Source organism: Tachyglossus aculeatus, unplaced genomic scaffold, assembly GCF_015852505.1.
Source record: "Tachyglossus aculeatus isolate mTacAcu1 unplaced genomic scaffold, mTacAcu1.pri scaffold_129_arrow_ctg1, whole genome shotgun sequence".
Classification (NCBI taxonomy): Eukaryota; Metazoa; Chordata; class Mammalia; order Monotremata; family Tachyglossidae; genus Tachyglossus; species Tachyglossus aculeatus.
Genome location: NW_024044857.1, coordinates 859761 through 931849, shown reverse-complemented (window position 1 = coordinate 931849; position 72089 = coordinate 859761). Strand labels below are relative to the sequence as shown.

At 49.6% G+C, this 72089-nt stretch overlaps 1 pseudogene; it reads left to right on the top strand.

Moving 5' to 3' along the window:
• Positions 1–30065: 30065 nt before the first annotated feature.
• On the top strand, positions 30066–69532 carry LOC119922867 (annotated as a pseudogene).
• Positions 69533–72089: the final 2557 nt, after the last annotated feature.

Genomic DNA, 72089 nt, shown 5'->3' with positions numbered 1-72089 from the left:
AGCCATTGGATTTGGCAGGCAGGAGGTAATTGGTAACCTTTGAGAAGACGTTTTCAGTGCAGTGGAGGGGACAGAAGCCAGATTTGGTGAGGTTCCAGGAGAGAGTTGGAGGAGAGTAATTCGAGGTAGCGAGAGTTAGACGACTCGCTCCAGGAGTTTGGAAAGCTAGGGTAGGAAGGCGATGGGGCGATAACTGGAGAGGCTGTGGGGTACGTAGGTGGGGTTAGGATGGGGGAGACGTGAATATGTTTGAAGGCAGAGGGAAAGAAGCCATTGGAGAATGAAAGGTTCAAGATGGCAGTGAAGGAGAGAGGAGAGCGGGGGTGATAGTTTTTATAAGAAGGGAAGGAATGGGGTTTAAAAGAGTACGTGAAGGGGAAACAGGAGAACTCCTCTGAAGATAACTGCTGGGAAGGAGGGGAAGGTAGAAGAGGAGCTCGATCGGAGGGGAGATGGAGAAGGAGGAGTGATGATTGGGGGAGCTCAGACTTGATGTTTTTGATACTCTTAATGAAGTAGGTTGCCACATCGTCGGGGATGAGGGATGAGTGATGGGGGAGGGGGAGAAACAGGGGCCCGAAGGAAGAAGGTGAATGTCTGGAACAGCTGACGAAGGTGATGAGCATGGGTGTCAGTAAGAGAAGAGTAGAGAAATAGTTTTGCCGGGCAGAGGCGACGAGACTGCAGGGTTGAGGCAAGAAAGGACAAACTAAATTGGCCAAGGTTGACCTGGTCTTTAGATTTCCAACAGCAGCAGAACAATGGAGGCGGATAGTGGAGGTAATCCAGGGCTGTGGGTTAGTGGTGCTAGAGCGAAGAAGGGATAGGGGAGCGAGTGAGTTGAGTAGAGAGGGTCGAGTTGAGAACATCTATTTGGTCATAAAGAATGGGTAGAGTGGGTAGGTAGGCTACGGCATCAGCCTCCTCTCTGACCTCTATCTATCCTCCTGCCTCTCCAGTCTCCAAATCTTAATTGGCCTATCCACCACCATATCTTAAAAAGAAGCAAAAGTTTCGCACAATTGTCTTTAAAGATCCCCATCATCATCATCATCATCATCATCATCATCATCATCATCATCATCATCATCATCAAAGATCCCCTTACTCACCTCCGGTCTCTTCTTGTATAGTAAACAGAGGCTATCTACCCTGATCCTTGCCCTGCCCACTGGTTCCCCGCCCCCACGACCTCCCCTGCATCAGGAGTCTAGTCCTCTCTTCAAGGCTGTTAAATAAGAGTGCGTGTGTTGAGTAAATGTGTGTTTTCTCCGTTCGGTAAAAGTTATTCATGTTGAAACCCTCCTGTTACAAAATGCTAAATGGGCGCGCCATGAAATTACAAATGTTCAGGTTTATATCATTCAGTAATGCCGAAACAGAAAATATCTGCACTGAATCTTGCACTGCCATAAACAGCCCTTTAGGTATCTAGTTCTCTGCAATGTACCATTTTCCTCTATCCTGCTAAGTAAACAAGTCGAATATGAAAGCTGACTGAATATGGTTTTTTTTCAATCGTAACTTTTCAAAGAATTTAAGGCCGTGTTTTTCAAAATGACAAAAGACCACTTCTTGAAATTTTACATACTCAGTTTCATGCACAACAAATGTACAGTCACAGAAGTTACCTGTACTGATCCTTGCCCTGCTGTGTAAGACACAGTGTAGGACTACATCAGGAGCAGTCTTCTGCATGAGTCACTTTTCTTCTCACCTGACTGTGACGATAATTAGTGAGTGTGCACTTTTTCTAGGCTGTGAACGTCACCTGCCTTGAAATCCATCTGGCACAAAATAATGCATGAGAACTGTAAGAAATTTTAAATGTTCAGTTCTATGTACACTAGTTGTACAGAATCAGAAGATTCCTCCACCGATCGTTGCCCTTGTGGTATGCAGCCCATCAGGAGTCTAGTTTTCTGCAGGTATCATTTTTCTTGTAATAAATAATTTAAGTGAAAAACCTTCATGGAATGGAATGGAATCTCAAACTCATCAAAGGCTACTTGGGTTGAAACCTTCATGACACCTAATTCTGCTAATTTAAAGTGTACAACAAGGTGACAGAAGATCTCTATCCTGATTGCTGTCCTGCATAACACAAACATCGAAATGTCCAATCCTCAAATTAGTCATTTTTCTTCTAGCCTGCAATGGAAGAGTGAATGCCTTAAGCTAATGTTTTCTGTAAAAATCATTTGCAATGAAATCCCGTTAAGACACAAAATGCTAGATGGGCTAGCTATGAAATTTCAAAGGTTCAGTCAGAAGAAGTCTACACTGATTCATGCCATGCAGAATGCAGCCCGTTAGAAATCCAGTTTTCTGCATGTACCATTTTTCCTCTCTCCCCCTATGTAGCCAAGTTAAATAAGAAAATTCATGAATGTGTTTCTCTTTCAAACCTATCAAAGCCATTTGCTTTGAATCTTGCATGGCACGGAATGCCACGTGATGAACGTCCCTTCAAATTTGAAGTGTTCTGTTCCACGTACCAGAAAAATGGAGTAACAGAAGATAGCTACACTGATCCTTGCCCTGCACTGTACAGCCTATACGGAGTCTAGTGCCTTGCAGTAGTTATTTTTCTTCTAGTCTGCTAAGTAAGTTTGAGTGCGTTGAGAGAATGTGCTGAGGGAAGTTATGAGGTGGCATAACCAGAACTTTTCTATGGAAAGGTAACAGGGCAGCAGAGTGAAGTCTAAACTGAAGTGGGGAGAGACAGGAGATTAAGATATCAGAAAGAATGCTAATACAGTATCCAGGTAGGGATAGTATGAGTGATTGTAGTAACGTGAATAACATTTGCATTGAAACCCCTCTGGTACGAAATACTGTGAAGGAGCGTGTCAAAATTTCAACTATGCAGTTTCATGTAAAATAGTAATACCTAAACAGAAGATGTCTACACCTGTCATCATGCCGCAGTACGCAGCCCATCATCATCATCAGTCGTATTTATTAAGCGCTTACTATGTGCAGAGCACTGTACTAAGCGCTGTATTAGCGCCCATCAGGAACTACATCTCATTCTTATTCTAGCCTGCTAAATAAAGTAAGTTCAGTAGCAAACCCGAATGAAAGGGTGATTTTCTGAAGCCCGGTGTGGAATGAAATGTCATGGAAACCCATCTTGAAATTTTCAAAAGTTCTGTTCCATGTACAACAGCAACGTAGAAGATAGATAGCATATGGAGTCTAATGTTCTTGCAGGAGTCATTTTTCTTCTAGCCTGCTAAGCAAGCCTGAAGATGATGGAGGGAACTTGCGTATTCATCATTCTGTAAAAGTCACTTGAGTTGACACTTGTCTGGCATGAAATGCTAAATGGAGAGTTTATTAAATTTCAAGTGCTTTGTTCCATGTAAGATAGAAATACAGAAATAGAAGCTGTCCACATCGATTTTTGCAGTACAGTGCGCAGTCCCTCAGGAGTCTAATTTTCTGTATATACCGTTTCCCTTCCAGCCCGTAATAAGAGATTTTGAATGAAGGCTTCCTTTTCTGCAGCCTAGAAAAAGTCAAGAGCTTTGAAACGCGAGTGGCATCAAATGCTTAATGACCTGGGTCATGTCCAAGGAAAGGAAACCAAAGATAATTGCAATAATCCTTGACTTGCAGCGTAAGTCAGGATCTATTCCTCTGCATGAGTCATTTTCCTTCTATGCCGGTGAGAAAGTACGTTTTCTTCATTCTGTGAAAGTTTCTTGCACTGAAACCCATCTGGCTTGAAGTGTTAAATGACTTCAATTTCATGGAATTTCAAATATTCTGGTTCATGCAAACTAGGAATAAGGTAACAGAAGATGACTTCACCTTTCACTGCATTATACAACGCATCTGAAGTCCACAGCTTTAACTCTACTATTTTTCTTCTGTCAGAGAAGTTAAGTTGGAAAGAGGAAATAATGTGTTGTTTGTCTCAAGCCCATAAGAACTACTTGGGTCATACCCTTTCATAGCACGAAATGCCATATGATATCCGCTTGAAATTTCAAATCTTTGGTTCCAGGTCAACAGGAACAAAGTAATGGAAGACAGCTGCACTGAGCTTTGCCCAGCAATGTACAGTGCTTCAGGAGTCTAGTATCCTGCAGTGGGTCATTTTACCAATATGAAAGACTGAAAGCGATGTGCGTTTTCTCCTTTCCGTGAAAGACGTTGACGTTAAACCCCTCTAGCACGAAATACTGAATGAGAGCGTCTGACAATTTCAAATACCCAGTTCCTTGTAAAAGACTGATACAGGAACAAAAGATGCTTACCTCTACCCTCGGAAGGTACAATGCAACCAACCCATCAGGAGCTAGAGTATTTTTATTCAGTCCTGCTAATTAAGATAAGTTCAATAAGAGTTTTGAAAGAAAGCATAGTTTTCCAAGCCTCACAGCGAGCTTGCTATGCCTATAGTACGAAGTGCAATGTAAATCTTTCTTGAAATTTCAAATGTTGATTGTCCTGTCTAAGGAGAAAGAAGGTGGCTCCACTGATCCTTGACTTGCAGCCCACAGTTCACCAGTTTCTAGTCCATTGCATGAGTCAGAGTCATTCCAGCTAGCTGAGGGTGACTGTGAGCCCACTGTTGGGTAGGGACTGTCTCTATGTGTTGCCAATTTGTACTTCCCAAGCGCTTAGTACAGTGCTCTGCACATAGTAAGAGCTCAATAAATGCGATTGATGATGATGATGATGAATGTGATGATGAGTGAATGTGCATTTTCTTCATTCGGTGACAGTCACTGGCATGGACACCCTTCTGAGACGAAATGCCTGATGTTCAGTTTCATGTAATGCAGTACTGAAACAGAAGATACTTGCACTGATTCTTGTACTGCAGTATGCAGCGTGTCAGGAGTCCAGTGTTCTAGAGTCCAGTGTCCTCCTATCCTGCTTGGTAGGCATGTTAACTAAGAAAGACGATCAAGTATGTATTTCTCTCAAATCTAACAAAGCTATTTGCGTTGAAACGCGTACAGCACGAAATGCCACATAAACGCAGCTGGAAATGTCAGCTCTTTGGTGCCGGGTTCAACAATGAGAAAATAACAGAGACAGAGTAACAGATTTTCAGTTCCACGCCCTTGTAACAGTACAAAGCCAGAAGATAGCTACACTGTTCCTTGCATGAGACAGCCCTTCAGGATCCAGTCTTCCGCATGAGTCATTTAACTTCCAGCGTGCTGAGAGGGAAAGTGAGAATTATGAGTGAATGTTTATTTACTTCATTCTGTGACACTCACTTGGCCTGCAAAACCTTTTGGCAAGAAATGTAAAATGTTCCGTTTAATGTTCAACATAACAATGAAACCGAAGATGACTTCACCAATTCCTGCATGGCCGTACACAGCACATCAGGAGTCTAAAGTTCTGCATTTATCAGTTTCATTCCATCCTACCAAGCAGACAGGGTAAAAACGGAAACACGATTAAACATATAGTTTAATTCTAACAAAGCTACATGTAAAGAAACCCGCATGGCACGAAATGCCATAGAAAAGCAGCTTAAACCTTAAAATCTTTAGTTTCTAGTAGAAGAGCAAGAAAGTAACCGAGGATACGAACACTGATCGCTTTCCTTCAGGGATCGAGTCTACTGCAATGGGACACTTTTCTTTTCACATGTTGGGAGTGAAGGAGCTGTGTGAAAGTGTGTTTTCTCCATGCCATGAGAGACATTTGCACTGAAACTCATCTGGCTCGAAATACTACACGGACGCTTCTTGCAATTTCAACTATTTATAAGTAAAATAGTTATAAAGAAGCAGAGGATGCCTAAACCTATCCTCGTACTGAAGTAAGCAGCCCAACAGGAGCTAGTGTTCTGTAAGTACCAGTTTAAGACAGTTGACTGAGAGCGTGTTTTTCCTCAAGCCTACCACTCAATAAGGTTGAAATCTGTGTGGCACGGTACGCCATGTAAACCAATCTTGAAATTTCAAATATCCCCTTTCATGTACAACAAGCAGTACAGTTAACAGAAGATACCTACACTGATCCTTGACTTGCATTAAACAGCCTGTATAGAGTCTAGTGCTCTGCACGAGTTATATGTCTTCTAGTGTGCTGTGTGAAGGTGTTGAAGGGATGTGCGTGTTCTCCATTCTTTTAGAAGTCACTACCGATGAAACATTTCTGGCATGAAATGCTAAACGGGAGCCGTCTTAGATTTCAACTGCTCCGTTCCATGTAAAAATAGAACCACAGCAATCCTTGCAGTTAGTTGAGCACGCAGTCCATCAGGAGTCTGGTTTAATGTATGTACCGCTTTCCTTCTACTTTGTTAAATATGGCAAGTTAATGAGCGACTTGCTTCAAGCTGCGTTTGTCTCAGTCCTGGCAAAGTCACGTGTGGTGAAACCCGCGTAACACGAAATGCTGTATGCTCTCGTCTTGAAATTTCAAATGTTCATTTCTATTTCCAGTAGCAAAAAGAAGACAGAATAGGATGCTTGACTTCGAGCGTACAGCTCACCCGGATCCAGTCACTTGTGTGCGTCATTTACTTTTTAGCCCGCTGAGAGCAAATATGATGATGGGTCAATGAGCGTTTTCTTCATTCGGCGAAATTCACCTGCTTTGAAAGCTTTCTGGGAAGAAATACTCTGTGGGCGCTTCATGTTCGTGGTATCAGAAGATGTCTTCCCCGATCCTTCCGCAGTAGTAGGCAGCACAAGGGGCGTATAGGGTTCTGCATGTATCATTCCATTTCTCTCCTGCTAAGGAGGCAAGTATAAGTGAGAAAGAAGATTCAATGCGTCGTTTGTCCCAAAGTTGTCCAAGCTATGGGTGTTGAAAGCCGCATTGCACGAAATGCTATAGGAACTCAGTTTGAAATTTCAAATCTTGAGTTCTAGGTACAACAAGAAGAAAGTAACCGAGGACAGCAGCTACACTGATCGTTGCCCAGAATTGTACAGCCCCCTCAGGAGTGTAGTCTTCTGCAGGGGGGCATTTTCTTCTAACCTGCTAAGGAGGGGGTAAAGGTGATGCCCATTCCGTGAAACAAACTTGCACTGACACCCCTCTGGAAAGAAATACTAAATGGGAGCGCCTTGCAATTGCAGCTACCCAGTTCCACGTAAAACAGTAGTAATACCACAATCGAAGATGCCAACTCCTATCCGCATACTGTAGTATGCTTCCCAGTAGGAGCTAGTGCTCTATTGGTACTATTTTCATTCCATCCTGCCATCAAAGGCATTTACAATAAGAAAGTCCGTATCAGTAAGGAGACAGGAGATAGCTACACTGATTCTAAAACTTGTACGGTGCAGCTCATCAAGACCTAGTCCCCTACATGAGGCACTTTCCTTCTAGGCCGCTGAGAGTGAATGTGATGAGGATGAGTAAATGTGCGTTTCCTTCACGCTGTAAAGGTCACTTGGGTTGAAGAAACCCTTCTGGCATGAAATGTTAGACATACAGTTTCCCGTAATGTAGTTGGTATTGAAACACAAGATAACTTCAGAGATCCTTGAACTGCAGTACTCAACGCATCACGAGTCTAGTACTCTGAATGGATCATTTCCCATCTATCCTGCCAAGTAGGCAAGTAAAAAAAGATGACGAATCGTAGGTTTCTCGCAATCCTAACAAAGCTACTTGTGTTGAAACCCGCATAACAAAAAATGCTATGGGAAATCAGCTTGAAAATTCAAATCTTCAGTTCCAGGTTTAACTACTTAGAAAGTAACAGGGTACAGCTACACTGATTGTGGCTCAGCAATGTAAAGCACATCAGTGGTCTGGTCCTCCACATAAGGTCAGCTTTCTTCTAACCTGGTAAGAAAAAGTGAACGAGTGGGGTGAATATGCGTTTCCCTTTATCTGCTGAAAGATATTCACATTGAAACACCTCTGGTGTGAAATAATAAGTGGGAATTTCTTGCCATTTCAACTCTCCAGTTCCATGTGGATAAAGTTATACCGAAACAGAAAATACCTACACCTCTCTTCATACTGTAGTATGCAACCCCATTAGGAGTTAGTTTCCTCTAGGAACCATTCTGATTCGAGCTCCCGGATAAAGAAAAGGTCCAGTGGAAAGTGTGTTTTTCTCAAAGCCTATCAGTTAATAATGGTGAAATCCCTAATGCACGAATTACTCAGTGAACACTTCTTGAAATTTCAGATATTCAGTTCCACGTGCAACAGCAGTACAAGTACAGAAGATATCTACACTGTCCCTTGACTTGCAGTGGACAACCCTTTAGGATATAGTCTTTCGCATGAGTCATTTTATTTCTACCATGCTGAGCGGGAAAGTGAAACTGTTGAGTAAATGTTCATTTCCTACACTCTGCGACAGTCACTCGCAATCAAACCCTTTGGGCATGAAATGCTAAATGTTCAGTTTTGTGTAGCACAGCTCAGGAACAGAAGATACCTTCGCCGATTCCTGCACTGCAGTACGCAGCGCCTCAGGAGTCTGGTGTTCTGCATGTATTCTTTGCCTTCTGTCCTGCTAAGTAGGCAAGCTAAACGAGAAAGATGACCAAAGGTGTGTTTCTCTCAATCCTAACCAACTTACTTGCGTTGAAACCCGCATGGCAAGACATAACTTCAGAAACTCAGCTTCAAGTGTCAAATCTTTAGTTTCTGGACAAAAAAGGAACAAAGCAAAGTAGAGCAACAAAGGAACCGAGGACAGAGTCATTGTACAGCACGTCAAGAGCGTAGTCCATGGCAATGGGTCAGTTTTCTTCTGACGTGCTAAGAAAGAGTGAAGGCGATGTGGGAATGTGTCTTTTTCTACTCCGTGAAGGACATTCCTCTGGCTCGAAATACTACATAGGAAATTCTTACAATTTCAACTATCCATTTCCATGTAAAACAGAAGGATGGCCAGGTAAACCCATCTTGAAATTTCAAATATTCCATTCCATGTACAACAACAATACAGTTACAGAATACATCTGCACCGATCCTTGACGTGCATTAAGCAGCTCCTATATAGTCTAGTGTTCTGCAAGAGCCATTTTTCGACTAGCTGGTTAAGTGTCACAGGAATGTGTGCATTCCCCATTCTGTAAGAAGGCACTAGCGTTGAAACTTTTCTGGCATGAAATGCTCAATGGGAACCATCAGCTGTCCTCTGTTATTTTCTTTCGGCCTGTACCTTAAACTATAGATTTGAAATTTCAATCTGGGTTTCTGTGACATTTCGTGCCATGCGGGTTTTAGCACAAGTAGATTGGTTAGAAATGAGAGAAACATACAACTAATCATCTTTCTTTTACATTCTGCCTACTTAGCCGGAAAGAATACAGGCAGAACACTAGAGTCCTGATGTTCTGCGTAATACAGGGCAGGGATCGGTGGAGAAATTTTCTGTTTCAGTACTAGGCTACATGAAGGTGAACAGAATGGAGACTGCGCACATTCCCTCAACACACTCACACTTACTTAGCAGACTAGAAGAAAAACGACTCCTGCAAGGCCCTAGACTCCGTATAGGCTGCACAGTGCAGAGCAAGGATCAGTGTAGCTATCTTCTGTTACTTCATTTTTCTGGTACCTGGAACAGAACATTTGAAATTTGAAGGGACGTTCACGGGGCCTTCCGTGCCATGCGAGATTCAAAGCAAATGGCTCTGATAGGTTGGAAAGAAATACACAGTCATGAACTTTCTTATTTAACTTGGCTACATAGAAGGAGAGAGGAAAAATGGTACATGCAGAAAACTGGATTTCTAACGGGCTGCATTCTTCATGGCACGAATCGGTGTAGACTTCTTCTGACTGAACCTTTGAAATTTCATAGCGCTTTCATCTAGCATTTTGTGCCTTGACGGGGTTTCACTGCAAATGATTTTTACAGAAAGCATTCGCTTAAGGCATTCACTTTTCCATTGCAGGCTAGAAGCAAAATGACTAATTTGAGGATTGGACATTTCGAGGTTTCTGCTACGCAGGACAGCAATCAGGATAGAGATCTTCTGTCTCCTTGTTGTATATTTAAAATTAGCAGAATTTGGTGTCATAAAGGTTTCAAGCCAAGTAGCCTTTGATGAGATTGAGAAAAACAACATTCCTTCATGGTTTTTATTATTTAACGCATTCATTACAAGAAAAATGATACCTGCAGAAAACCAGACTCCCGATGAGCTGCATAATACAAGGGCAGGGATCGGTGGAGGAATCTTCTGATTCTCTATAACTAGCGTAGATGGAACTGAACATTTAAAATTTCTTACAGTTCTCCTACATTATTTCGGGCCAGATGGGTTTCAACGGAGGTGACGTGCAGAGGTTAGAAAAAGTGCACATTAACTAATCATCGTCACAGTCAGGTTAGAAGAAAAGTGACTCATGCAGAAGACTGCTCCTGATGTAGTCCTTCAGTGTCCTACACTGCGGGGCAAGGATCAGTACAGGTAACTTCTGTGACTCTACTGTTGTTGTGCATGAAATTGAGTATGTGGAATTTCAAGAAGAGTTCTTTTGCCATTTTGAGAAATATGGCCTTCAATTTATTGAAAAATTACGTTTGAAAAAAACCCCACATTCAATCAGCTTTCATATTCGACTTGCTTATGTAGCAGGATAGAGAAAAATGGTACATGCAGAGAACTAGGTATCTAAAGGGCTGTTTACGGCAATGCAAGGGGCAGTGTAGATAGCTTCTGTTTCTGCATTACTAAATGATATAGACCTGAACATTTGTAATTCCATGACGCGCCCTTTAAGCATTTTGTAACAGGAGGGCTTCAACATGAATGACTTTTACCGAACGGAGAAAACACACATTCTCTCAACACACGCACTCTTATTTTGCAGCCTTGAAGAGATGACTAGACTCCTGATGCGGAGGAGGGCGTGGGGGGGTGGGGGGAACCAGTGGGCCGGGAAAGGATCAGGGTAGAAGGAGAGACCAGAGCTGACGTAGGAGGGGACATTTGCTGGGGTCGGAGAGTTTCCTGCAGCTCGGGAGCTCGGCCAGTAGAGGACGCCCTCGCAGCTCTTCCCGCTTCTCCCCCTCTTCTTAAATGAGTTGAGCGTAGGGACTGTCTGGAGCCAGGGACCGTCGTGCAGCTCCTGGGCTCGGCCAACAGAGGGAGCACTCGAAGCTACTCCCAGCTCGCCCCCCATTCAATGGAGCGCGGGGATTGGCTGGGGCCGGGCCCTGTCCTGCAGGGCTCCGGTTGGGCCAGCAGAGGGCGCCCTCGCAGCTCCTCCCGTTCCCCTCAATCAACTGGTGCTTTTGGATTGGCTTGGGTCGGGAATTCTCCTGCATCTCGCGAGCTCAGCAGACAGAAGACTCCCTCGCAGCTCTTCCCGTCCCCCCCCACTCCTTAACTGAGTGGAGTATTGGGATCGTCGGCAGCCGCGGACCCTCCTGCAGCTCCTGGGCTCGGCCAACAGAGGGCTCCCTCGCAGCTCCTCACGGCCCACCCCCAAATCAGTGAAGAGCGGGGATTGGCCAAGGCCGGGGCCTGTCCCGCAGGGCTCTGAGTGGGCCAGCATAGGGCGCCCTCGAAGCTCCTCCCGTTGCCCACAAGCACCTGGTGCTTGGGGATTGGCGGGGATCGGGGATACTCCTGCAGCTCGCGAGATCGGCCAGCAGAGAACGCCCTAGCAGCTCTTTCCGTTTCCCCCCGTCTCCATAAATGAGTGTAGGGTGGGGATCGGCTGGAGCCGGGGAACGTCCTGCAGCTCCTGGGCAGCCCTCGCAGCTCCTCACGGCCCACATGCCATTCAGTGGAGGGCGGGGATTGACTGGGGCCCGAGCACGTCCTGCAGTACCCTGGATGTTTCAGCAGCGGGTGCCATCCCAACTCCTCCCGTTCCTCCTAATCAAGTTTGCTTGGGGATTGGCTGGGGTCTTGTATTCTCCTGCAGCTCGCGAGCTCGGCTAGCAGAGGATGCCCTCGCAGCTCCTCACGGCCCACCCCCAATTCAGTAAAGCGCGGGGATTGGCCAAGGCCAGGGCCTGTCCCGCAGGGCCCTGAGTGTGCCAGCATAGGGCGCCCTCACAGCTCCTTCCGTTGTCCCCAAGCACCAGGTGCTTGGGGATTGGCGGGGATCGGGGATACTCCTGCAGCTCGCGAGATAGGCCAGCAGAGGACGCCCTAGCAGCTCTTTCCGTTTCCCCCCCTCTCCATAAATGAGTGGAGGGTGGGGATCGGCTGAAGCCGGGGAACGTCCTGCAGCTCCTCGGCAGCCCTTGCAGCTCCTCGGCAGCCCTCACAGCTCCTCATGGCCCACACGCCATTCAGTGGAGGGAGGGGATTGTATGGGGCCTTTTAGACTGTGAGCCCACTGTTGGGTAGGGACTGTCTCTATACGTTGCCAACTTGTACTTCCCAAGCGCTTAGTACAGTGCTCTTCACACAGTAAGCGCTCAACAAATACGATTGATTGATTGGGCCGGGTCCCGTCCTGCAGTGTTCTGCTATCTCTGGATTGGCCTCCCCCACCCCGCCCTCTCTGGACCTGCCCTCCCCGCTCTGTCTGCTCCCCCTCAACCCACTCTGGACCTGCCCCCCTTCTCTCTCTGGACCTGCCCCCCCGCTCTCCCTGGACCTTCCCCCCCCCCGGACCTGCCCCCCTGCCCTCTTTGGACCCGTCCCCCTGCTCTCTCTGGACCTGCCCTCCTGTTCCCTGGCTCTATCGAGTGGTGCTCCCCCTGCTGTATCTGGACCTGCCTGCCCCCGCCCCCTCTGGACCGACGCCCCTGCCCTCTCTGGACCTGACCCCCTGACCTTCTCTAGAATTGACCCCCCTGCTCTCCCTGGACTGGCCTCCCCTGCTGTCTCTAGACACCCCCCCTCCAGCTCTCTCTGGACTGCCCCCACCAGCTTTCTCTGGACCCCCCCGCCCTCTCTGGACCTATATGCCCTGCTCTCTCTGGACTGCCCTGCCATCTCTGGCCTTGCCCACCCCCTGCCCTCTCTGGACCGGCTCCCCCGCCCTTTCTGGAAATGCCCCCCCCCCGCCCTTTCTGAACATCCCCCCCGCCCTCTCTAGACATGCCCCTCCTGCTCACCCTGGACCTCCTCCCCTGCTCTCTCTGGACCCCCCCGCTTGGGCTCTCTCTGGACCGGCCACCCCCCCAGCTCTCTATGGACCGCCCCCGCCCCCCCCCCCCGGCTCACTCTGGACCTGCCTGCCAGAGAGGGCAGGGGAGGCAGGGCCAGAGAGGGCAGGGGGGCAGGACCACATCGAGCGGGGGGGGCCCAACTCTCCCTGGACCTGCTTCCCCCCCCGCCGTCTCTGGACCGGCCCCCCTCTGCTGTCTCTGGATCGGCACCCCCACTCTCTCTCTGGATCTGCCCCCCCCTCTCTGGACCTGCGCCTCCACTCTCTCTCTGGATCTGCCACCTCCCCACAGCTCTCTTTGGTCCGCCCCCACCCCGCTCTATCTGGACCTGGACCTGCCTCCCTGCTCTCTCCGGACTGGCCCCACCTGCTCTCTCCGCAGAGGCCCACCCCTCTCTTTCTGGCCCTGCCCCGCAACATTCTCTGAACCTATATGCCCTGTCTTCTCTGGACCAGCCCCCCCTGCCATCGCTGGACCGCCCTCCTCACCCCCCGCCGTCTCTGGACCAGCCCCACTGAGGTCTCTGGACATGCCCCTCCTGCCTTCCTCCCCTGCTCTCTCTGGACCGGCACACCCCAGCTATCTCTGGAATGGCCTCCCCCACCCCGCCCTCTCTGGACCTGCCCTCCCCGCTGTGTCTGCTCCCCCCCAACCCTCTTTGGACCTGCCTCCCTTCTCTCTCTGGACATACCCCCTTCTCTCTCTGGACCTGCCCCCCTTCTCTCTCTGGACCTACCCTCCCACTCTCCCTGGACCTGCCCCCCCTCTCTCTCTGGACCTGCCCCCCCGGCTCTCTCTGGACCTGCCCCCCCCCCCCGGCTCTCTCTGGACCTGCCCCCCTGCTCACTCTGGACCTGCCTCCCCCGACCTTCTCTGTAATTGCCCCCCCCGCCCGTTCTCCCTGGACCAGCTTCCCCTGCTTTCTCTGAACTGGCCTCCCCTGCTGTCTCTAGACCACCCTCCCCCCAGCTCTCTCTGGACCGCCCCCCCCAGCTCTCTCCAGACCGCCCCTCCCCAGCTTTCTCTGGACCCCCCCGCAGCTTTCTCTGGACCCCCCAACCCACTCTGGACCTGCCCCCCACTGCCCTCTCTGGACCTCCCCCCCGCCCTCTCTGGACCTATATGCCCTGCTCTCTCTCTGGACTGCCCCACCATCTCTGGCCCTGCCTGCCCCCCACCCTCTCTGGAAATGTCCATCCCGCCCTTTCTGGACATCCCCCCCCGGCCCGTCTGGACATGCCCCTCCTTCTCTCCCTGGACCTCCTCCCCTGCTCTCTCTGGACCTGCTCCCCTGCTGTTTCTGGACTGCCCCCCCCCCACGGGTCTCTCTCGACCAGCCCCCCCACACCCCGGGTCACCCTGGACCTGCCTCCCTGCTCTCTCCTGACCGGCCCCCGTGGCTTTCTCCGGCCCTGCCGCCCCCGGCCCTGCTCCCCCGCTCTCTCTAGGCTGAACCCCCCACCCCACTCTCTTTGGACCGCCCCCCCCCCACTCTCTCTAGACAGGCCCCCCCTTAACTCTCACTGGATCGCCCCCACCCCGCTCTTTCTGTATTTCCACGCCCCCTCCCCATTCTGTCTGGAATTATTCCCGCCTTGCTCTGCCTGGAATCAATCAATCAATCAATCGTATTTATTGAGCACTTACTGTGTGCAGAGCACTGTACTAAGCGCTTGGGAAGTACAAGTTGGCAACATATAGAGACAGTCCCTACCAAACAGTGGGCTCACAGTCAAAAAGGGGTAGATAGAGAACAAAACCAAACATAATAACAAAATAAAATAAATAGAATAGATATGTACAAGTAAAATAAATAAATAAATAAATAGAGTAATAAATATGTACAAACATATATACATATATATAGGTGCTGTGGGGAAAGGGAAGGAGGTAAGATGGGGGGGTGAAGAGGGGGACGAGGGGGAAAGGATGGAAGGGGCTCAGTTTGGGAAGGCCTCCTGGAGGAGGTGAGCTCTCAGTAGGGCCTTGAAGGGAGGAAGAGAGCTAGCTTGGCAGATGGGCAGAGGGAGGGCATTCCAGGCCCGGGGGATGACGTGGGCCGGGGGTCGATGGCGGGACAGGCGAGAACGAGGTACGGTGAGGAGATTAGCGGCAGAGGAGCGGAGGGTGCAGGGTGGGCTGTAGAAAGAGAGAAGAGAGGTGAGATAGGAGGGGGCGAGGTGATGGAGAGCCTTGAAGCCCAGGGTGAGGAGTTTCTGCCTGATGCGCAGATTGATTGGTAGCCACTGGAGACTTTTGAGGAGGGGAGTAACATGCCCAGAGCGTTTCTGGACAAAGACAATCCGGGCAGCAGCATGAAGTATGGATTGAAGTGGGGAGAGACACGAGGATGGGAGATCAAAGAGAAGGCTGATATAGTAGTCCAGACGGGATAGGATGAGAGCTTGAACGAGCAGGGTAGCAGTATGGATGGAGAGGAAAGGGCGGATCTTGGCAATGTTGTGGAGCGGAGACTGGAAGGTTTTAGTGACGGCTTGGATGTGAGGGGTGAATGAGAGAGCGGAGTCGAGGATGACACCAAGGTTGCGGGCTTGTGAGACGGGAAGGATGGTAGTGCCGTCAACAGAGATGGGAAAGTCAGGGAGAGGGCATGGTTTGGGAGGGAAGGCAAGGAGTTCAGTCTTGGACATGTTGAGTTTTAGGTGGCGGGCAGACATCCAGATGGAGATGTCCTGAAGGCAGGAGGAGATGCGAGACTGGAGAGAGGGGGAGAGAGCAGGGGAAGAGATGTAGATCTGAGTGTCACCAGGGTAGAGATGATAGTTGAAGCCGTGGGAGCGAAGGAGGTCACCAAGGGAGTGCGTGCAGATCGAGAACAGAAGGGGACCAAGCACTGAACCTTGGGGAACCCCCACAGTAAGGGGATGGGAGGGGGAGGAGGATCCTGCTAAAGAGACTGGAAGGATTACCCCCCTCCTCATTTTGTCTGGAATTATTCCCGCCATGCTCCCTCTGGAAGTATTCCCCGCCTTTGCTTTGTCTGGACCTATCCCCCCTGCTCCCTCTAGTCGTACTGTCCTTCTCTGTGAGGTTCCATCTCTCCTTCTCTAACTGGTCCTATCACCCCTTCTCTGTTTGGTTCTGCCCCCTTTCTCTGGCTCTGCTGCCAGGCTCTCTTCGGACCCCTCCGCCTCCGGACCCTCCCCCCACCTCGGGACTGCCACCCTGCTGTCTCTGGTCCGCCCCCCGCTCTTTCTGGAAGTATCCCGCCCCCCTTGCTCCTTCTGGACCTATCCCCACTGTTCTGTATGGACCTATGCTCCCTGCTCCCTTTAGTTCTGTTGTCCTTCTCTGTAAGGTCCTATCTCTCCTTCTCTACCTGGTCCTATCATCCCTTCTACGTCTGGTTCTGCCCCCCTTCTCTGTCTGGCTCTGCTGCCCGGCTCTCTCCGGCCCCGGCCCCCCCACCTCCCTCTGGACCTCCCACCCCGCCGCTCTCTCTGGACAGCCCCCCGCAACTCTCACTGGACCGCCCTCCCCCGCTCTTTCTGGAAGTATTTTCACGTCCCCCCCCACCATTCTGTCTGGAAGTATTCTTGCCTTGCACCGTCTGGAAGTATTCCCCGGCTTTGCTTTGTCTGGACCTATCCCCACTCTTCTGTATGGACCTATTGCCCCTGCTCCCTCTAATCCAATTGTCCTTCTCTGTAAGGTCCTATCACCCCTTCTCTGTCTTGTGCCACCCTTCTCTGTCTGGCTCGGCAGCCCGGCTCCCTCCGGACACGCCCCTGCCTGCTCTGTCCGGACATGCCCCGCCTGCTCTCTCCAGACCAGCCCCCACCCCCCGCTCCCTCTGGATCGCCCCCCCGCTCTTTCTGGAAGCACTCCCCCCCCCGTTCTGTCTGGAACTATTCCCCCCCTTGCTCCGTCTGGACCTATCCCCACCGTTCTGTATGGACCTATGCTCCCTGCTCCCATTAGTCCTATTGTCCTTCTCTGTAAGGTCCTATCTCTCCTTCTCTATCTGGTCCTATCACCCCTTCTCTGTCTGGTTCTGCCCCCTTCTCTCTCTGGCTCTGCAGCCCGCTCTCTCCGGACTTGACCCCGCTGCTCTCTCCAGACCGCCCCCTCCGGCTCCCTCAGGACAGCCCCCTCCCCCCCCCCCCCCCCCCGGCTGTCTCTAGACCGGCCCCAGCCCTCTGCTCTTTGGGAAGTTTTTCCCCCACCCCGTTCTGTCTGGAACTATTCCCGCCTTGCTCTATCTGGTACTATTCCCCCCCCCCCCCCCCACCCGCTCCCTCTAGTCCTATTGTGCTTCTCTGTAAGGTCCTATCTCTCCTTCTCTATCTGGTCCTATCACCCCTTCTCTGTCTGGTTCTGCCACCCTTCTCTATCTGGCTCTGTAGCCCGGCTCTGTCGGGTCCCGCCCCCCCACCCCGCGCTCTCTCCAGACCTGCCCCCACCCCTGCTCTCACGGGACCGGGCCCCCCCGCTCTCTCCGGACCACACCACACCCACTCTCACTGGACCACCCCCCTCTGCTTTCTTTGAACCGGCATCCCCCCCCCCTGCTGTTTCTAGAAGTACCTCCCCCCATTCTGTCTGGAACTATTCCTGCCTTGCTCCATCTGGAAGTATTCCTGCTGTTGTGCCGAGAATCAGCGAGTGAGACCCAGGTAGTAATTTAGAAGTGGATTTTATTAGCGCGGGGCTGCAAGGGGCCAGGAACCCAGATCAAGCAGCCCCGATCAGGGGTAGGGCCGGAGTTTATAAAGGCACAAAACGCAAGGCTAACGGTCAGGAGTTGCGAATCAGTGGAAAGTTTACAGAAACAGAGGCTTGCAATTGGTTAATTTTCGCTTGGGGTCATAAACGGCCCTGAACAGGGTGGGGGATGGCTTTTGTCAGGCAGGTCAGGGTGGGGGAGGCCTTTTGTTAGGCAGGTTTTGTGGCGGGAAGTTTTGGCTGGCATTCTTCTTCCGTGAAGAAGGGTGTACAAAGAGATGGGAGGAAGAGATGGGAGGAAGAGATGGGAGGAAGGGATGGGAAAACAAAATGGAGATCAGACAAACCGGATCACAACACTGCCTTGCTCTGTCTGGAACTATTCCACCCCCCTTCCTCTGTCTGGGCCTATCCCCACTGTTCCGTGTGGACCTATCCCCCCTGTTCCCTCCAGTCCTATTGTCCTTCTTTGTACAGTCCTACCTCTCCTTCTCTATCTGGTCCTGTCACCCCTCCTCTGTCTGGTTCTGTCCCCCTTCGCTCTCTGGCTCTGCAGCCTGGCTCTCTCCGGACCCGCCCCTGCCTGCTCTCTGTGGATTCGCCGCTGCCCGCTCTCTCCGGACCACCCCTCACCCGCTGTCACTGGACCACCCCCGTCCACTCTCTCAGGACCGGCACCCCCCCTGCTCTTTCTGGAAGTATCTCCCCCCCCCCCGCCATTCTGTCTGGAACTATTCCCCCCCACCCCCTTTGCTCTGTCTGGACCTATCCCCACTGTTCTGTATGGACCTATCCCCCCTGCTCCTATCTCTCCTTCTGTATCTGGTCCTATCACCCCTTCTCTGTCTGGTTCTGCCCCCCTTCTCTCTCTGGCTCTGCAGCCCGGATCTCTCGGACTTGACCCCGCTTGCTGTCTCCAGACCGGCCCCCTGCCCCGGCTCTCTCAGGACCGCGCCCCCGCTGTCTCTGGACCGTCCCCAGCCCGTGCTCTTGTGGGAAGTTTCCCCCCACCCCGTTCTGTTTGGAACTATTCCCGCCTTGCTCCATCTGGAACTATTTCCCCCCTCTTTGCTCTGTCTGGACCTATCCCCACTGTTCTGTATGGACCCATTCCCCCTCCACACCCACTCCCTCTAGTCCTATTGTGCTTCTCTGCAAGGTCCTATCTCTCCTTCTCTATCTGCTCCTATCACCCCTTCTCTGTCTGGCTCTGTAGCCCGGCTCTCTCGGGACCGGGCCTCCCCGCTCTCTCCGGACCACACCTCACCCACTCTCACTGGACTGCCCCCCTCTGCTTTCTCTGAACCTGCACCCCCCCGGTCTTTCTGGAAGTACCCCCCCCCCCCCATTCCGTCTGGAACTATTCCCGCCTTGCTCCATCCGGAAGTATTCCTGCCTTGCTCTGTCTGGAACTATTCCCCCCCCCAACCCCTTTGCTCTGTCTGGGCCTATCCCCACTGTTCTGTATGGACCTATCGCCCCTGTTCCCTCCAGTCCTATTGTCCTTCTCTGTAAGGTCCTATCTCTCCTTCTCTACCTGGTCCTGTCACCCCTCCTCTGTCTGGTTCTGCCTCTCTTCGCTCTCTGGCTCTGCAGACTGGCTCTCTCCGAACCCGCCCCCGCCCGCTCCCTCTGGTCCCGCCGCAGCCTGCTCCCTCCGGACCTGCCCCTGCCTGCTCCCTCTGTACTTATCCGCCCACCCTGCTGGACCTATCCCCACTGTTATGTATGGACGTATCCCCCCTGTTCCCTCTAGTTCTATTGGCCTTCTCTGTAATGTCCTATCTCTCCCTCTCTATCTGGTCCTATCAGCCCTTCTCTGTCTGGTTCTGTCCCCCTTCTCTGTCTGGGTCTGCTGCCCGGCTCTCTCCGGACCACCCTCTGCCCGCTCTCTCCAGACCCGTCCCCACCCGCTCTCTCCGGACCCGCCCCAGCCCGCACTCTCCGGACCCGCTCCCACCCTCTCCCTCCTGACTTGCCCGACTACCCTGCTCTCTCAGGACAGCCCCCCGCCCTACTATTTCTGGAAGTATTCCCCCCACCCCCGTTCGGTCTGGAACTATTCCCCCCTTGCTCGGTCTGGAACTATTCCCCCACTTTGCTCTGTCTGGACCTATCCCCTCTGCTCCCTCTAGTCCTATTGGCCTTCTCTGTAAGGTCCTATATCTCCTTCTGTATCTGGTCCTATCACCACTTCTCTGTCTGGCTCTGCAGCCCGGATCTCTCAGACTTGACCCAGCCTGCTCTCTCCAGACTGCCACCCCTGGCTCTCTCAGGACCACACCCCCCGCTGTCAATGGACCGGCCCCAGCCCCCAGCTCTTGTGGGAAGTTTCCCCCCACCCTGTTCTGTCTGGAACTATTCCCGCCTTGCTCCATCTGGAAGTATTCCCCCCTCTTTGCTCTGTCTGGGCCTATCCCCCCTCCACACCCGCTCCCTCTAGTCCTATTGTGCTTCTCTGTAAGGTCCTATCTCTCTTCTCTATCTGGTCCTATCACCCCTTCTCTGTCTGGTTCTGCCACCCTTCTCTGTCTGGCTCTGTAGCCCGGCTCTCTCGGGACCCGCCCCCCCCCCCACCTTGGTGTCTCCAGACCTGCCCCCACCCCTGCTCTTACGGGACCGGGCCCCCCCCGCTCTCTCCGGACCACACCACACCCACTCTCACTGGACCGCCCCCCTCTGCTTTCTCTGAACCGGTACCCCCCCCCCCGCTCTTTCTGGAAGTAACCCCCCTCATTCTGTCTGGAACTATTCCCGCCTTGCTCCATCTGGAAGTATTCCCCCCCACCCCCTTTACTCTGTCTGGACCTATCCCCCCTGCTCCCTCTAGTCCTATTTTCCTTCTCTTTAAGGTCCTATCTCTCCTTCTCTATCTGGTCCTATCACCCCTTCTCTGTCTGGCTCTGCAGCCCGCTCTCTCCGGACTTGACCCCGCCTGCTCTCTCCAGACCGGCTCCCCCTCCGGCTCTCTCAGGACCGCCCCCCCCCCCGCTGTCTCTGGACCAGCCCCAGCCCTTTGGGAAGTTTCCCCCACCCCGTTCTGTCTGGAACTATTCCCGCCTTGCTCCATCTGAAACTATTCCCCCCCTTTGTTCTGTCTGGACCTATCGCCCCCCACACCCGCTCGCTCTAGTCCAATTGTGCTTCTCTATAAGGTCCTATTTCTCCTTCTCTATCTGGTCCTATCACCCCTTCTCTGTCTGGCTCTGCAGCCCGGCTCTCTCGGGAACCGCCCCCCCCCCCCGCGCTCTCTCCAGACCTGTCCCCACCCCTGCTCTCACGTGACTGGGCCCCGCCGCTCTCTCTGGACCACACCTCACCCACTCTCACTGGACCGCCCCCCTCTGCTTTCTCTGAACCGGCACCCCCCCCCCCCGCCCTTTTTGGAAGTACCCCCCCCACACACACAAATTCTGTCTGGCCCACCTTACTCCATCTGGAATTATTCCTGCCTTGCTCTGTCTGGAACTATTCCCCCCCAGCCTTTGCTCTGTCTGGGCCTATCCCCACTGTTCTGTCTGGACCTATACCCCATGTTCCCTCCAGTCCTATTGTCCTTCTCTGTAAGGTCCTATCTCTCCTTCTCTATCTGGTCCTGTCACCCCACCTCTGTCTGGTTCTGCTCCCCTTCGCTTTCTGGCTCTGCAGCCTGGCTCTCTCCAGACCCGCCCCCGCCCGCTCTTTCCCGACGGGGCCCACCGGCTCTCTCCGGACCACCCCTCACCCACTCTCACTGGACCGCCCCCCTCCACTCTCTCAGGACCAGCACACCCCCCCCCCCGGTCTTTCTGGAAGTATCTCCCCCCCCCCGCCATTCTGTCTGGAAATATTCCCCCCCACCCCCTTTGCTCTGTCTGGACCTATCCCCACTGTTCTGTATGGACCTATCCCCCCTGCCCCCTCTAGTCCTACTTCGACGGTGGCTCGGGCTGCAGGAGGTCAGCGGGCGACCCCCGTATCGCAACGGGCTCCGGTGGCTCGGTCTAGGGTATGGCAGGGGGTTAGCAAAGGAAACCCCAGGCTTATGGCCTAGACCCAGCCTTCCTGCTCCTGCCTGCCTCCCCTCCTTTCTGGCCTCGAATCGGGGGAGTGTCATCATCACACTCCCGTGACAATGAAATGCTTTTCCATGAAAAATACAGACCCGGGTCTGGGAGTCAGAAGGTCATGGGTTCTTATCCCAGCTCTACCACTTGTCTTCTGTGTGACCTTGGGTAAGTCACTTCACTTCTCCGGGCCTCAGTTCCCTCATCCGCAAAATGGGGATGAAGACTGTGGGCCCCAAGTGGGACAGGGACTGTGTCCAATATGATCAGCTAGTTTCCGCCAGAGCAATTAGTACAGGGCCTGGCACATAATAAGGACAAAAAATTCCTATGAGTCACAGTGTCTGACCAGGTGCGCCAGAATCCCGGATAGGTGGGCCGAACACAGTTTGACACAGTTCTCATCTGCCCATCGATGGTCTCGGAGACTTTATGTGGCAAGGCCTTGTGGACACAGTCCAGGCCTACGAGGCAGAAGGACCTGTGTTCTAATCCTAGTTCTGCTACTTGTCAGCTATGTGTCTTCGGGCAAGCCACTTCACTTCTCTGGGCCTCGGTGACCTCATTTGTAAAATGGGGATTAAAACTGCGAGCCTCATGGGGGACAGGGACTCTGTCCAACCCGATTTTCTCGTATCAACCCCAGTACTTAGAACAGTGCCTCGCACATAGTAAGTGCTTAACAATTACCATTCAAAAAACAAAGTCAAGAAAAAGTCTTTCACCAGTTCCTCTTCTCCCTCCATCCCTTAACTTGTGTGGATCGCTTGATGTTCTCTTCTGAGACCCTTTCTGTCTGACTTTACACTCACTCCCTCGGGGAGCTCATTCACTTCCATGGTTTAAACTATTGCTGTTCCAGGTGAGATTTTTGGAAAATACCCTGGGCGATAGAGAGACTGGAGGCAGAGGGACCAGCGAGGAGACCGATACAGTAGTCAAGATGGGACGGGACAATATTCACCGGACTCTGTGGGCCGTCAGGAGATGACATTTGCAAAATGTTTTGAGCTTCTCGTCAGAGAGCCACAAAATACAGCCAAAGCTTGAATACCCATATTAATGGTGAGAAGCATAGTAGCAGAGAGGATAGAGCCCGGGCCTGAGAGTCAGAAGGACCTGGGTTCTAATCCCAGCTAGCTCTTTCACCTGTCTGCTGTGGGTCCTTGGGCAAGTCACCCAAGTCACCTAAGCCCACTTCTCTGGGCTTAGGTTCCATCTTCTGGAAAATGGGGATTAAGGCCATTAGCCCCATGTGGGACATGGACTGCATCCAACTGGATTAGCTTCTATCTACCCCAGCACTTAGTACAGTGCCTGGCACATAAGTGCTTAACAAACACCAAAACAAAAAAAAAAAGACAAGGCTATCCAGAATTTTGTAAGCTCGTTGTCGAGAGCAAATGTGTCCATTTGTTGTTGTTTTGTACTGTCCCAAGTGCTTAGTGCAGTGCTCTACACACAGTAAGCACTCAATAGATTCGATTGAATAAATGACTGAATAAATGAACATGAATCAATAATCCCATTAGGTTCCATTCCTTCTCCCTCTGCCTTCTAAAATCTTTCTAACCAATGGAAACATGGACTAATTTGATTTTTCCCACCTCTACCTACCCCAGGGCACTTTATCCTTCTAGAGATTCTGCATCGCTAGGCCATAAGCTCCCAAAAGACCAGGAGGTGTCAGGTCTTATAGGTTTTTTATGCTTCCAGCCATCTAGTAGAGTGCTCTTGCAAAAAGCAGGCATTTAATAAATGCTGCTGAGGATGATGATGGGTAAGCCTCACTTTTCTTCATCTCCCACTCCTTTCTACATCGCCCTAACTTGCTCCCTTTGCTCTTCCCTGCCCGCCCCTCCCCCACAGCAGTTATGTATATATCTGCAATTTTATCTATTTATATTGATGCCCATTTCCCCTCTACCCCACACCAGATTTTGAGCTCATTGTGGGCAGGGACTGTCACTGTTGACCGTTGTATTGTTCCTACCCAAGCACTTAGTACAAGTGTTCTGCACACAGTAAGTGCTTAAGAAATACGATTGAATGAATGAATTGCTCAATCAAAGGCATTTAATAAGTGCTTACTGTGCGTGCAGCGCACTGGACTAAAAACCTGGGAAAGTACAGTAAAGCAGAGTTGGCAGACATGTGCCCTATCCACAAGGAGTGTACAGTCTACAAGTAAAAGAACAACAAACTGCAATGTTTACTATTGAGTACTTGGCACTATTCTCAGTATTTCAAGCAGGAGAAGCAGCATGGCCTAGTGGGTATGGCAGGGGCCTGGGAGGCAGAAGGGCTTGAGTTCTAATCCTGTCTCTACAACTTGTCTGCTGTGTGACCTTGAGCAAGTCACTTCACTTCTCGGGGCTTTAGTGACCTTATCTGTAAAATGGGGATTAAGACTGCGAGCCCCATGTGGGACAGGGACTGTGTCCAATCTGACTTGCATCTACCCCAGTGCTTAGTACAGTGTCTGGCACATAGTAGGTGCTTAACGAATTCCATTTTTAAAAAAAGGAAGAAAATTGTTTAAATGCAGGCAGCCAGGAGGAAACTGATGAGCTCCCAGGTGACAGGGATAAAAATGGAGGTAAAACAATCCTCTTTCCACAGTTCTTATCTTACAGCATAATTACTACAGTATGCCATTCGATTCGCAGTGTCATGAACACCACAAGTATTGAGAACACGTGGGCGCAGATAGGGTCATCAATCTCATATTCTGGCTAAAAGGAAACAAATCAAGTTTTTTGTTATTTTTTTTAATGGGACAGAAACAGAACTTTGGCTCAAGACAAACACTTAAAACACATGAAAAATGAATACAAAATTCCCTCCCTGGTATCTCCAGGGAGCTGTAATTAAGGGAATTTATCTATACTGAGTTGGATATACCCCTACCCAAATTTGCCGTATGGTCCAATCAGAGGCCTGGAGGGAACTTTGAGAGGTTGTTTAGAATATTCCCCTGCCTCCTGGCAAGGTTACTTTTAAACCATCCCAGACAAACAACACTGAACCCTTCTTTAAAAGATCTCCAAAGGCTCCTTCACTGGGTTCTTTTGCTGATGCTTCAATAATTATTGTGGCATTTGTTAAGCCCTTACTATGTGCCAGGTGTACTAAATGCTGGGGTAGATACAAGCTAATCTGGTTGGACAGAGTCCCTGTACCCACATGGGACACACAATCTTAATCCCCATTTTCCAGTTGAGGTCACAGAGGTCCAGGGAAGTGAAGTGACTTGCCAAAGGTCAAGGAAGTAGCGTGGGAATCAGAAATCATGGGTTCTAATCCTGGCTCCAACACTTGTCAGCTATGTGACTTTGGGCAAGTCACTTAACTTATCTGGGCCTCAGTTACCTCATCTGGAAAATGGGGATTAAGACTGTGAGCACCATGTGGGACAACCCGATTACCTTGTATCTACCCCAGTGCTTAGAACAGTGCTTGGCACATAGTAAGCCCTTAACAAAAAACAAAAAAAAAAGGTCACACCGTGGACAAGCAGCCGAGCCAGGATCGGAACCCAGGTACTTTGATTCCTAAACTTTCTGCTAGGTCATGTGCTTCACTGTATCTCTACCCATCTCAGAATCTTCCTAATGGCTTCAATTTTGAACAGTGTTTGACACATAAGAAGTGCTGAACAAATACCACAATTATTAATTTTTTCGCTTTCAATCAAATACTGACTATGAAATGCTCCGGATCATTGTTGCGGTTTTTTGGTTCATTTTTCTTTTTTTTTAATAGTATTTGTTAAGCACTTATTATGTGTTCTAAGCATTGAGAGATATCAGGTTGGACGCAATCCTCGTCCCACGTGGGGCTCAAAGTCCCACTTACTTAGGTAGGAGGGAGTAGGGTTCAATTCCCATTTTACAGCTGAGGAAACTGAGGCCCAAAGAAGTGAAGTGACTTGCACAAGGTCACATAGCAGGCAATGGACAGAGCAACTGACAGACAAAACCGGAGGAGACGGTTATCAATTGTCTAGAACAACGGTTTACCATCACTCATATATCCATTCATTCCATCATATTTACTGAGCGCTTACTGTGTGCAGAGCACTGTACTAAGTGCTTGGGAACTACAATTCAGCAACAGATAGAGACAATCCCTACCCAACAACGGGCTCACAGTCTAGAAGATATCTAGAATATATGCCATTCCTTCACACCCTTGGGTTCCGTGATTAAGGCCTCTCACGTTCTCCAAGCAGGGAAACCCATTTTTAATCTTGCTTCTAATCTTTCTTTCATTTAACCTTACAGTGCTATTTTAAACATTTCTATCATTCTCTTTTGGTTCCTCCAAATAGTCCATATCACACTTCAGCTTTGGGGTTCCTCAGAGAACTACATTCCCAGATAGAGGTATGATCGCTGCCGATTATAAAGGGGGAAGGAAGATTAGCAGGAGAAGCAACGTGGCTAGTCGATAGAGTGTGGGCCTGGGAGTCTGAAGGACCTGGGTTCTAAACCGGACTCTGCTGCTTGTCTGCTGGATGACCTCAGGCAACTCAATTCAAATCTCTGGGTCTCAGTGACCTCATCTGTAAACTGGGGATTAAAACTGTGAGTCGTGGAAGCACAGTGGTCAAGGTCATGCTTTGGTCTACCCTTCTCTCTGACCTTTCCCTCTGCCTAAACTGGCTTCACCACGCCGGGTGTGGCTGATGGGTCGATTGACTCGAGGCTTGGTTAATTGATTCAAGCCAGTCAAGCACAGTAGTTTGATTAAGTCATACTACCTGGTGACTTGATTTACTCAAAGCCAAGCCCAATCATTTGATTGAATCAAATAACTTGGCCATTTGATTGACTCAAGTAACTTGGCTATTTGATTGACTCAAATATCTTAGTTTCATGATTTACTCAAATTGAGGAGCCAAGCTTGATCTGAGTCAAGCACATTACATTACTAGATAAGGGGACTGAGGCAGGTTGGCCTAGTGGATAGACTAGCACGAGCCTGGGCATCAGAAGGGCCTGGGTTCATTCATTCATTCATTCATTCAATCGTATTTATTGAGCGCTTACTGTGTGCAGAGTACTGTACTAAGCGCTTGGGAAGTACATGTTGGCAACATATAGAGACGGTCCCTACCCAACAGTGGGCTCACAGTCTAGAAGGGGGAGACAGAGAACAAAACAAAACATATTAACAAAATAAAATAGGTAGAATAAATATGTACAAGTAAAATAAATAGAGTAATAAATACGTACAAACTTATATACATATATACAGGTGCTGCGGGGAAGGGAAGGAGGTAAGGTGGGGGGATGGAGAGGGGGAGGAGGGGGAGAGGAAGGAGGGGGCTCAGTCTGGGAAGGCCTCCTGGAGGAGGTGAGCTCTCAGTACGGCCTTGAAGGGAGGAAGAGAACTAGCTTGGCGGATGTGCAGAGGGAGGGCATTCCAGGCCAGGGAGATGGCGTGGGCCGGGGGTCGACGGCGGGACAGGTGAGAACGAGGCATGGTGAGGAGATTAGCAGCAGAGGAGCGGAGGGTGTGGGCTGGGCTGTAGAAGGAGAGAAGGGAGGTGAGGTAGGAGGGGGTGAGGTGATGGACAGCCTTGAAGCCGAGGGTGAGGAATTTCTGCCTGATGCGTAGGTTGATTGGTAGCCACTGGAGATTTTTGAAGAGGGGAGTAACATGCCCAGAGCGTTTCTGGACAAAGACAATCTGGGCAGCGGCGTGAAGTATGGATTGAAATGGGGAGAGACAGGAGGATGGGAGATCAGAGAGGAGGCTGATACAGTAATCCAGACGGGATAGGACGAGAGCTTGAACGAGCAGGGTAGCAGTTTGGATGGAGAGGAAAGGGCGGATCTTGGCAACGTTGCAGAGGTGAAACCAGCAGGTTTTGGTGACGGCTTGGATGTGAGAGGTGAACGAGAGAGCAGAGTCGAGGATGACACCAAGGTTGCGGGCTTGTGAGACGCGAAGGATGGTAGTGCCGTCAACAGTGATGGGGGTTCCAATCCCAACTTTGCCACTTGTCTGCTGTGTGCGCTTGGGTGAGTCACTTCACTTCTCTGGGTTTCAGTTCCCTCATCTGGAAAATGGGGGTGAAAACTAAATGCCCCAGGTGGGACAAGGAACTGTGTCCAACCTGACAACAGTGCATCTACCCCAGCACAAGCTCTTAACAAATACTATTATTATTATTATTATTACTACTATTACAGTGTCTGGCACATAAGTGCTTTAACAAATACCATTTAAAAAAGGGAAGTGACTTGCCCAATTTCCCCTAAGAGTTGGTATTAGAATCCAGCTCTTTCCGACTCCCAGGCCCAGGCTCTAACTGCTAGGCCATGCTGACTCCTCCAACTCTCTCCAAGCACTCCTTGAATGGAAGTGAGAGGATCAGCTGTACCCAATTCATTTCCACTGCTCCCCCCGACCTCCTCCACACTCAGGAAAATGCCCTCTCCCCTCACCGCCACCAGGGAGCCAGGGACTGCCAGTGGCTTGAGGGCACGTCCATTACTGCAGGCAGAGGAGGAGAGATACAATTTTGGTCACCCTAAGACTCCATGGGCTTTCGCTCTGGAGCAAGGAGCAAGGGCAGTGGCCACAGTCCTGGAATATTCTTTTTTTATGGTATTTGTTAATCACTTAGTTTGTGTTAAACATTACTCTAAGCACTGGGTTGGCACAGGTCAATTAGGTTGGACACAATCCCTGTCCCTCATGGGTCTCACGGTCTAAGTAAGAGGGAGACCAGTTATCAAATCCCCATTTTGCTATTTAAGAACCTGAGGTCCAGAGAAGTCAAGCCATTACTGATGATGATGATGATTACCCACAATGCTTTCCCACTCTGGTGCCCCCAGTAGCTCTGGGCTTTCAAAACAGGTAGGTTTGAATCCCGGCCCTTCCGGATCCCATGTTTGGTCTTACCCTGTTTGACCAGTCACCCCAGTTACTTCCCCGGGGAGTGGTTTCTGCCGCTTTCACGATACTCCAAAAGCACCTTGCCCCTGCTGCCCACTGTTAAACAATAGGTGAAACAGCAAAATGTAAATGTGGATTCTTTCCTTCCAGAAAGAAGGAATTCCTTCTTCAACTAGTTGCTCCCACATGTGCACAAACATGGAACTCAGTCCTATATACAAGATGATGATTGTGGAATTTTAAGTTCTTACCGTGGGCTAAGCAATGGGAATTAGACCTAGCTGAGCACCCTAACTGAGGCCCAGAGAAGCAAAGTGACTTGCCCAATTCATTTTATTCATGATGAGTATCTATCTATAATTCTACTTATTTATATTGATGCTATTGATGCCTGTCTACTTGTTTTGTTTTGTTGTCTCCACCCTTCTAGACTGTGAACCCGTTGTTGGGTAGGGATTGGGATTGTCTCTGTTGACAAATTGTACTTTCCAAGTGCTTAGTACAGTGCTGTGCACACAGTAAGCCCTCAATAAATACGATTGATTGAATGAATGAATGAATAAATGAACGGTCACAGAACTGACATGCGGTGGAGGTAGGATTAGAACCCAGGTCCTTCTGACTCCCAGGCCCGGGCTCTGTCCACTAGGGCCATGCTGCTTCTACCCCTCCCTCCGCTCCTCAGAATGCCAGGTGCTGCCTACACAGATGGCCACATGCCACCCTATGCGACTTGCCACCCTCTGGTGGCATGGCCACCCCTGTTGGGATCAACCATTAATCGATGGTACTTATTGAGTGCTTACTCTGAGCAGAGCCCTCTAGTAAGTGTTTGGGAGAGGACAATAGAACAATAGAGCACAGCATATGTATGTTTGTACGTATTTATTACTCTATTTATTTATTTTATTTGTACATATTTATTCTATTTATTTTATTTTGTTAATATGTTTTGTTTTGTTCTCTGTCTCCCCCTTCTAGACTGTGAGTCCACTGTTGGGTAGGGACCGTCTCTATATGTTGCCAACTTGTACTTCCCAAGTGCTTAGCACAGTGCTCTGCACACAATAAGCGCTCAATAAATACGATTGAATGAATGAATGAATGAATGAATGAATGAATGAATGGGCTCTAATTCTGGCTCTGGCACTTACCTGCTGTGTGATTTCCCTTCTCTGGGCCTCAGTTCCCTCATCTGTAAAATGGGGATTCAACACATGGACTTGTATCCAACCTGATCTACACTAGCGTGAAGGACAGTGCCTGATACAGTGCTTATAAATACCAGTTAAAAACTCGTATCATCAAAAAAAGAGAAACTGCTGCCACCTCTAGACTTCTTTTCTCCTCAGAGTCTCCCTCACTTTACCCAAATGACAGAAATGGAGGCGGGCAGGGTCTCTGATAACATGACTTCCCTCAGCATGGCATCCAAAAGCCCTCAGGGGCAGGTGGCTGGGATGATCCCCACCGACCCCCAGATCTCACCATCCATGCAGGGGCATTTTGGGCAAGAGGAAGAGGAGAAGAGAGCAGAGACACACCTGAGCGTGGTATGGCACATGGGACACCTGGGCATCGCCTACTACGACACGGGTGACCCCATCATCTACTTTATGCCAGATGCCCCAGACCATGAAAATCTCTGACTCCTCCAGTGAGTCATGGATGAGATCGGGCCTTGGTCCATCGTGACCAGCATGAAGCGGGATGAGAATATGACTCGGTTCCTGGAAGGATTGGCCTCCACAGGTTCTGGCAACAGTGAAGTGATGGGAAGACCTGAAGTAGTCCTTTTTCCAGCATGGATTTCGGCCTGGAGATCAGCAAGCAGCGCCTGCTCTCTGGCTCCTTCTCCTTCATCACAGAGCCCATGAGCCTCACAGAGAAGATTCTCTTCCTTGCATCCTTCATGCCGTTCGACTGTCCCCTGACAGTCCGTGCTCTCGGTGCATTGCTAAAGTTCCTGGACCAGAAGAGAATAGGGGTGGAGCTGGAAGAAAGCAGTGTGATCGTCCCCATCCTCGGCTTCAAGAAGTTTGTCCTGACAAATCTAGTGAGCGTGGATCGGGACACCTACTGTGTGCTGCAGATATTCAAGAGTGAGGCCCATTCATCGGTATACAAGCTGGCCACAGGCCTGAAGGAGGGACTCAGTGTGTTTGGACTCCTGAACAGGTGCCGCTGCAAGTGCGGAGAAAAACAACTCAGGCTGTGGCCGATGCGCCCGACCCGGGACCTGAGTGAGCTGAACGCCCGGCTGGATGGCATCCAGTTCTTTCTGCAGCCCCGGAAACTGGAGATGGCTCAGCGCTCCACGGCCTACTGGGGAACATCAAGAACGTGCCCCTGACCCTCAGATGGATGACACCGTCTCACACCAAGGCCAGTGACTCGCAGGTCCTGTACAAGCCCAGCCCGCACCCTCCGCTCCTCTGCTGCTAATCTCCTCACTGTGCCTCATTCTCGCCCGTCCCGCCGTCGACCCCCGGCCCACGTCCTCCCCCTGGCCTGGAATGCCCTCCCTCCGCACATCCGCCAAGCTAGCTCTCTTCCTCCCTTCAAAGCCCTACTGAGAGCTCACCTCCTCCAGGAGGCCTTCCCAGACTGAACCCCCTCCTTCCTCTTCCCCCTACTCCCCCTCCCCGTCCCCCCGGCCTTACCTCCTTCCCCTCCCCACAGCACCTGTATATGCATATTTGTACATATTTCTCTATTTATTTATTTATTTATTTTACTTGTACATATTTACAAGCCTGCAACCTTGGTGTCATCCTCGACTCCGCTCTCTCATTCACCCCTCACATCCAAGCCGTCACCAAAACCTGCCGGTCTCAGCTCCGCAACATTGCCAAGATCCGCCCTTTCCTCTCCATCCAAACCGCTACCCTACTAATTCAAGCTCTCATCCTATCCCGTCTGGACTACTGCACTTGCCTTCTCTCTGATCTCCCATCCTCATGTCTCTCTCCACTTCAATCCATACTTCATGCTGCTGCCCGGATTATCTTTGTCCAGAAACGCTCTGGACATATTACTCCCCTCCTCAAAAACCTCCAATGGCTACCGATCAATCTGCGCATCAGGCAGAAACTCCTCACCCTGGGCTTCAAGGCTCTCCATCACCTCGCCCCCTCCTACCTCACCTCCCTTCTCTCCTTCTACTGCCCAGCCCACACCCTCCGCTCCTCCACCGCTAATCTCCTCACCGTACCTCGCTCTCGCCTGTCCCGCCATCGACCCCTGGCCCACGTCATCCCCCGGGCCTGGAATGCCCTCCCTCTGCCAATCCGCCAAGCTAGCTCTCTTCCTCCCTTCAAGGCCCTGCTGAGAGCTCACCTCCTCCAGGAGGCCTTCCCAGACTGAGCCCCTTCTTTCCTCTCCCCCTCGTCCCCCTCTCCATCCCCCCGTCTTACCTCCTTCCCTTCCCCACAGCACCTGTATATATGTATATATGGTTGTACATATTTATTACTCTATTTATTTATTTATTTATTTATTTTACTTGTACATTTCTATCCTACTTATTTTATTTTGTTGGTATGTTTGGTTCTGTTCTCTGTCTCCCCCTTTTAGACTGTGAGCCCACTGTTGGGTAGGGACTGTCTCTATGTGATGCCAATTTGTACTTCCCAAGCGCTTAGTACAGTGCTCTGCACATAGTAAGCGCTCAATAAATACGATTGATTGATATTTATTCTATTTATTTTATTTGGTTCATATGTTTTGTTTTGTTGTCTGTCTCCCCCTTCTAGACTGTGAGCCCGCTGTTGGGTAGGGACCGTCTCTATATGTTGCTAACTTGTACTTCCCAAGCGCCTAGTACAGTGCTCTGCACACAGTAAGCGCTCAATAAATACGATTGAATGAATGAATGAATGATGATGGTGGTGATGGAATGTGTTAAGTGCTTACTATGTGCCAGGCACAGAACTAACCTCTGGGGTGGATACAAGCAAACCCAGTTGGACACAGTCACCGTCCCACGTGGGGCTCCCAGTCTCAATCCCCATTTTACAGATGAGGTGAGGCACAGAAATGTAAAGTGACACGCCCAAGGTCACATAGTAGACAAGCGGTAGTGCTGGGATAAAAACCCATGACCTTCCGACTCCTAGGCCTGTTGCTGTATCCACTATGTCATGCTGCTTCCCCAACATGCTGGACCTCTAATCCCAGTCACTGGCCTGCTGTGTGTGACTTTGGACAACTCTTCTCATTGCCTTAGTTTCTTCCTCTGTAAAATGGTGATTAAATACCTTTTCTTCTTCCCTATTAATTAATGAATGTGGCTTTAATTATGGTGCTTGTTAAGCACTTGCTATGTGCCAAGCACTGTTCTAAGCATTGTGGTAGATATGAGGTCATAATAATAAGAAGAAGAATAGTATTTGTTAAGCACGTACCATGTACCAAGCACTGTTCTAAGCACTGGGGGTGGGGGGATACAAGGTAATCAGGTTGTCCCATATGGGGCTCACAGTCTTCATCCCCATTTTACAGATGAGGTAACAGGCCCAGATAAGTTAAGTGACTTGCCCAAAGTCACACAGCTGACAAGTGGTGGAGCCAGGATGAGAACCCATGACCTCTGACTCCCAAGCCCATGCTCTTTCCATTCATTCATTCATTCAACCGTATTTACTGAGTGCTTATTGTGTGCTGAGCACTGCACTAAGTGCTTGGGAAGTACAAGTCGGCAACATATAGAGACGGTCGCAACCCAACAACGGGCTCACAGTTTAGAAGGGGGAAATGTATCAAGCACTGTTCTAAGCCCTGGGGGAGATACAAGTTAATCAGTCCAGCTACAGTCTCAGTCCCATACGGAGCTCACAGTCAAGTAGGAGGGAGAACAAGTCTTGAATCCCCATTTTGCAGCATGGACTAGGGAACACAGCATGGGCCTGGGACTCAGAAGGTCTGGATTCTAATCCTAGCTCCGCCACTTTCATTCATTCATTCAATCATATTTATTCAGTGCTTACTGTGTGCAGAGCACTGTGCTAAGTACTTGGGAAGTACAAGTCGGCAACATATAGAGCCGGTCCCTACCCAACAACGGGCTCACGGTCTAGAAGGGGGAGAAAGGCCACAAAACAAAACATGGAGACAGGTGTCAAAACCGTCAGAATAAATAGAATTACAGCTACATGCACATCATGAATTAGAGTAGCAAATACGTACAAGTAAAATAAATAGAGTAATAAATATGTACAAATATATAGAAATGCTGTGGGGAGGGGAAGGCAGTAGGGCAGAGGGAGGGGAGGAGAAGAGGAAAAAGGGGGCTCAGTCTGGGAAGGCCTCCCGGAAGAGGTGAGCTCTCAGTAGGGCTTTGAAGGGAGGAGGAGAGCTAGTTTGGCCGATGTGTGGAGGGTGGGCATTCCAGGCCAGGGGAAGGACGTGGGCCAAGGGTCCATGGCGGGACAGGCGAGAACGAGTCACAGTGAGGAGGTTAGTGGCAGAAGAGTGGAGGGTGCGGGCTGGGCTGTAGAAGGAGGGTAGGAGGGGGGCGAGGTGATGGAGAGCCTTGAAGCCGAGAATGGGGAGTTTTTGCTTGATGTCACCCAGCCACTTGTCTGCTGGATGACCCCGGGCAAGTCACTTGACTTCTCTTGGCCTCAGTTCCCTCAACTGTAAAACAGGGATTAAGATCGTGAGCCCCACGAGAGGGACACGGACTGTGTCCAACCCTATTTGCCTGAAGCAGATGCAGGGATATCTGCTCCAGCGCTTAGGTACAGGGCCTGGCACATAGTAGGCACTTCACAAATGCCACAATTATTGCGGTTATTATTATTATCGTTATTATTATTATTATTTCGCAGTTGAGGAAACAAGGTCAAACAGCAGGCTAATGGTGAAACTGGGATTAGAACCCAGGCCCGTGCTCTATCCACCGGGTCACACTGGGAAGCAGCATGGCCTAGGGGCTAGAGCCCAGGCCTGGGAATCAGAAGGACCTGGCTTCCACTTGCCTGCTGGGTGACCTTGGGCAAGTCACTTCACTTATCTGGGCCTCAGTGACCTCATCTGTAAAATGGGAATTGGGACTGTGAGTCACATGTAGGACAGGGACTGTGTCCAACACCCAGTTAGCTTGCACCTACCCCAGTGTTTAGTACAGTGCCTGGCACATGGTAAGCACTGAACAAATACCACAGTCATCATTAGTATTATCACCAAGGTTTGGCACCTCCAGACGACGCTGCCTGCCCTGCTGCCCTCCCTCAAGGGGACCTCATCTATTTCCACTGACCCCGTCTCCCAGGAAAATTGAGAGGTCAGAAGTGCTCCGCCCCCGCCCAGTTAGCACATAGTAAGCGCTAAATAAATGCCATCATTACTATTATTATCTCCTTCTCACCTTCGAAGGTTGGACATGGTCTCCATCCCACATGGGGCTCACCATCTTGATCCCCATAACAATAATAATAATAATAATAATAATAATAACAATAATAATAGCATTTATTAAGCACTTACTATGTGCAATGCACTGATCTAAGTGCTGGGGAGGTGACATGGTCATCAGATTGTCCCACGGGGGGCTGACAGTCTTCATCCCCATTGTACAGATGAGGGAACTGAGGCCCAGAGAAGTTAAGTGACTTGCCCAAAGTCACACAGCTGGCAATTGGGGGAGCCAGGATTTGAACCCATGACCTCTGACTCCAAAGCCCGGGTTCTTTCCACTGAGCCACGCTGCTTCTCAATAATAATGATGATGGTGCTATTTGCTAAGGACTTACAATGGGCCAGGCACCACACTGAGCGCTGGGTGGATACAGGCAAATCAGGTTGGACATGGTCCCTGTCCCACTTGGGGCTCCCGATCTTAATCCCCATTTTACAGATGAGAGAGCTGAGGCCCAGAGTAGTGAAGTGACTTGCCCAAGGTAAAACAGTCAACAAGTGGCTGAGCTGGGATTAGAACACAGGTTCTTCTGACTCCCAGGCCTGTGAGCTATCCACTTGCCTGCTGTGTGACCTTGGGCAAGTCACTACATTTCTCGGCCTCGGTTTCCTCACTTATCAAATGGGGATGACATGAGATGAGGAGGAGGCAGGAGAGGGCAGGGGACAGGGTGAGGATGAAGGGCTGCATGGGTCACAGCAACATGGAGGTTTTTGAGAGGAGGGCATCGGACGGCTGGGAGACAGGTCAGCTTGGCAGGCAGCAATCGGAAAGTGGGTAACTGTATTTGGGCAGCGACTTGGGGAAGATCGGTTGGCCAAGAAGGAGGAGAGAGAACAGCCCACCTCTCTATGGGCAAAAGATGCCCCAAGGTCACATGAGATGAGATCTCTGTAGTCCCACTCGTGCGTACTGCTCTTTTTAGCTGGGCTCTTGAGCACCAGTAAAATCTCTCCATCAGTAGCAGCGTGGCCTAGTAGGAAGAGAAGCAGCGTAGTCTAGTGGATAGAGCACAGGCCTGGGAGTCGGAAGGACCTGGCACTGGGGTAGATTCAGACTACCAGGTTGGTCATGGTACATGTCCCACATGGGGTTCACAGTCCCCAAATTACAGATGAGGTAACTGAGGCTCAGAGAAGGTAAGTGAATTCCCCAAGGTCCCGCAGCAGACCAGTGGCAGAGCTGGAACTAGAACCTAGGTCCTTCTGACTCCCAGGCCCGTGTTCCATCCACTAGGCCAGGCAGCTGCTTAGAACAGTGCTTGGCACACAGTAAGAGCTTAACATATACCATCAGTATTATTACTAGCTGAGCAGATAATATTAGTTACTATTAATGCCTCCTCTGATTTTAGATTGTAAGCTCGTACACTAGACTGTGAGCTCATTATGGGCAGAGAATGTGTCTGCTGAGTCTGTTGGATTGTACTTTCCCAAGTGGTTAGTACAGTACTCTGCACATAGAAAGTGCTCAATACATTCCATTGACTGACTGATCGACAGTACGATTTAAACACCCCCCCCCGCGACCTCGGAGAGGAGGATTCTGCACAGAATAACCTTTTGCCAGGCGACTCCTGGCTTGGGTGTTAGGCTTGGGTCGGATCAAGCCACTGGCAACAGTTCTTGTCCTCGGGCGCCGCGTGGAGATTCACGTGGTAGAACCAGGACCTACTGGCAGGTGGCGCCCGAGGCTCGGGAAAGGCCAGCAAGGCTCAATCTCAGTCAGTTCCTCCAGAATCCAACAAGGATCGATCAACCAACCGATCCATGCATCAGTCGCATTCTTTGAACGCTTCCAGTGTGCACAGCACTGTGCTAAGCGCTTGGGAGAGTACACTACAACAGAGTTGGTCAATACGTTCCCTGCCCATAACCACCTTACAGTCAGTCCGTCAGTCAGTGGTATTTATTGAGAACTTACTGAGTGCTGAGCACTGTCCTAAGCGCTTGGGAGAGTACACTATACCAGAATCGGTAGACATGTTCCCTGCCCACAATGAGCTTGCAGTCTAGAGAGGGAGTCAGTCAGTCAACTGTATTTATTGAGCGCTTACTGTGCAGAACATTGTACTAAACTCTAGGGAGAGGACGAGTTAGTAGAAACATTCCCTGCCCACAGGGAGCTTACAGTCTAGAGGGGGAGACAGACATTAAAGTAAATTACAGATATACACATAATCAATCAATCCATCAATGGAATTCATTGAGCACTTACCCTGTGCTGAGCACCACACTAAGCCCTCGGGAGCGGACCATACGACAGAATCAGCGGATACGTTCCCCGCCCAAGGCACCTCCAGTCTAGAGGGGGAGACAGAAATCAATGTAAATAAATAACTACTAATATTCAATTTTTAAAAGTGCAGTGGGGCTGAGGAGGGGGCGGGGGGCGGGGGAGGAGGGGTGCGAATAAAGTCCTCTAGACTGTAAGCTGGATCTTGAATTTCTGAATCGCAGTTCTGCCCGAATTTCAACTTGCTACACCAAATCGATGAGTCAAAGCTCTCCGCGCTCTCCTCACCGTGCCTCCTTCTCGCCTGTCCTGCCATCGACCCCCGGCACACATCATCCCCCGGGCCTGGAATGCCCTCCCTCTGCCCATCCGCCAAGCTAGCTCTCTTCCTCCTTTCAAGGCCCTACTGAGAGCTCACCTCCTCCTCCTGACTGAGCCCCTTCCTTCCTCTCCCCCTCACCTCCCTCTCCATCCCCCCCATCTTACCTCTTTCCCTTCCCCACAGCACCTGTATATATGTTTGTACATATTTATTACTCTATTTATTTTACTTGTACATATCTATTCTATTTATTTTATTTTGTTAGTATGTTTGGTTTTGTTCTCTGCCTCCCCCCTTTTAGACTGTGAACCCACTGTTGGGTAGGGACTGTCTCTATATGTTGTCAACTTGTACTTCCCAAGCGCTTAGTACAGTGCTCTGCACACAGTAAGTGCTCAATAAATACGATTGATTGATTGAGGAGACAGAGACAGGGGGATGGCAAATGAGTCTCTCTCCTCCCTCCTCCCCGCTGGGGTTTTGGGAATCAAAAAGTTCGGCTTGTCAGGACGATGCTGGTTTAGAAATGCCCAGATGCGGAGAGTGTCATTCCAAATGGCGTCACCAAGGGCCTGAGAGTCAAAGGGACCTGGGTTCTAATCCTGGCACTGCCACTTGTCTGCTGCCGTTTGACACTGGGCGAGTCACTTCACTTCTCTGGCCCTCACTTCCCTCATCTAGAAAATGGGGATGAAGACTGTGAGCCCCGTGGGGGACGGGGACTGTGTCCAACCTGATTAGCTTGGATCTACCCCAGAGCATAGTACAGTACCTGGCATAGTAAGCGATCAGCTTTGGATCTACCTCAGTGCCTAGTACAGTGCCTGGGCTCAGAGCAAGTTGGTGTCATCCTCGACTCCGCTCTCTCGTTCACCCCTCACATCCAATCCGTCACCCAAAGCTGCCGGTCTCACCTCCACAACATCGCCAAGATCCGCCCTTCCCTCTCCATCCAAACCGCTACCTTGCCGGTTCAATCTCTCATCTTATCCCAACTGGATTACTGCTTCAGCCTCCTCTCTGATCTCCCATCCTCCTGCCTCTCCCCACTTCAGTCTGTAATTCACGCTGCTGCCTGGATCATCTTTGTAGTAAGCGCTTAACAAGTACCATCATGATGACTGCATGTAGGGCTCTGTACTAAGAACTTGGGAGGGGACAATAGAACAGAATTGGTGGAGATGTTCCCGGGCACCAGATCGTATGGCTCCGGGGGTTCCTGTCCCCCAGGCCATCCAACCATTCCAAGTAACTAGGACTCTGAGCAGCCACTGCTGTGTGGGGAAAAGCTTCTGCCCTTGATGCTCTCTCTTCCCCGCTCCTTGCTCCAGATCAAAAGTTGGTGGGATTCTCAGGGCGAACAGAACTGTGTCATCCCTGCTCTGCCTACAGGAATGGACGCGCCCTCAAGTCACTGGCACTCCCCGGCTCCAGCGTGTCCCCAGCCCCTGCCTCTCCATCCTCCACTGGTAGGGAAGAGGGCATTTTCCTTTGGGGGGTGGGGTTGGGGGGAACAGAGCGGGTGGAGCTGATCCGCTCACTCTTGCTCAAGGAGGGCTTGGAGAGAGTTGGAGGAGGCAGCACAGCCTAGCAGATACAGCGTGGGCCTGGGAGTTGGAAAGAGCTGGATTCTAATGCCAATGTTACCACTTAGGGGACCTTGGGCAAGTCACTTCCTTTTTTTTAATGGTATCTGTTAAAGCACTTATCATGTACCAGGCACTATACTAAGTGATGGGGTAGATGCACCACTGTCAGGTTGGACACATACCACTGTCCCACATGGGGCTCACAATCTTCATCCCCATTTTCCAGATGAGGGAACTAAGGCCCAGAGAAGTAAACTGACCCACCCAAGCTCACGGAGCGGACAAGTGGCAAAGTTTGGATTGGAATCCAGGTCCTTCTGACTCCCAGGCTCATGCTCTATTCACTAAGCCAAACTGCTTCACTTCCTTTGTCTAGAAAATGGAGATTAAGACTGTGAAACCCATGTGGGACAGGGACTGTGTCCAACCCGATTTGCTTGTATCCATCCCAGAGCTTAGTACCCTGCCTGGCACATAGGAAGCACTTAACAAATGCCATTATTATGATTATTATTATTATTATTAATAACAGAGAACCCAAACAGCCCCAGGCAGACGCATCCTCATGAGGTACTGGAGTGTGAGAGCACGAGGGCCTGGAATCCCCTCCCTTTTGATAACTGAAAGACTATTACTCTCCCCACCTTCTCAGCCTTATTGATGGCACATCTCCATATCCAAGAGGCCTTCCCTCACTAAGCCCTCATTTCCTCCTCTCCCACTCCCTTCTGGGGCACTCTGACTTGTTCCCTTTATTCACCACCCCCACCCCCAGTCCCACAGCACTTATGTACATAGCTCTAATTTTATTTATTTCTATGAATGTTCGTCTCCTTCTCCAGACTGTCAGCACACTGTGGGAAGGGAACGTGTCTGTTATATTGTACTCTCCCAAGCACTTAGTACCGTGCCTTGCACATAGTAAGGACTCAATAGATAGGATTGATTGATCGATTATCACAGTGAAGAAATGTGTCCACTAAGGCATCCGAGGCTTAAGCCCAAAGGCCTTTCTATCACAAAATTTTGCTATTTTGCTATTAGTGTTATTTGGCCTTAAGTCCCAAAGCCTTCCTAATGCAAAATCTTGAAATTCCGTTATTAGGGTTAGTTAGTTCTTAGGTCCCAAAGCCTTCTTAACACAAAATCTTGTTATTAGTCAAAAGAGCACGGGCCTGGGAGTCAGAGGACCTGGGTTCTGACCCCAGCTCCTCCACTTGTCTTCTGTGGGACCTTGGGTGAGCCACTTCACTTCTCGGGGCCTCAGTTCCCTCATCACCAAAATGGGGATTCAAAACCCGTTCTCCCTCAATCAATCGATCGGTTATATTTATTGACCGCCGACTGCATGCAGAGCACTGTACTAAGCGCTTGGGAGAGTGCAGTATAACAAACACATTCACCGCCCACAACGCCTACATAGAAGGTGAGCTCCATGTGGATCCTGATGATCTTGGTGCTTCCCCAATGCTTAGTATAGGTAGGCGCTAGGTGACCTTGGGCAAGTCACTTAACTTCTCTGGGCCTCAGTTCCCTCATCCGTGAAATGGCGATGAAGACAGTGGGCCCCAGATGGGACAGGGGCTGAGTCCAATGTGATTAGCTGGTTTCTACCCCAGCGATTAGTACAGTGCCTGGCACAGGGTAAGCACAAAAAATTCCTACAGGTAACAGTGCCTGACCAGGTGTGCTGCAATCCCGGACAGTGGGCCGAACACAGTTCGACACAGTTCTCGGCTGCCCGTCAATGGTCTATACGTGGCGAGGCCTAGTAGATAGAGCCCGGGCTTGGAAGTCAGAAGGAAATTTGTTCGCTTCAGAACCGGCTCGGTTCTGCCACTTGTCAGCTGTGTGTCCTTGGGCAAGTCGCTTCACTTCTCAGAGACCTCATCTGTAAAATGGGGATTAAGATTGTGAGCCCCATGTGGGAAAGGGACTGTGTCAAACCTGATTATCTTGTATCGACCCCAGAGCGCAGAACACTGCCTCGCACAAAGCAAACACTTAACAAATACCATTTTTTTTAAGAAGCCAATGTAAAGATCTCTCAGCAGTTCCTCTTCTCCCTCCATCCCTTAACTTGTGTGGGTCCCTTGAGGTTCTCTTTTGAAACCCTTTCTATCTTACCGTACACTCACTCCCTCGGGGAGCTCATTCAATTCCATGGCTTTAATTATCGCTGTTCCGGGTGAGATTTTTGGAAAATACCCTGGGCAGTAGAGAGACCAGAGGCAGAGAGGCCAGTGAGGAGACAGATAGGGTATTCAAGCCGGGAAGGGACAGTATTCGCAGGACTCGGTGGGCTGTCAGGAGATGGAGTTTGTAAAATGCCTCGGGCTTCTTGGTAGAGAGCCACAGAATGCAGCCAAACGTTGAATGCCCATATTGTTGGCCAGAAGCAGCACGGCTCAGTGGATAGAACCCAGGTCTGAGAGTCAGAAGGACCTGGATTCTAATCCCTGCTCTGCCACTTGCCTGCTGGGGAACTTTGGGCAAATCACTTCACTTCTCTAGGTTTTAATTCCATCTCCTGGAAAATGGGGCTTAAGGCTGTGTGGGACGTGGCCTGTGTCCAACCTGATTAGCTTGTATCTACCCCAGCGCTTAGTACAGTGCCTGGCACATGAGCACTTAACAAATGCCATAAAAAAAGACAAGGGTATCCACAATTTTGTAAGCTCATTGTTGATAGGAAATGTATCCATTTGTTGTTGTTTTGTAGTGTCCCAAGTGCTTAGTGCGGTACTGTGCACCCTGTAAGTGCCCAATAAATACAATTGAATGAATGACTTAATGAACATCAATGGATAAGCCCATTTGGTCCTATTCCTTCTCCTGTGCCTCCTAAAATCTTTCTAGTCAATGGAAACATGGACTAATTTGAATATCCCCACCTCTCCCTGCCTGAGTGCACTTTATCATAATAATAATAATAATAATGGCATTTATTAAGCGCTTACTATGTGCAAAGCACTGTTCTAAGTGCTGGGTGGATACAAGGTGATCAGGTTGCCCCACAGGGGGCTCACAGTCAATCCCCATTTTACAGATGAGGTAACTGAGGCACAGAGAAGTTAAGTGACTTGCCCAAGGTCACACAGCTGGCAATTGGTGGAGCCAGGATTTGAACCCATGACCACTGACTCCAAAGCCCGTGCTCTTTCCACTGAGTCACGCTGCTTCTCTTATCTTTCGAGAGATCCGGCCTCCTTAGTCCAAAAGCTCCTCAAAGACCAAGAGGTGTCTTTTAAAGAAAAGATCAGTTTTTTTCTATGTTCCCAGCCACGTAGTAGAATGCTCTCTCTGCATAAAGCAGGCATTCAATCAATGCTGCTGGGGATGATGATGGGATAAACCCCAATTTTCTTAATCTCTAGCTCCCTTCTGCATGGCTCTAACTTGCTTCCTTTACTCTTCCCTGCCCCCCACCCACTCCTACAGTAGTTATGCAGATATTTGTATTGATGTCTGCCTCCCACCCTCTAGACTTTGTGCTCATTGTGGGCAGGGATTGTCACTGTTTATTGCTGTATTGTTTCTTCCCAAGCACTTAGTACAAGCGCTCCTTACCTTCCCTCCCAATACCTGTCCTCTCCCAGAGTTCCCCATCACTGTAGAGGGCACAACCATCCTTGGGCGTCATCCTTGACTCCGCCCTCTCATTCACCCCACATAGCCAATCTGTCACCAAATCCTATCCGTCTCACCTTCACAACAATGCCAGGATCTGCTCTGTCCATCCAAACCGCTACCACATTAGTACAGTCACTCACTCTATCCCACCAAGATTACTGCATCAGCCTCCTTTCTGACCTCCCAACCTCCTGCCTCTCCCCACTTCAGTCCGTACTTCACTCCACTGCCTGGATTATCTTTCTTACAGAAATGTTCAGGACATGTCACCTACCTCCTCAAAAATCTCCAGTGGTTGCCTATCAACCTCTATATCGAACAAAAACTCCTCACTATTGGCTTCAAAGCTCTATCCCCTTGCCCCTTCTTAACCTCACTTCCCTTCTCTCCTTCTGCAGCCCAGCCTGCACACTCCATTCCTCTGGTGCTAACCTTTTCACTGTGCCTCCATCTCACCTGTTGCACCGCCGACCTCTGGCCCACGTCCTACCTCTGGTCTGGAATGCCCTCCCTCCTCAAATCCGCCAAACAATCACTCTTCCCCCGTTCAAAACCCTGCTGAAGGCTCACCTCCTCCAAGAGGCCTTCCCAAACTAAGCTCCCTTCTCCTCGGCTCCCCCTCCCTTCCACGTCACCGAGTCGCTCCCTTTGCTCTTCCCCCTTGCTCCCCGCCCCACAGCATTTATGCATATATGTATGAGTCTATAATTCTATTTATTTATATGGCTGCCTCTTTACTTGTTTTGATGTCTTGCTTTCCATCTGTTGTTGCAGGGATTGTCTCTATTGCTGTATTGTCATTTCCAAGAGCTTAGTACAGTGCTCTGCACACGTAAGCACTTCATAAATAGGATTGAATCAGTGAATGAATGAATCATTCAATCAAAGGCATTTAATGAGTGATTACTGTGCATGTAGGGCACTGGACTAAGAGCTTGGGAAAGTACAGTACAGCAGAGTTCGTAGACATATTCCCGGCCCACCAGGAGTGTACAGTCTGCAGACAAGAGAATAACAAACACTTTGCGATATTTACTGGTGAGTACATGGCACTATTCTCAATATCTCAAACAGGAGAAGGAGCGTGGCCAAGTGGATTGTAGCACAGGCCTGGGAGTCAGAAGGGCCTGAGTTGTAATCCTGGCTCTACAGCTTGTCTGCTGGGTGACCTTAAGCAAGTCACTTCACTTCTCTGGGCCTCACGGACCTCATCTGTAAAATGGGGATGAAGACTGTGAGCCCCATGTGGGACAGGGACTGTGTCCAATCTGAATGACTTGTATCTACCCCAGTCCTCAGTACAGTGCCTGGCACATAGTAGATACTTACTGAATTCCATTGAAAAAAAAAGTAAGAAAATGGTTTGGATGAAGGCAGCCAGAAGGAGACCGATGAGCTCCCAGGTGACAGAGATAAAAATGGAGGTAAAACAATCCTCTTTCCACAGTTCTTATCTTCCAGTATAATTACTACAGTATCCCATTTGATTGGCAGTGTCGTAAACACCACAAGATTGAGAATACATAGGTGCATGTAGGATCGGCGATCTTGTATTCTGGCTAAAAGGAAACAAAGTTTTTTGATTTTTTAATGGGACAGAAACAGAATTTTGGGTCAAGACAAACACTTAAAAGAAGTGTTAAGAACACTTAAAACACTTTATATTCAATATAAAATTTCCTCCCTGTTATCTCCAGGGAGCTGTAATTAAGGGAATATATCTATACTGAGTTGGATATATCCTTACCCAGAGGTCATCTAGGATACTGCACTGCCTCCAGGCAGGGCTACTTTTAAACCATCCCAGACAAACAACATCAAACCCTTCTTTAAAAGATCTCTAAAGGCTCTTCCATTGATTTCTTTGCTGTAATTATTGTGGCCTTTGTTTAGCCCTTACTATGTGCCAGGCTCTGCACTAAGAGCTGGGGTAGATAAAAGCTAATCCAGTTGGACAGAGTCCCCATCCCATGTGGGACTCCCAATCTTAATCCCCATTTTCCAGATGAGGTCACAGAAGCCCAGAGAGATGAAGTGACGTGCCCAAGGTCACACCGTGGACAGGTGGCGGAGCCGGGATCGGAATCCAGTTCCTTTGAGTCCCAAGCCCGTGTACTTTCCGCTGGGCCATGCATTTCAATGGGTCTCCACCCAGCCAAAAATCTTCTTTATGGCTTCAATTTAGAACAGTGCTTGGCACATAGTAAGTGCTGAACAAATACCACAATTATTAATTTTTATCATTTCCTATCAAATACTATTTTCTATCAAATATCCCTGATAATTGGTGGGGTTTTTTGGTTCTTTTTTGTTTCTAATAATATTTTTTAAGCACTTACTATGTGTCAAGCACTGTTCTAAGCACTGGAGTTATCAAGTTGGATACAATCCTTGTCCCACGTGGGGTTCAAAGTCTAAGTAGGAGGGAATAGGGTTTAATCCCCATTTTATAGCTGAGGAAACTGAGGCCCAGAGAAGTGAAGTGACGTCCAAGGTCACACAGCAGGCGACTGACAGAGCTGGGTTTAGGACACAGTACTCTGAATCCCAGGCCCTTACTCAATCCACTAGGCCACACTGCTCCACAACATTGGATGAGATGATTATCAGATTTCAAGAACAACTGATGACCATCACTCATATAATATTCCTTCACACCCTTGGGTTCCATGATTAAAGCCTCTCACATTCTCCAAGCAACGAAACCCCAGTTTTTAATCTTTTCTCTGAGTTATTTTAAGCAGTTCCATCTTTCTCTTTTGGTTCCTCTAAATTCTGCATACCGCACCTCAGATTGGGGGTTCCTCAGAGAACTATTTTCCCAGAGAAAGGTCTGATCGATGCCGATTATAAAGGGGGAAGGAAGATTGGCAGGAGAAGCGGCATGGCCTAGTCGATAGAGCTTGGGCCTGGGAGCCAGAAGGACCTGGATTCTAAACCTTGCTCCACGGCTTGTCTGCTGGATGACCTTAGGCAAATCACTTCACTTCTCTAGGCCTCAATGTCCTCATCTGTAAAATGGGGATGAAAACTGTGAACTGTGGAAGCCCAATAGTCAAGGTCCTGCTTTGGTCCACCTTTCTCTCTGACCTTTCCCTCTGCCTAGACCTGCTTCACCAAGCTGAATGTGGCTGATATGTTGATTGACTCCAGGCTTGGTGACTTGATTCAATCAAGTCAAGCCCAGTAGTTTGATTAACTCAAACTGCCTGGTTACTTGATTTACTCAAAGCCAAGCCCAATCATTTGATTGACTCAAATAACTGCATTTCATGATTTACTCAAATGGAGGAGCCAAGTTGGAACTGAGTCAAGCACATTACACTGCTAGATAAGGGAACTGAGGCAGGTTGGCCTAGTGAGCATGAGCCTGGGAGTCAGAAGGACATGGGTTCCAATTCTCGCTTTGCCACTTGTCTGCTGTGTGAGAGTGGGCAAGGACCTAATAATAATAATAATTATTTGTTAAGCGCTTACTAGGTGCCAAGCACTGTTCTAAGCACTGGAGGACTGTTCTAAGTGATGGGCTTCAGTTCCCTCATCTGGAAAACGGAGATGAAGACTGTGAGCTCCTTATGGAACAGGGGGCTGTGTCATTCATTCAATCGTATTTATTGAGCGCTTACAGTGTGCAGAGCACTGTACTACTACTAATAATAATGATGGCTTTTGTTAAACACTTACTACGTGCCAAGCACTGTTCTAAGCATTGGAGGGGATATAAGGTAATCAGGTTATCCCACATGGGGCTCACTGTCTTAATCCTCATTTTACAGATGAGGTCACTGAGGCACGGAGAAGTGAAGTGACTTGCCTAAAGTCACACAACTGACAATTGGTGGAGCTGGGATTTGAACCCATGACCTCTGACTCCAAAGCCCAGGCTCGTTTCACTGAGCCACAATGCTTCTCTGCCTGTGTGCAGAGCAAAGGGAGCGAGTCGGGGTGACATGGAGGGGTGGGGGAGCAGAGGAAAAGGAGGGCTTAGTCTGGGAAGGAGGTGTGCCTTCAGTAGGGCTTTGAAGTGGGGGAACGTGTGATTGTTTGGGGGATTTGAAGTGGGAGGGCATTCCAGGCCAAAGGCAGGACGTGGGCCAGGGGTCGACGGCCGGACAGGAGAGAATGAGGCACAGCGAGGAGATTGGCACCAGAGAGGCAGAGTGTGTGGGCTGGGATGTAGAAGGAGGGAACAGAGGTGAAGTAAGAAGGGGCAAGGGGATGGAGAGCTTTGAAACCAGCAAGTGAGGAGTTTTTGCTTGATGCAAAGGTTTATAAGCAACCGCTGGAGATTTTTGAGGAGCGGGGTGATATGCCCAAAACGTTTCTGTAGAAAGGTAATCCGGGCAGCAGAGTGAAGTATAGACTGTCGCGGGGAGAGTCAGGAGGTTCTGTTTATTATTATACACTGTTTATTATACTATACTCTCCAAAGCGCTTAGTACAGTGCTCTGCACACAATAAGTGCTCAATAAATATGATTGACAGACTGGTTAAATACCACTTTTAAAAAACCCATATATTTCTTTTGAGAAGCAGCGTAGGTCAGTGGAAAGAGCACGGGCTTTGGACACAGAGGTCATGGGTTCCAATCCTGCCTCCGCCAACTGTCAGCTGTGTGACTTTGCACAAGTCACATAACTTCTCTGTGCCTCAGTTACCTCATCTGGAAAATGGGGATTAAAACTGTGAGCCCCTCGTGGGACAACCTGATCACCTTGTAACCTCCCCAGTGCTTAGAACAGTGCTTTGCACATAGTAAGCGCTTAACAAATACCATCATCATTATTATTATATTTTTTAATTCTCTGACAATATCAAATTGGACTACCGGATTATACCACCAACTGGGACTGGGAGGGGCCTTACTCTTATTTTTAATAATAATAACAATTACTGTATTTATTGAGCGCTTACTGTGTGCAAAGCACTGTACTAAGCACTTGGGTCAGTACTATATAGCACCAAATACATTCCCTGCCCACAATGACCTCACAGTCTAGAGGGGGAGACAGACGTTAATACAAATGACTAAAAGGAGAAATAAATAAATAAATTACAGATATACACAGATATAAACATATGTGCCATGGGGGAGGGAAAGAGAATGTATGAAGGAGCAAGCATGAGAGGGGCAGAAGGGAGTGAGAGAAGAAGAGAGGAGGGCTAGGTCAGGGAAGGCTTCCTGGAGGAATTGTGCCTTCAATAAGGCTTTGAAGTGGGGGAGAGCAATTCTCTGTCTGATATGAGGAGGGAGGGCAGCCCAGACCAGAGGGAGGATGCGGGCGAGAGGTCGGCAGTGAGACAGAAGAGATCTAGGTACAGTGAGAAGGTGAGCAACAGAAGAGCGAAGCGTGCCGGCTGGGTTGTAGTAGGAGAGCAGTGAGATAAGGTAGGAAGGGGCAAGGTGTTTAAGTGCTTTAAAGCCAATGGTGAGGAGGTTTTGCTATAGGCACAGGAAAGCTTGACCCTTCTATAGAATTAAGGGCCCTGGGTCTTCTCAGTCCCAATCAAGTAAGAGAAAACAAGCCTCCTGCACAGCACCCCAGCTCCTGTTCTCCCTTGAGTGGCAGCCACCTCAACACTCTTCTTCCCCTCTACTATTGACATACACACAAACACACAGACTCCCTTTGGGGTAGCAATTCAGGCCAATCAGTAATGGGGTAAATTTGGGAGTTGAATGTGCCCACAATGTAAGAGGTCGAGGAGAAGCACTGAGCAGCTGCTATGGAGAGATTCTCCTGGCCCCAGGAACCAGAACCATCTTCTGTTCTGAGAGCAGCAGCCTGTCCCTGGTGGCACTAATTGTTATTCTAGTAGATTGTGCCTCTCTCTCACCCCATGGTGACAACAGGCTTGTTCAGGGTGGCTGCGCTGGGTGGCAGGAGGCTTGTTCTAGGGCAAGGCTTCTCTCTACAGCCCCATGTGGCTTCTAGGCATTGTTCTGTGAAGCTGTGCCTCTATCACCCCGTCGTCACTTCAGGCGCTGGTCTGGGAGGCCGTCCTACTCTGTCGCCCGACGGCGGTACAAGGGCATGGTTCTGTGAGGCTGCGACTCTCCATCACCTGGGTAGGGACTGTCTCTATATTTTGCCAATTTGTACTTCCCAAGCACTTAGTACAGCGCTCTGCACACAGTAAGCGCTCAATAAATATGATTGAAGGAATGAATGAATCACCTTCCGGTGGCACTGTTTTGTTTTTTTCCATGGTGCTTGTGAAGCACATACTGTGTCCCAGGCACTGAACTAAACACTGGAATAGAGATAAGATCATCGGGTTGGACACAGTCCGGGTCCTACATCCTGTCGGTCTCACCTTCATAACATCGCCAAAAATTGCCCTTTCCTCTCTCTCCAAACCTCTACCACGTTAGTATAACCACTCATCCTATCCAGCCTGGATTACTGTATCAGTCTCCTTTCTGACAACCCAACCTCTTGCCTCCCCCTACTCCAGTCCATACTTCGCTCCGCTGCCTGGATTATCTTTCCACAGAAATGTTCAGGGAACACCACACCCCTCCCCCAAAATCTCTAGTGGCTGCCTATCCAAACAAAAACTCCTCACCATTGGATTTAAAGCTTTCCAACACCTTGCCCCCTCCCACCTCACCTCCTTTCTCTCCTCTCCATCTCAGCCCACACACTTCACTTCTCTGGTGCTACCTTTTCACTGTGCCTCGTTCTCACCCCTCTCACCGCTGACCTCTGGTCAACATCCTACCACTGGCCTAGAATGCATTCCCTCCTCAAATCTGCCAGACAATTACCCTCCCCACCTTCAAAGCTTTACTGAAGGCACATGTCTTCCAAAAGGCCTTCCCTAAGTCCCTCTTTCCCTCATCTCTCACTCCCTACCGCGTCACCCTGACTCACTCCCTTTTCTCTTTCCACCTCTACCTGCCCCAAAGCACTCATGTATAAATCTGCAATTTGATTTGTATTTAGTGATGTCTGTTTACTTGTCTTGATATCTTTCTCCCCCACCCCACCCCCCCCACATCACCCCCAGAGTGCGAGATCATTGTGGACAGGGATTGTTTCTCTTTATCACTGTACTGCACTTTCCCAAGTGCTTAGTACAGTGCTCTTCACACAGGAAGCACTAAATGAACACGACTGAATGAATGAGAGTGGATCGGTAGTGGCAGGTCTGCCGCCGGCCTTCTGGGAGATCCAGGAAAAGGGTTTGTGTCTTTCCGGGCCCAGAATCCACCACGGTCCATCCTCTCTCAGAGTCGGTCTGAGAGTGGGAGGCTTTGGGAAGGACACGGCCGAATCGATCAATCAATCAGAGGTCTCGAACTAGTGTCTGCCTCCTGTGGCACTGCTGTACCGTGCACTGGGAAGCATGCAATGATAATAACGATAATAACAATAATAATAATGATAATAATTATGGTATTTGTTAAGTGCTTGCTATGAGCCAGGCACTGTACTAAGCGCTGGGGTGGATACAAGCAAATTGGGTTGGATGCAGTCCCTATCTCACATGAGGCTCACAGTCTTGATCCCCATTTTATAGAGGAGAGAACTGAGGCACAGATAAATTAAGTGACTTGCCCAAGAACACACAGCAGACAAGTGGCGGAGCCAGGATTGGCACCCATGAACTTCAGAACATATCCACACCACTATCAACCCCACAGAAGTTATGCACATATCTATAAATGACTCATTCATTCAAACTCACATGTCTCCCGAGTGACTGAACAGAAGAATGAGGAGAAGACCCCACAGCCCTTTTTTTCTCCATAAGCACTTATTACATGCCAGGCACCGTACCAAGCGTGGGGCTAGAGACAAGTTAATCAGATTAGATACAGGCTCTGGCCCACATGGGAATCAGGAATCACAGCTGTAATCCCCATTTCACAGAAGAGGTAGCTGAGGCACAGAAGAGTGAAGTGACTGGCCCTAGGTCATATAGCAGATAAGTGCTGAAGATGAGATTAGAACCCAGGTCCTCTGACTCCCAGGCTCTTTCCACAGGACCACGCTGCTTCTCTGCATCTTTTACCTACCCCAGAGCTTGGCACAATATTTGAATAAGCACTTAAATATTATAAGTAGTTAGTAACTACTAGTTATAACTAGTTAGTAGTTAGTATACTAGAATAGTATACTATTCTGCACGGAGTAAGGACTCAATCAATAGCAGTGATCGATTGATTGACTGATTGAATGACAATTGAATAAGAAATACCATTAAAATAATAATTAAAATTAAAAAATAAAAAAGTCAAGTGGCAAGAGAAATGAGAACAGGATCTATGCTGATCAATCCCCCACAGATAGGCCAAATCTAACCTCCAAGATAATAATAATAACTATGGTCTTTGCTAAATGCTTATTATCTGCCAGACACTATACTAACTGCTGGGTAAACACAGGATAATTGGGTTAAACACAGTCCCTGTCCCACACTGGACTCACAGTCTTAATCCCCATTTTCAAATAAGGAAACTGAGGCACAGATATTAATGGAGAAGGGAAGGTCAGGGGCGTAAGATGTCCCAGATGGGTTACTGAGGGAGAGTCAAGGATGAGGAGGGCAGAGACTAAGGGGTTGGATGGTCACACTGCCAGGCTAGTGGCAGTGTGACCATTTGGTTAGGGGTTAGCGTTCAATTTTTTGCCAGGACAGAAGACCGACTACTAGTGGCCTGAAAGGGCTTCTGCCCTGCACCCCCACCAACAGGGCCAAGACCCTGGCTGAGCAGAGTTAGTTAGTCAGTCAGCAAATCCTGTTTACTGTGAGCTTACTGTGTGCAGAGCACGGTACGAAGCACATGGGAGAGTACAATATAACATGATAACAGATGCATTCCCTGACCACAGTGAGCTTATGGTCTAGAGAAGGAGCCAGCAGTGATATAAAGAAATTCATTACAGATATGGACATAACTGCTGGTGTGCGGGGGGAGGGGGGGCGGGAGTCGGGGGAGACACAAGACAGGAGCAAGTTATGGCAATGCAGGAAGAAGTGGGAGAAGAGGAAAGGAGGGCTTAGCCAGGGACGGCCTCTTGAAGGAGATGTGACTTCAGTGAGGATTGGAAGGGGAATAGAGTCTTTGTCCGTCGGGTATGAGGAGGAAGGGCCTTCCAGGCCAGAGGCAGGAGGTGGGTGAGAGATGGGTAGCGAGATGGACTAGTTGGAGATATAGTGAGAGGGTTGGCATTAGAGAGGCGAAGGGTGTGGGCTGGATTGTAGTAGGAATGTAACAAAGTGGGATAGGAGGGTGCAAGGGGCTCGAGTGCTCTAACACCCATGGGGAGGAGTTTCTGTTTGAGGCGGAGGTGGATGGGCAACCACTGGAGTCTCTTGAGGAGTGGGGAAACACGTCCCGGATGTTTCTGTAGAAAAATGATGAGGGCGGCAGCGTGAAGTATGGACCGGAGTGAGGAGAGAAATAAGGATGTGCAGACAGTGGTGCGGGAGCAAGAAGGTTTGATCCATCTATAGAATTGGCAGCCTCGGATCTTCTCTGTCCTACAGTCAGGTCAGACAAAACCAGTTCCCTGCTCAGAGTCCGAGTCCCCATTTCCAGTACCGGCCCCATTCTCTCGTTCTCTAGAGATGAACTTTTAAGGATGTAAATTCATAAACAAACATTTTCACCAGCCATAAGCAACACCTTCCCTTAGAGATGGCAGCCTAGCTCCTGGCCCCATCTCTTCCCAGGACTAGAACTGGGAAATCCACCGTTCTGTATCCACGCTGTGGTCATGGTGAGGGTCTCCACTCCCACAGGAGCTACCACTATTAGGCACGGAGGGGGTCCTCACCTGCAGACAGGGATGCGCAGAGCCCTTGGTCTGCTCAATTGGCCAACTAAAGTCAGGTCCCTGAATGGAGCCCAAAGTTCCTGAGTCCAGAACCAGCCTCCTTGATGACAGTGGCAACTCCTTTTTCATTACTCAACCAAAAAATAAACCCGTCTTTCACACACGCATAGGTGTGCACGCACATACTTATGCACGTGAACACACACACACACACACACACACACACACGCACGCACGCATGACCACCACCACCTTTCCTTTGATTGGGACTGACCTATCAGTCTTTCAATGGTGGGGTGCATTTGAGAATTGACCTGACTGCCCAAATTCAGGGGAACAGTCCTCAGGGCCGGGCAGCTGTGATGAGCTGCATCTGCAGAAGGAGCAACAGCCAGTTGGGTCTCCCCTTGGTCATCCGGCCTCGACCTGCACGTTGCTGGAGGAGGAGGCCAGTGGGGGTTTTCCTCCCAGACCTTAGAGCCAACTGGGCTCACAACGAGGGGATCTTGGGACACACCATCAAAGCCCCCTCTGAGGATGGGGGGAAGAGGATTCTTGGCCTCATGGGAATGAAGTGGTCCTGGAGCTTCTGCACTGGCCCCAGTCGATGGACACGCAGAACTGGGGAACCTGGATTAGTGATGCTGAGGGTCCATGTTCCCCCATCCTGCCTTCTGTCAACAGATGAGGACCACATCTGCTGCCAGGATATAACAGTACTCACAGCTGGAGAGGGAGTATACAGGGTTGGCAAAAAACTTACTTGCTTTAAAAGATGGATTACAAAGAATTTATTCACATTCATGTCTGTCTCCATTCCCCTAGACAAAAGGATGGAGACAATCATTTATTGCCTAGTGGATAGAGCAGGGGCCTGGGATTCAGCAGGTCATGAGTTCTAATTCCAGCTCGGCCACTCGTCTGCTCTGTGACCTTGGGCAAGTCGCTTCACTTCTCTGGGCTTCCATTACCTTATCTGAAAAATGGGGATTGAGATTGTGAGTCCATGTGGGACAGGGACTGGGTCCAACCGGATCAGCCTATATCCACCCCAGCACTTAGTACAGGGCCTGGCACACAGTAAGCGCTTCATAAATACCACAATTATCATCACCCAGAAAACTGCAGCTAAGCTGATTGCTATACTCTGCCAGACTAACACTTGTCCAGCCCGCACTCCTCCGATCCCCAGGAGAGGCTCATTTCACAGGGACTGGAAATCCAGAACTGCAGACCCAATAGACCTGTTTCCAGTACAATACCTACCTTCTGCTCTCCCACCTGCACCCCTGGTGACTTGGTCACAGGAGCCCAAACAACTCTGCTTCTCAAAGACAAATGGACTTCTGTCCCCTACATTCCACGGAAACTGCTCTCTCAAAGGTCACCAATAACCTCCTGCTTGCCAGATCCAGCGGCTCCTACTCTATCCTAATCCTCCTCGACCTCTCAGCTGCCTTCGACACTGTGGACCACCCCCTTCTCCTCAACACGCTATCCGAACTCGGCTTCACAGACTCCGTCCTCTCCTGGTTCTCCTCTTATCTCTCCGGTCGTTTATTCTCAGTCTCTTATGCAGGCTCCTCCTCCCCCTCCCATCCCCTTACTGTGGGGGTTCCCCAAGGTTCAGTGCTTGGTCCCCTTCTGTTCTCGATCTACACTCACTCCCTTGGTGACCTCATTCGCTCCCACGGCTTCAACTATCATTTCTACGCTGATGACACCCAGATCTACATCTCTGCCCCTGCTCTCTCCCCCTCTCTCCAGGCTCGTAACTCCTCCTGCCTTCAGAACATCTCCATCTGGATGTCTGCCCGCCACCTAAAACTCAACATGTCCAAGACTGAACTCCTTGTATTCCCTCCCAAACCCTGCCCTCTCCCTGACTTTCCCATCTCTGTTGACGGCACTACCATCCTTCCCGTCTCACAAGCCCACAGCCTTGAAGTCATCCTCGACTCTGCTCTCTCATTCACCCCTCACATCCAAGCCGTCACCAAAACCCGCCAGTCTCAGCTCCGCAGCTTTGCCAAGATCCGCCCTTTCCTCTCCATCCAAACCTCTACACTGCTCGTTCAAGCTCTCATCCTATCCCGTCTTGACTACTGTATCAGCCTTCTCTCTGATCTCCCATCCTCATGTCTCTCCCCACTTCAATCCATACTTCATGCTGCTGCCCAGATTGTCTTTGTCCAGGAACGCTCTGGGCATGTTACTCCCCTCCTCAAAAATCTCCAGTGCCTACCAATCAATCTGTGTATCAGGCAGAAACTCCTCACCCTCGGCTTCAAGGCTCTCCATCACCTCGCCCCCTCCTACCTCACCTCCCTTCTCTCCTTCTACAGTCCACCCCGCACCCTCCGTTCCTCTGCCACTAATCGCCTCACCGTGCCTCGTTCTCGCCTGTCCCGCCATCGACCCCTGGCCCACATCATCCCCCGGGCCTGGAATGCCCTCCCTCTGCCCATCCGCCAAGCTAGTTCTCTTCCTCCTTTCAAGGCCCTACTGAGAGCTCACCTCCTCCAGGAGGCCTCCCCAGACTGAGCCCCTTCCTTCCTCTCCCCCTCGTCTCCCTCTCCATCCCCCCCCATCTTACCTCCTTCCCTTCCCCACAGCACCTGTATATATGTATATATGTTTGTACATATTTATTACTCTTTATTTATTTATTTATTTATTTATTTTACTTGTACATATCTATCCTATTTATTTTATTTTGTTAGTATGTTTGGTTTTGTTCTCTGTCTCCCCCTTCTAGACTGTGAGCCCACTGTTGGGTAGGGACTGTCTCTATATGTTGCCAATTTGTACTTCCCAAGTGCTTAGTACAGTGCTTTGCACACAGTAAGCGCTCAATAAATACGATTGATTGATTGATTGATTGATTAAGTGCTTACTATGTGCCAAGCGCTGTTCTAAGCACCGGAGTAGAAACAAGGTAATCAGGTTGTCCCACGTGGGGCTCACAGTCTTCATCTCCATTTTACAGATGAGGGAACGGAGGCCCAGAGAAGTTAAGTGACTTGCCCAAAGTCACACAGCTCACAAGTGGCGGAGTCGGGATTTGAACCCACAACCTCTGACGCCCAAGCCCGTGCTCTTTCCACTGAGCCACGCTGCATCCCCTAGAAGATGAAGATCTTCATCAAATAATCGGATTGGACAACATCCCTCATCTACACCAGCCTGACATGGCGGGTTTGGATCTGGGGAGCGGTCCATTCGCCCCCCCCCCCGCCAAATGACCCGTAGTTGTCACACAGGGGGCAGTGGCCAGAGGGGAGAGTACATCAGTAGCCAGCCGCGGATCTGCCGCCGGCCTCCCGGGAGATCCGGGGCCAGCATCTGCATCCGTCCGGGCCCCGGACCCGCCACGGTCCTCCTCTTTCAGAGTCGGTCTGAGAGTGGGAGGCTTCGGGAAGGACACAGACAGATCGATCAATCAATCAGAGGTCTCCAACTAGTGTCTGCCGTTTGTGGAGCTGGGTACTGTGCCCTTGAAAGCATGTAATGATGATGATGATAATAATGATAACAACAATAATTACAGTTTTTGTAAAGCACCTACTATGTGCCAGGTACTGTACTAAGCTCTAGGGTGGATATAAGCAAATCGGGTTGGACACAGTCCCTGTCCTACATGAGGCTCACGGTCTTGAACCCTCTTGAACCCTTGGTGACCTCATTCGCTCCCACAGCTTCAACTATCATCTCTACGCTGATGACACCCAGATCTACATCTCTGCCCCTGCTCTCTCCCCCTCCCTCCAGGCTCGCATCTCCTCCTGCCTTCAGGACATCTCCATCTGGATGTCCGCCCACCACCTAAAGCTCAACATGTCGAAGACTGAGCTCCTTGTCTTCCCTCCCAAACCTTGTCCTCTCCCTGACTTTCTCATCTCTGTTGACAGCATTACCATCCTTCCTGTCTCACAAGCCCGCAACCTTGGTGTCATCCTCGACTCCGCTCTCTCATTCACCCCTCACATCCAAGCCGTCACCAAACCCTGCCGGTCTCAGCTCCGCAACATTGCCAAGATCCGCCCTTTCCTCTCCATCCCAAACTGCTACCCTGCTCATTCAAGCTCTCATCCTATCCCTGTCTGGACTACTGCACCAGCCTTCTCTCTGATCTCCCATCCTCGTGTCTCTCTCCACTTCAATCCATACTTCATGCTGCTGCCCGGATTATCTTTGTCCAGAAACGCTCTGGGCATATTACTCCCCTCCTCAAAAACCTCCAGTGGCTACCAATCAATCTGCGCATCAGGCAGAAACTCCTCACCCTGGGCTTCAAGGCTCTCCATCACCTCGCCCCCTCCTACCTCACCTCCCTTCTCTCCTTCTACTGCCCAGCCCGCAACCTCCGCTCCTCCACCGCTAATCTCCTCACTCTACCTCGTTCTCGCCTGTCCCGCCGTCGACCCCCGGCCCACGTCATCCCCCGGGCCTGGAATGCCCTCCCTCTGCCCCTCCAAAAAGCTAGCTCTCTTCCTCCCTTCAAGGCCCTGCTGAGAGCTCACTTCCTCCAGGAGGCCTTCCCAGACTGAGCCCCTTCCTTCCTCTCCCCCTGGTCCCCCTCTCCATCCCCCCATCTTACCTCCTTCCCTTCCCCACAGCACCTGTATATATGTATATATGGTTGTACATATTTATTACTCTATTTATTTATTTATTTATTTATTTTACTTGTACATTTCTTTCCTATTTATTTTATTTTGTTGGTATGTTTGGTTCTGTTCTCTGTCTCCCCCTTTTAGACTGTGAGCCCACTGTTGGGTAGGGACTGTCTCTATGTGTTGCCAATTTGTACTTCCCAAGCGCTTAGTACAGTGCTCTGCACATAGTAAGTGCTCAATAAATACGATTGATTGATTGATTGATTTAACAGATGAGGGATCTGAGGTACAGAGAAGTTAAGTGACTTGCTCAAGTTCACACTGCAGACAAGTGGCAGAGCCAGGATTGGAACCCATGACCTTCTGAACATCTGTGCCCCACTGTCAACCCCACAGAAGTTATGTACATATCTGTCTATAAGCTGCATGATAGAAATGACTCATTCATTCATATTCACGTCCGTCTCCTGGGAGAATCAGCAGAAGACAGGGAAGGGAACCCTCAGAAGCTTTTTTTTTTTGTTAAGCACTTATTACATGCCAGGTACTTTACTAAACGCGAATTGGGCTGGATACAGGCCCTGGCCCCCATGGGATTCACAGTCTTAATCCCCATTTCACAGAAGAGTTAGCTGAGGCACAAAGGAGTGACGTGAAAGGCCCAAGGTCTTACAGCAGACAAGTGGCAGGGCTGAGATTAGAACTCAGGTCTTCTGACTCCCAGGCCTGAGCTTTTTCACAAGACCACGCTGCTTTTCTGCATCTTTGATCTACACCAGAGCTTAGTAGGGTGCTTGGCACAAAGTGAGTGCTTTTATATTATGAATAGTTAGTACAGTGTTCTGCACAGAGCAAGGACACAATAAATAGCACCGATTGATCGATCGATCTGGCATTCCGGCCCAGATCCGCTTTCGCTACTGACCCCACTGCTTGAAGGCAGTTAGTAAATAAACACTGTGGCCCGGCAGAAAGACCTAACAAATACCATAGAGAAGCAGCGTGGCTCAGTGGAAGGAGTACGGGCTTGAGAGTCAGAGGTTATGGGTTCCAATCCCAGCACCGCCACTTGTCTGCTGTGTGACTTCGGGCAAGTCACTTCACTTCTCTGTGCCTCAGTTACCTCATCTGTAAAATGGGGATTAAGACTGTGAGCCCGTGGGTCAACCTAATCACCCTGTATCCCCCCCAGCACTTAGAACAGTGGATAGCACATAGTAAGTGTTTAACAAATACCATCACTGTTATTGAAATATGAAATAAAATTTTTTAAAAAGTCAGGTGGAAAGAGAAATGAGAACAGCACCTATGCTGATCAATCCCCCACAGAAGGGCCAAATCCGATTTCCTGGATAGTAATAACAACAACTGTGGTCTTTGTTAAGCACTTATTATGTGCCAGACACTGTACTAACCACTGGGATAGACAACACAAGATAACTGGGTTGGACATAGTCCCTGTCCCACTTTGGGCTCACAGTCTTCATCCCCAGTTTACTAATGAGGAAACTTGAGGCACAGAGATTAATAGAGAAGGGAAAGTCAGGGGTTTGGATGATCCCTGTTGGCTCACTGGGGGAGAGTCAGAGATAGGGAGGTGAAGAGGCAGGGGTGTTGGATGGTCCATGCTGGGTCACTAGGGGAGAGTCAGGGATGAGGTGGGCAGAGACATGTGGGTCGGATGGTCACACAGCCAAGCAAGTGGCAGTGCGACCTTTTGGTTTGGGGTTCCTATTCAAGCTTTTGCCTTCCTCCGATCCCCAGGAGAGGTTGTTTCACAGAGCCTGGAAATTCAGAACTGCAGACCCTATAACAGTCCTGTCTCTGGTACAATACCTACCTTCTGCTCTCCCACCTGCATCCCTGGTGACATGGTCACAGGAACCCACACAACCCTGCTTCTCAAAGACAAATGGAGTGGAAACACTAATCAACACCGTGTTCTCCTGACATAGATCCACAGAAGCCACCACTGTCCGTCGCAAAGCTGCTTTGACTGACAAGGGTTCATTCCTTTGTTGGGATGAAGATATGCAGGGTTGCCCGGCAGTCAGGACTGGGCACAGCGGTGGTAGACATTTCTACAGATATAAGGGCCCTGGGTTTCTCAGCACTGCAGTCAAATCAAACGGAACCTGTACCCTGCACTGATCCCCAGCCCCTGGGTGTGGCAGCCCCTTTCTCACAATTCTCCCCTTTAAGCTTAACCTCTCATACAGACATACATACACACAGCATGGCTTACTCGAAAGAGCACGGGTTTGGGAGTCCAAAGACATAGGTTCTAATCCCACCTCTGCCACTTGTTTGCGGTGTGACCTTGGGCAAGCCGTTTAATTTCTCTGGGCCTCAGTTCCCTCATCTGTAAAATGGGGGCTAAAACTGTGAGTCTGATTACCTAGTATCTACCCCAGCACTTAGAACGGTGCTTGGCACATAGTAAGCACTTAACATATACCACAATTATTGTTATAATTGTACACATGCACGCATACACACAAGCGCACACATATGCATGCACACCTTCCCTATTCATTCATTCATTCATTCAATCGTAGTTATTGAGCGCTTACTGTATGCAGAGCACTGTACTAAGCGCTTGGGAAGTACAAGTTGGCAACATATAGAGACAGTCCCTACCCAACAACGGGCTCACAGTCTAGAAGGGGGAGACAAGCAACAAAACAAAACATGCAGACAGATGTCAAGTCATCAGAATAAATAGAAATAAAGCTAGATGCACAGCATTAACAAAATAAATAGAATAGAAATATGTACTGTACAAGTAAAATCAATAGAGTAATAAATCTGTACAAACATGTATATACAGGAGCTGTGGGGAAGGGAAGGAGGTAGGGTGGGGGGATGGGGAGGAGGAGAGGAAAAAGGGGGCTCAGTCTGGGAAGGCCTCCTGGAGGAGGTGAGCCCTCAGGCTTTGAAGGGAGGAGGAGAGCTAGCTTGGCGGATGTGTGGAAGGAGGGCATTCCAGGCCAGGGGGAGGACGTGGGCCGGGGGTCGACGGCGGGACAGGTGAGGAGGTTAGCGACAGAGGAGTGGAGGGTGTGGGCTGGGCTGGAGAAGGAGAGAAGGGAGGTAAGGTAGGAGGGGGCAAGGTGATGGAGAGCCTTGAAGCTGAGAGAGTTTTTGCTCGATGCGTAGGTTGATGGGCAGCCATTGGAGATTTTTGAGGAGGGGAGTAACATGCCCAGAGCTTTTCTGAACAAAGAAAATCCCTCCCTATTGGAGGACTGTGCCACCCATGGCTCCATCTTGACGGCAGGGCAGGTCTGGGCCTTGTCCTCTGTCCATACTAGAAAGATGAGCTTCAGGTTTGGAGAGATTCATTGAGCAGTTTTTTTTAAATGAGTAGTAGTTAGATTCTCCCCTCAGCCATCCTGCCCTGAGCTGAGTGATGCCAGGGGGCTGTGGCTATAGGGCTTCAAGCAGACTGGACATGCAATTGTGGGAGAGGGGGTCCTCAGGACTCACTCAGGCCTCCTCTGGGGATGGACAGAAGAACCTTGGTCTCATAGGAGCGAAGTGACACTGGAGCTTTTCATCTGGTCCCAGCCCATGGACATTTAGAGCTCTGGACCCTGGTCTTGAGGTACCTGAATTAGCAATCCTACGGGTCCGATCGGGACACCTGTGTTGCAAGGAAAACCAGTGCTCAAAGCTGGGTGTGGAGTGGAGAGGTGGGGGGATGCAGGGAAAGCAAAGTTGGTGGGGGGTGGGGGAGCACAGACAACCTAGTTTTGCCAACACTTTTTACCACTCTCCCCGCCCCTGCCCCTCCCAACATGGTTCATTCGTTCATTCATTCATTCAATTGTATTTATTGACTGCTTACTGTGTGCACAGCACTGTAGTAAGCACAATTCAGCAATAAGGGAGACAATCCCTGCCCACACAGGGTTTACAGCCTAGAAAGCGGGGAGACTCTAGATATATATACATAAGTGCTGTGGGTTCTGGAGAGGGGGCAAGAGCAAAGGGAGCGAGTTGACGCAGATGGGAGGGGGAGCTGAGGAAAAGGGGGACTAAGTTCAGGCTGGGGTGTAGAAGGAGAGAAGGGAGGTGAAGTAAGTGGGAGCAAGGTGATGGAGAGCTTTGAAGCCAATAGTGAGGAGCTAAGTGAACCCCTAGACACCTGCAGCGAGGCTCACTGCCACACTCTTCCCAGCAAACACTTGCCAATTCCTTCCTCAGAACCTCAGAAGGAGCTTGTTCTCCAGAGACTGGACATTCTATACATCACACAGAATTCAGTTTCAAGTAAAAAAAAAAACCTGTTTTGTCCTCCCACTTGTACCCCCAATTCTGTTACTCCAGGAACACCTGTCCCGCCTAGACTGTAAGGTTATTGTGGGCAGAGAATCAATCAATCAATCAATCAATCAATCGTATTTATTGAGTGCTTACTGTGTGCAGAACACTGTACTAAGCGCTTGGGAAGTACAAGCTGGCAACATATAGAGACAGTCCCTACCCAACATTGGGCTCACAGTCTAGAAGGGGGAGACAGAGAACAAAGCCAAACATACTAACAAAATAAAATAAATAGAATAGATAGGTACAAGTAAAATAAATAAATAAATAAATAAATAAATAAATAAATAAATAAATAAATAGAGTAATAAATATGTACAAACATATATCCATATATACAGGTGCTGTGGGGAAGAGAAGGAGGTAAGGCAGGGGGGATGGAGAGGACATTTCAGAGAATGTGTCTGTGGTATGGTACTCTCCCAAATGCTTAATACAGAGCTCTGCACACAATAAGCGCTCCATCAACCCGAGCGATTGGTTGAAGGTGCAGAACTGCACAGTGGATAGAATGCAGTTAATAATAATGATGATAATAATGATGGCATTTGTAAAGCGCTTACTATGTGCAAAGCACCATTCTAAACACTGGGGTGGATACATGGTGTTCAGGCCATCCACGTGGGGCTCACAGTCTTAATCCCCAGATGAGGTAACTGAGGCACAGAGAAGTTAAGTGACTTGCCCAAAGTCACACAGCTGACAATTGGAGGAGTCAGGATTTGAACCCATGACCTCTGACTCCCAAACCCGTGCTCTTTCCACTGAGTAGTACAATACCTACTTTCTGTCCTCCCAGCCCACGCTCCTGCTGACTTGATCTCAGCTAGGAACCCACACAACTCCGTCACGGGGTGGTGGGGGGGATTGTCTCCCCCCTTTAGTTTCAGGTACTCAGTGTATGAGCCCTTCCATGGGGACTGTCTCCCCTTTCAATTCAGGTGCTCAACTTTATGAGCCTGTCACAGGGGAATTGGCTCCCCTTCAGTTTCAGTGTGCTCAGTACAAGTTCTGAAGTGAAATCAAGCTACCATTTGGAAGTAGGATAGCTTAGTGGAAAGAGCCCGGGCCTAGGAGTCAGAAGGTCGTGGGTTCTAATTCTGACTCCACCACTTGTCTGCTGTATGACCTTAGGCAAGTCACTTCACTTCTCCGTGCTTCAGTTCCCTCATCTGTAAAATGGGGATTGAGACTGTCCCCTGTTCAAGTGGGACAGAGACTGTGTCCAAACCACTTTGCTTGTACCCATCCCTTCACTTAATACAATGTCTGGCACATAGTAAGCACTTGACAAATGACATCATTGTCATTATTATTACCACTGTATACAGTAGAATACTTCATCCCATGCTTAACCTAACTAAAAGGGGAGTAGATGCCTACCACACAGAGAAGCGGCAGTGGAAAGAGCCCGGGCTTTGGAGTCAGAGTTCATGGGTTCAAATCCTGGCTCCACCAATTGTCAGCTGTGTGACTTTGGGCAAGTCAACTTAATAATAATGATGGGATTTGTTAAGCGCTTACTATGTGCAAAGCACTGTTCTAAGCGCTGGACTTAACTTCTCTGTGCCTCAGTTACCTCACCTGTAAAATGAGGATTAAGGCTGTGAGCCCCCTGTGGGACAGCCTGATCACCTTGTAAGCTCCCCAGCGCTTAGAACAGTGCTTTGCACATACTAAGCGCTTAATAAATGCCATTATTATTATTCATTCATTCATTCAATCATATTTTTTGAGCGCTTACTGTGTGTAGAGCACTGTACTAATGGGTTTCTTACACACATTCACATACACACACAATTATGACAAAAAATAGCTACCAATCCGACAGGCTTACCCAGGTGTCATGAAGACAGACCCATGTCAGAAGAGTTTCAAGGAGTCTGGCCCCCCACAGCATGCCATCCTGGTTCAAGTCTTAGGTGCTTTGGCCTCGGCCCCAGTAAGGTGTCTCAGCACAGGTCTTATAGGGTTTTTTTTCTTTGTTCCGCGGCCCCCGGGGACCAGTTCATTCCCCCTTTTATCGGTTGTTTGGGAGGTTGGGGGGAAGGGGGAGGATTGCCACTGGACTTCTCCTTTGTGGCTCTGATTCCCTGCTGACTTCAGCTCAGGCGGCTCATTACCAGGAGAAGCCTGGGGGGAAGGCAACCGCACCCTCCCCGTGCTTACTTACCCCTCGGGCTCCAACCCACCCGGCAGCCTTTATTCTGCCCAGGAGAGAAATTTAACAGCTCCTCAATCCCTCTGCAAAACAATTCCATTTCTTTTCAGCCATTCAAGTCCCCCTCAAACTTTTCGGCAAGATAATTCCGTTTCCCTTCCAGTTCCTCCATTGCCCTGGTTGCTGTCGGGGTCATAGAATAATTTCTTAGGAAATGTATTCTGCGTTAAAAGATGGACTCACTCTTGCTCACCACAAACTCCACTTCTCAGCGAGGAATGGGATGGACACTTCATTCATTCATTCATTCAATCGTATTTATTGAGTACATAGTGTGTGCAGGGCACTGGACTAAGCGCTTGGAAAGTACAATTCAGCAACAAAGACAGACAACCCCCGCCCATACAGGGCTTACAGTCTAGAAGGGGGAAGACAGACATCAAAACAAGTATACAGGCAGCAATATAAATAAAAAGAATTGCACCTATATAAATACATAAATGTTGTGTGGTGAGGACAGGTGGGGGCATGAGCAAAGGGAGTGAACTGAGGTGATATGGATGGGAGGGGGAGTTGAGGAAAAGGGGGGCTTAGTCTGAGAAGGCCTTTGGAGGAGTTGAGCCTTCAGTAGGGCTTTGAAGGGGGAAAGAGTGAAGAGGGGAAAGTCCTCACCCTCGGCTTCAAGGCTCTCCATCACCTCGCCCCCTCCTACCTCACCTCCCTTCTCTCCTTCTACAGCCCAGCCAGCACCCTCTGCTCCTCTGCCGCTAATCTCCTCACCGTGCCTCATTCTCTCCTGTCCCACCGTCGACCCCTGGCCCAAGTCATCCCCCTGGCCTGAAATGCCCTCCCTCCACACATCCGCCAAGCTAGCTCTCTTCCTCCCTTCAAGGCCCTACTGAGAGCTCACCTCCTCCAGGAGGCCTTCCCAGACTGAGCCCCCCTTCCTCTCCCCCTCCTCCTCCTCTCCATCCCCCCCGCCTTACCTCCTTCCCTTCCCCACAGCACCTGTATATATGTATATATGTTTGTACGTATTTATTACTCTATTTATTTGACTTGTACATATCTATTCTATTTATTTTATTTTGTTAATATGTTTTGTTCTCTGCCTCCCCCTTCTAGACTGTGAGCCCACTGTTGGGTAGGGACATCTTATCTTCATCTCAGGCAGGAGTGTGTACACTCTGCTTTTCAGAGAAAAGTAGGGTAGAAACACTGATAGGCACTTTATCCTCTTGCTGACATTAGATCCCACATGCTTCTCTGTTGAGCCCAGAAAGGTCCCTTCTTGGGGGATTGAGACTGCTCAGTGACCCTATAGACAGGACTATAGTCACAGTGAGGCTTGACCCATCTACAGAAGTAAGGGTTCTGGGTCTTCTCAGTCCCAGTCAAATCAGACAGAACTACAGCCCTGTACAGTGCCCCAGCCCCTGTTCTCCTGTGAGTGGCAGTTACTTGTACATATTTACTATTCTATTTCTTTTATTTTGTTAATGTCCTGTTTTGTTGTCTGTCTCCCCCTTCTAGACTGTGAGCCCGCTGTTGGGTAGGGACCGTCTCTATATGTTGCCAACTTGGACTTCCCAAGCACTTAGTACAGTGCTCTGCACACAGTAAGCGCTCAATAAAGACGATTGAATGAATGAATGAATGAATTACATCACTCTTCTTCCTCCCTATTATTCTCTCTTTCTCTCTCTCTCTCTCTCTCTCTCTCTCTCTCTCTCTCTCACACACACACACACACACACACACACACACACACACACACCCCGCCCCCTCCCCAGGGGTAGCAATGCAGCCCACTCAGTAATGGAGTAAATCTGGGCGTTGAAAGTGCCCACAGTGTAAGAGGGATGATCCTCGAAGCCGAGGAAAGGCACTGATCAGCTGCTATGGAGAGATTCCCCTGGTCCCTGAAACCCGAACCATCCTCTGGTCTGAGATCTGCAGCCTGCCCCCTGGTGGCAATAATCGTTATTCTGGGAGGCTGTGCCTCTCTATCGCTCCCTGGTGACCTCTGCCTTGTTTACGAAAGCTGTGCCTCGTGGCAGTATATTAGAGTGTAGTGCGGAACAGCAGACTTGTTCTGGGATTTTGCTCCTCTCTAATAATAATAATGATGGCATTTGCTAAGCGCTTACTATATGTCAAGCACTGTTCCATGCGCTACTAGGCATTGTTCTGTGAAGCCGTGCCACTCTATCATCCATTCAGGGCATCTGGCATCGGTCTGGGAGCCTGTCCTTCCGTGGTTAGGTGAGGCTGCCGCTCTCTATCACCTTCCGATGGCACTGATTTTGTTTTCTCATGGTGTTTGTGAAGCACTTCCTATGTCCCAGGCACCAAACTAAGTGCTGGGATAGAGATTTGTTCATCAGGTGAGACACAGTCCAGGTCTCACATGGGGCTCACGATCTTAATCCCCATTGGGTTCTAATCCCACCTCTGCCACATGTCTGCTGTGTGACCTTGGGCAAGTCACTTCACTTCTCTGAGCCTCAGTTACTTCATCTGTAAAATGGAGATTAAGATTGTGAGCTCTATGTGGGATAGGGACTGTGTCCGACCTGATTACCTTGTATGTACCCCACCGCTTAGTATAGTGCTTGGCATGTACTGGTCTGCTGTGTTACCTTGGGAAGATCACTTCACTTCTCTGGGCCTCGGTGCCCTCATCTGTAAAATGGGGGTTAAGGCTGTGAGTCCCGTGTGGGACTGGGACTTTGTTCAACCTGATCAACCAGGGCTTCTTACAGAGCCTTGCACATGGTAAGTGCTGAACAAATACCATTAAAAGAAATAACTGTTGCTGCTGCTGCTCCTCCTCCTCCTAATCCCCATTCCCAGTGCTCATGACTGCTGAGACAACAGAAGCAGAAACCCTGGTGAGCTGCTGGCCTTGGCAGCAACAGAGAGTACTTGGCACCTGCTCTCAGAGTTAGTGAGCCAGGAAGTGTCTGAGGGAGGAGTCCATCATCACTTCTATTGAGCACTGAGTGTGTGCAGACCACTGTACAAAGAGCTGGGGAGAGGTCAATCTAAACAGAATCGGTACACATGTTACCTGCCCGTAATGACCTTACAGTCTAGGGGGTAGACATTAATATAGATAAATTATGGTTATGGACATAAGTGCTGTGGAGCTGAGGGGGGTCCATAAAGCGGGGGCAGAGGCGACACAGAAGGGAGTGGGGGAAGAGGAAATGAGATTAGGATTAGTTTGGCAAGAGTTACAGGCTGGAGGGTGGGGGAATGGGGGTGGTGGGGACTGGGGGGTGAATCTTGGGTCCAGGCCTTATTGCCGAGCAATCTGAGCAGCATTAACAACGAACATCTGTGGCGGAGTAACACATCCCACCATGAAATCTGAAGCCAAGGACGCGGAAGAGGAGAGCCTGCAGACGACTTTCAAGAAGCTAAGAGTGGACGGGGCAGGGTGAGTAAGGACATGATGGATGGATCAGTCTCCCTTCCTAAATGGCAGGGGAGGCCCCACTCCTGAGGCTAGAGAAGCAGCAGGCAAAGTGACTAGAGCACGGGCCTGGGAGTCAGAAGGACATGGCTCCCACGGCTTCAACTATCATCTCTACGCTGATGACACCCAGATCTACATCTCTGCCCCTGCTCTCTCCCCCTCTCTCCAGGCTCGCATCTCCTCCTGCCTTCAGGGCATCTCCATCTGGATGTCTGCCCGCCACCTAAAACTCAACATGTCCAAGACTGAACTCCTTGTCTTCCCTCCCAAACCCTACCCTCTCCCTGACTTTCCCATCTCTGTTGACAGCACTACCATCCTTCCCGTCTCACAAGCCCGCAACCTTGGTGTCATCCTCGACTCTGCTCTCTCATTCACCCCTCACATCCAAGCCAACACCAAAATCTGCCGGTCTCAGGTCTGCAACATTGCCAAGATCTGCCCTTTCCATCCATACCGCTACCCTGCTCATTCAAGCTCTCATCCTATCCCGTCTGGACTACTGCATCAGCCTTCTCTCTGATATCCCATCCACTTGTCTCTCTCCACTTCAATCCATACTTTGTGCTGCTGCCCGGATTGTCTTTGTCCAGAAACGCTCTGGGCATGTTACTCCCCCTCCTCAAAAATCTCCAGTGCCTACCAATCAATCAGCGCATCAGGCAGAAACTCCTCACCCTGGGCTTCAAGGCTCTCCATCACCTCGTCCCCTCCTACCTCACCTCCCTTCTCTCCTTCTACAGCCCACCCCGCACCCTCCGCTCCTCTGCCGCTAATCTCCTCACCGTACCTCATTCTCGCCTGTCCCGCCATCGACCCCCGGCCCACGTCATCTCCCTGGCCTGGAATGCCCTCCCTCTGCCAATCCGCCAAGATAGCTCTCTTCCTCCCTTCAAGGCCCTACTGAGAGCTCACCTCCTCCATGAGGCCTTCCCGGACTGAGCCCCTTCCTTCCTCTCCCCCTCGTCCCCCTCTCCATCACCCCATCTTATCTCCTTCTCTTCCCCACAGCACCTGTATATATGTATATATGTTTGTATATATTTATTACTCTATTTATTTATTTATTTATTTTACTTGTACATATCTATTCTATTTATTTTGTTAATATGTTTCGTTTTGTTCTCTGTCTCCCCCTTCTAGACTGTGAGCCCACTGTTGGGTAGGGACTGTCTCTATATGTTGCCAACTTGTACTTCCCAAGCACTTAGTACAGTGCTCTGCACACAGTAAGTGCTCAATAAATAAGATTGATTGATTCTAGTCCCAGCCCACTCCACTTGTCTGCTGTATGACCTCGGGCAAGTCACTTCACTTCTCTGGGCCTCTGTTACTGTATCTGTAAAATAGGGATTAAGGCTGTATGCCCTATCTGGGATAGGGACTGTGTCCATCCCAATTTCCTTGCATCTATCCTAGAGTGTAGTACAGTGCTTAGCACATAGTAAACGTTTAACAAATACCAATAGCATTATTATGCATAATTCTTCCCACTCTGGTGCCCCCAGGAGCGCCGTGATTTCAAAACAGGTACGTTTGAACCGCAGAGCTTCCCGATCACACTTGTGGTCTTGCCGTGCTTGACCAGTCACCCCAGTGATTTCCTCGGGGTGTGGTTTCGGCTGCTTTCACCAAACTCCAATGAGCACCTTGCCCCTGCTGACCACCATTAAATAATAATGATGATGATGGTATTTGTTAAGCGCTTACTATGTGCCAAGCACTGTGCTATGCACTGGGGTAGATGACCCTTGGGGGTCATCAGGTTGTCCCACAAGGGGCTCAGAGACTTAAGCCCCATTTTCCAGGTGAGGGAACTGAGGCACAAAGAAGTTAAGTGGCTTGCCCAAGGTCACACGGTAGACAAGTGGTGGAGCACGGATTCGAACCCACATCCTCTGAGTCCCAAGCCCATGCTCTTTCCACCAGGCCACTCTGCTTCTCAAGGTGTTAAACACCTCTAGCATTTTGCCAGCAGTAGGGGAACCAGCAAAATGTAAACTAGATTCTTTCCTTCCAGAAAGAAGGAATTCCTTCTACAACTAGTTGCTCCTGCACATACACAAACATGGAACCCAGTCTTATAAACGAGATGATGATTGTGGAATTTTAAGTGCTTACCGTGTGCCAAGCACTGAACGAAGCTTTGGAAACCAGACCCAGCTGAGCACCTGTCTCGCAGCAGGGCTGAGCTGCTCGAATCACTTTCATTTCCAGAATCGGAAACCTTCCTCCTGGAAGGACAAAGCGTGGTAAACATTCAGGGCATCTTCTTGGGGTTATTTTCAAACCCTAATTTGGCAAGACAGTGGGGTTGCAAGCTTTGTATTTCCTCATGTGAGAAGTGACTTGCCCAAGGTCACAGAGCTGATAAACGGTGGAGCCGGGATTAGAACCTAGGCCCTTCGGACTCCCAGGCCTGGCCTCTGTCCACTAGGCCACACTGCTTCAACCCCTCCCTCCGCTCCTCAGAATGCCAGGTGCTGGCTACAGGGTTGGCCACACGCCACTCTATGTGACTTGCCACCCTCTGGTGGCATGGCCGCCCCTGTTGGGATAATTCATTCATTCATTCATTCAATCATATTTATTGAGTGCTTACTGTGTGCAGAGCACTGTACTAAGCGCTTGGGAAGTATAAGTTGGCAACATATAGAGACAGCCCCTACCCAACAGTGAGCTCACAGTCTAGAAGCGGGAGACAGACAACAAGACAAAACATATTAACAAAATAAAATAAATAGAATAAATATGTACAAATAAAATCAATCGAGTAATAAATACGTACAAACATATATACATATATACAGGTGGTGTGGGGAGGGGAAGGAGGTAAGGAGGGGGGATGGGGAGGGGGGGAGGGGGAGGGGAACAAGGGGGCTCAGTCTGGGAAGGCCTTCTGGAGGAGGTGAGCTCTCAGTAGGGCTTTGAAGGGAGGAAGAGAGCTAGCTTGGCGGATGTGCAGAGGGAGGGCATTCCAGGCCAGGGTGAGGACGTGGGCCGGGATCGACGGCGGGACAGGCGAGAACGAGGCACGGCGAGAAGATTAGAGGCAGAGGAGCGGAGGGTGTGGACTGGGCTGTAGAAGGAGAGAATGGAGGTTTGGGGGGGTGGGCGAGGTGACGGAGAGCCTTGAAGCCGAGGGTGAGGAGGTTTTGCCTGATGCGTAGAGTTTTTGCCTGCAATGGTATTTATTGAGTGCTTACTGTGCGCAGAGCCCTCTTGTAAGTGCTTGGCAGAGGATAACAGAACAATAGAGCACAGGCCTGGGAGTCTGAAGGATCTGGATTCTAATTCTGATTTTGCCACTTGCCTGCTGTGTGATCTTGAGTAAGTCACTTGACTTCTCTGGGCCTCAGTTCCCTCATCTGTAAAATGGGGATTCAATGCACGGACTGGGTCCAAGCAGAAGACCTGGCATCTGCCCCAGTATTTAGAACGGTGCCTGATACAGTGCTTATAAATGCCATCTAAAAACAAATATCATAAAAAAGAGAGAGACTGATGATGATAATGATGATGATGGCATTAAGCGCTATGTGCCAGGCACAGTATTAGCCGCTGGCATGGTTACGGGCAAACCAAGTTGGACACAGTTCCTGTGAGGTAGCTGGGGCACAGAGAAGTGAAGTGACTTGCCCAGGGTCACACAGCAGACAAGTGGTAGAGCTGGGATAAGAACCCATGACCTTCTGACTCCTAGGCCCGTGCTCTATCCACTATGTCATGTTGCTTCCCCAGCATGCTGGAGCTCTAATCTCAGTCACTGGCCTGCTCTGTGTGACCTTGGACAAGTCTTCTCTTTGCCTTAGTTTTTCATTTGCAAAATGGGGGTTAAATACCTTTTCTTCTTCCCTGTTAATTAACGAATGTGGTTTTAATTATGGTACTCATTAAGCATTTACTCGGTGCCAAGCACTGTTCTAAGCATTGGGGTAGATAGATACAAGGTCATCAGGTGGCCCACAGTCCCACGTGGGACTCACAGTCTAAGTGAAAGGGAGTAGGATCGAATCCCCATTTTACAGATGGGATAACTGAGGCACAGAGAAGTGTTAGGCTGCATTTCCCATGGGGGACAGGGATTGTATCTGATTCTATCTACCACAGCGCTTGGCACAATGCTTGGCACTTAGCTGTTTGAAGAAACAATGTGGGACAGTGAATAGAGCACAGGCCTGGGAACCGGCAAGACCTGGGTTCTACTCCCAGCTCTGCCACTTGTCTTCTGTATGACCTAGGGCAAGTCACTTCACTTCTCTTTAAAATGGGGATGAAGACTGTTTGCCCTATGTGGGACAGGGTCTAGGTCCAACCTGATTAGCTTCTGTCTACCTCAGCATTTGGAACAGTGCTTTACACCTAGTAAGTGTTTAAATACCATCACCATTATTAGCATTATGAAGAGGACTAGGGAAAGGGGGAAGGAGGACAAGGAGGAGAGGAAGGAGGTGGAGGAGGAGAGGGAGGGGCAGGCTGAGTGGGAGCAGGTGATTTGTCCTCTCAAAGGAGTGGAGCTCGATATTTCAGGGATTGAGGAGGTGATGGAAAAGGAAGCAGAGGGAGCTGTTATAAATGACCCACTCGAGGGTTTTGGGCAGGAATGGTAAGTGAGTGGAGTGAGCAGCAGATGGGACTGTGAAGTACAAGGTGGGGGGGTTTCTTGTTGTTTAAAACTAGGGGAAGTTTGGGGCATATTTGAAAGCAGTGGGGAAGGAACTGAATCGGCACAGAGGAACTGGTTGAAGATGCCAACCAGTCCTTAACTAGAAGAAAAGTGGATGCAAGTGTCCAGGTGGTGTGAAGGCAGAGC